Genomic DNA, 72,089 nt, shown 5'->3' with positions numbered 1-72,089 from the left:
GTCAAGAGGCTGCCGTTCGAGTAGAAAATCTACTTGAGTGCCAGCAAAATAGGCTCGAGGTTCTGCACCATCTAGCGGGCCACGTGGTGCCATTTGTTCTGATTTTGCAGCGTGGAACGCGCTCCTAGTGCTAAATCACAGCACGAGCAATACAATGTGCCTATTTGCACCCGGTGGTGCAATGCCACAGAATCTTGCTGAGTCTTTATGTAACTCCATGAGTCAAATTCCATGAGTTCCACCCACCTGTAGCACAAATGATATTGTGTGGAAATGGCATCACTTTGTATATGTATTTGTTTTGATTGTATTGAAATATTTTCTATCACACTTCAGAATTACAAAATAATGTATTTCATTTGTGCTTTCCAAATTCTGATATATTCTGAAATATTTGCACAGTTAATTTGCAGATATTTACATTTTGTTGTGTGGCAGAAAATAACCTTTCCCCCCCAGTATCCAGTAAGATTGTCACATAAATCCTTCCACTTTGAAGTCAGAGAAAGCAAAGTATTTACCAATTTTCCTCAGAAGACAGAGCCTGAAATTTGACCTCTTTCTTTGAATGTACAGCAAATGTGACAATATAAGAACAAAATATAAAAGCCTGTTTACAGAAAGTGAGCAATTGTGGAAGAATACAAGGAGAGGTGGTAAATAGGATATGCTCCACAGGTGTGCCAAAGAAATACTGGACAGCCTAAGACAAAGAAAGCCAGCAAATAGAAAGCAAGCAACTGTGAGATACAAAAGCACAAAGCCAATGTTAAGCAATAGTCAGAATGCATTTCCAGGGAAACTTTCAGCATGTCCCCAGGAAGTCTTTTCAGCTGTGCTGTCTGGTAGGCTGCAACTTAAAAATTGCCGGTGGCACTAATAATCCTTGAGCCATTCCTGTCTCTTATCAGAAATGTTAGTAACTTTGTTGCACAAGTGTGGTGGGTGGCCTGCCATCCAGTAGGAACTCAGAGGTACTTACCGTTGCTGCCCTGTGGATTACCACTTACAGTGTTTAGAGATCATGGCTGACCTGTTGGAGATCTCCATACCTTCAATGCAGTCATTACCATGGAGCCTCCTCTGGAGGCATTGAAAAGTTGCTGAGCAGTCACTATGTTTCATGCGTTCATTTTTGGTTTTCAAAGAGTAGGTGTTCTTTCATTTTGGCAGACAGACATGCATGCTGTTTCATGTTTTTCTTGAATGAATATGGATACTTATATAGTTAGTGTAATATCTAGAAGGTGCCCCCTGGAATATAATTTTGAGGTCTGAGAGAAGGGGGAAAAAGCAACATATGCATCAGCTACAAGAGCACTCCCACACAACCTATGTCTAATTCGCTATTGGCTTACTACAGCTCACTGGGCTCCCCTCTGTTGCATTATCACAGTATTCACAATACTTTTTTATTCAAATCCATTCTTTTGTATGCAATTCAATTTATCAAAAGTTAAAAACAATTTTTTTAAGTACAAAAACATAAATTTTTGTATTTTTTTGTTCTTTCATATACAGTGTCGTTGTTTGCAATTCATCATCTCAGCATTATAGCATTTCAACATTTTCAATTGGTATGCATTCTGTACTTAAGTTCCAAGAAATAACCCCATATTATGATCCACCTTAGCACCACAACTACCTCGCATCACATCACACCCTAATCTAACATACTCATACATACACTCTTCACACACATCCTTCATCCAGCTGTACAGGCATACACTTTTGGATCATGAGTGAGAATCCTTCATTAATTGTTCATGATTGTGTTGCCAGCTGGATGTCCATAGTGTCAATGCACGTTTCGGTGGGTAAATTAATTCAAAGGCCACCTTCTTCAGGACCTCCCTTTGACTATTTAATTTCTAACGGAGGGTGCTGGGGTATCCAAAGCGGTTTGACTGACGTCGCAATTCCCAGTTAGAGTCTGGTTCGCTGTCGGGAAACCTTGCCTCAGATTCAGAGTTTTTTAATGTTCCTTCTGTGCCCGTTTCATTTGTGTATAGCTAATATTTGGTGTTTACATGGTTAGGTTGTTTTGGTCCGACCTCATCGTTCCTAACGATTAGTGCACTTAAATTTATTTTGCCTCCTCAAGCCTCATGGGGATGAAGGCATAGGCTTTCATTACTTATCCATTATCCTTTCTGAAGATAGTGGTTTCTTCGCCTGTCCAGACTCTATTTTATACCTACAGTTTAATTCTGTACACGATATTATAACATCGTCAGCTACCTCACATGCCTTGCAAGTAAATACAAGTTTTGAGATATTCATCACAGAGTTCACAGAGCGTGACCTCTGTTATCGTGACTTTGCAGCATCGGAGACCATGTCCGCAGCCCTTTGGGCACCCTCCACCGCAGAGAAAATCCAACTGTGACTTGTGGCTTCAAAACATAGGGCTGCGAATTGGGCAGTTCTGATTTAAAATCCACACTCAGGTGTTCCTGCTGAAGGTGGGGTATGAAGAAATTCAAAGGTTACTCACAGTGAAGTATTTTGTTTTAAATAGTTTTCTTTAAATGTACTCTAAATATGATCAATTACAGTTTACCAAGGTTCAAGCTTGGAAGCAAAGCAGTTGGTAATCATGCTACAGAAACAAAAGTGAGAAAACAGTGTTGCTCTGTTATACATTTGTAATGAACAGAGTACAGGTGTGTTCCTTGAACCCCAGAGGTGATGACAATGCACCTTCAGCTGCATTCAGACACCCAAGTTGATGACAATGCAATTGCACTACATTTACACTCCCGAGGTGGGAACAATACAGCTGCAATTTTGCTGATTAGTTCTTGAGAAGACATAGTAGTATCATGTAGGGATGGCTGGTAAATTCTGCTCCTTTGGCAGAGTTCGCAGAGTTTTGGCACTCTGCGCTCCAAGCAGAGTGTGGAGTTCAGCAAAAATACTCCACCAGCTGCCACCAGAGCAGAGTTCACCAGCTTGCTCACCCACCCCTAAATTAAGCACTGCTTTCCAGTGAATGGTAGCAACAGTATACAGTGCAGCAATAAAAAGAGCCCCAGTGATGTCTGAGGCTAGTAGTGTAATGAATTAACTATAAAGAAGCAGCTACATGTGCATGCCTTAAATTGCTGGTTAAGTCAACCCTTGAGGGTCACTGTACCTTTCTTAGCAAGGAAGTTCTCGCCTTCTGACTCCATGTTAGGAATGTGCTGACAGAACGAGGCAGGCATACACACCCTTTTCTTCACAGCTACTGTAGCATCAGCACCAAAGCATGTGCTTAATGAGCTGGGAGTGTAGCATCAGCAGCGAGACACTGGTGCTGACCGCCGGGCACTAGTACATTTGTGTACAGTATCAGAGAGGTGAACTATTAAAGGTAAAGAACCATACCAGAGACAGCATGACAGGAGCGACATAACTAGTGATGTTGTATGTAATGCCAGATACAGCACTGGTGCTGAAAAGCAGAACTGGTATAACCGAAGACAGCAATGCTGTATTGGGGCTGGTAGAACTGTGAGTTCAATAACAGAGAAACCGGCGACAAGACAGCAGTCAGTGCTGGTAGTGCAGCACCAGAAACACCAGGCAAAACAGAGGGATAGGCTGCTGTTAATGTATAATAAAGGAAGCAACCCTCAAAAGGGCGGTGCTCGTAACAGCATGCAGACATTACTCTAGCGAGATGGGCATATCACGGATGGTTGAAAGCTGGGATTATAGTACCAGTGACTGCAGCAATTTGGGATGAAGAGAGGCTACCGGAGCTGTTTGCTGCACTATAGAAAGTATTAATTGGGGCCAGTGCTATTGTAGTGTATTGTAACTGCACTTACTAACCCTAACGAGATGTTGACACACTTTATGCCGGACTGCACAATGTTCAGGATTCCAATATTAGTTATGTGTAGCACATGTGACTGTAGGGTTGGGGGTTAAATATGCAGTGTGACATCAGCGACAGCATCCGTGGAGGGGTGAATGCTGTAAGTGTTACTGCAGCTGTAGGCAGTGGCAGTATTTACCAGAGCCAGGAGAGTAGTGGCTGGCAGATAGCAACACTAGTAATGCAGAAGCGCAACATAAATGCTACAGACAGCAATTCATCATCTCAGCATTATAGCATTTCAACATTTTCAATTGGTATGCATTCTGTACTTAAGTTCCAAGAAATAACCCCATATTATGATCCACCTTAGCACCACAACTACCTCGCATCACATCACACCCTAATCTAACATACTCATACATACACTCTTCACACACATCCTTCTTCCAGCTGTACAGGCATACACTTTTGGATCATGAGCGAGAATCCTTCATTAACTGTTCATGATTGTGTTGCCAGCTGGATGTCCATAGTGCCAATGCACGTTTCGGTGGGTAAATTAATTCAAAGGCCACCTTCTTCAGGACCTCCCTTTGACTATTTAATTTCTAACGGAGGGTGCTGGGGTATCCAAAGTGGTTTGACTGACGTCGCAATTCCCAGTTAGAGTCTGGTTCGCTGTCGGGAAACCTTGCCTCAGATTCAGAGTTATTTAATGTTCCTTCTGTGCCCGTTTCATTTGTGTATAGCTAATATTTGGTCTTTATTTGGTTAGGTTGTTTTGGTCCGACCTCATCGTTCCTAACGATTAGTGCACTTAAATTTATTTTGCCTCCTCAAGCCTCATGGGTATGAAGGCATAGGCTTTCATTACTTATCCATGATCCTTTCTGCAGATAGTGGTTTCTTCGCCTGTCCAGACTCTATTTTATACCCACAGTTTAATTCCGTACACGATATTATAACATCGTCAGCTACATCAGCTACCTCACATGCCTTGCAATACAAGTTTTGAGATATTCATCACAGAGTTCACAGAGCGTGACCTCTGTTACCGTGACTTTGCAGCATCGGAGACCATGTCCGCAGCCCTTTGGGCACCCTCCACCGCAGAGAAAATCCAACTGTGACTTGTGGCTTCAAAACATATGTTCAGGATTCCAATATTAGTTATGTGTAGCATATGTGACTGTAGGGTTGGGGGTTAAATATGCAGTGTGACATCAGCAGCAGCATCCGTGGAGGGGTGAATGTTGTAAGTGGTACTGCAGCTGTAGGCAGTGACAGGGTGGTATTTACCAGAGCCAGGAGAGTAGTGGCTGGCAGATAGCAACACTAGTAATGCAGAAGCGTAACATAAATGCTACAGACAGCCGGCGTATGAAGAGGCTTGAGAGGGGCTACATCAGAGACAGTAACAGTGGGAAGGGATTTGAGAGAGACTGCATCAGAGACGGCAGTACTGGTAGGGCAGTATTAGAGATCTGGCTCGGCTGCCAGAATAAGAGAAAGCTGAACTGGGGTGGAGACTTCTTGAGCCAGTGAAATGGTTTCAGCGGCCTGAACGAGACTTCATATGGGCGTCGGGCACGTTATAGCCTGTGTCACCTAGTAATCATTCAAATGTGTGGTGGCCATGTTACAGTCAGGATCACAACTCACAACGGTTTCCACCTTGATTCCTTCTTGCAGACATTCAACCCGTTGCCCTCAGAGACATGGCTGCCTCGGTTCGTTCCCCTCAGAGAAATGGATTCCCTGCTCTTTGCCCCTCACAGACAGCCACGATGACCTTGGCTCCTCCGCTCGTTGATGCTCACCCCCCACCTATCCCTCACAGACATGGCTGCCTTGGCTTTTTTTGACTCCATGATCACAGTTTCGAATCCTGTGGCATCCACACAACTTTTAGCCTCTGGGACATGACGTTGATGTGTCTGTACAATGAGGGGCGGCCGAGGATGGCGCCGGGTGCTGCCAACCAGAAGGGATAGAGAAAGTGTAGAAGCAGGAAGAAGGATGGAGGCAGAGACTAATCTCTGAGAGGTGAGCGCACAGCAGGCAGCGACTGAAAGGGACAGCAGGAGAGGAAAGACAGGGTTGAGAGCGGCTCTGTAGCTCTGCAGTCGACATATATTGAGAGCAAGATCTCTGTGCTATCTATTTCATACTAAAATGCTTCTCGATATGATGTCCATATGTCTTACAATTTATTTTTCATTTATGATAAACAAATCTACAGACAAACCAAAGGACGGCGATGGGGATGTGCTTTGCCCCAGTTTTGCGGGGTTGTACCTGGGATGGTGAGAGGAGCAGGTCGTAAGCAACATCTGGTCTTTTGATAATCACGTCGTCCTTTGGTTAAAATATATCAACTATATTTTCTAAATTTGGAAAGGAGATCTAGAACAAGCATATGATTTTGTCAGTATATGAAATGATAACTCTTTGAACCCTACATTTACAAGTCACATGCACAAAACCACAATAGTGTCAACGGTAACAGATTGGAAAGCAATCTGTTCTGTAAGGAAAATGCATGGAATAATCTATTGCTTGCAGAAAGTTGTCACCCAATGAATTTGATTCACAGTATCCTGTTTGGTGAATTGTTAAGAGCCAAAAGGAATTTTAGCTCGGAAGAATGGTTTCAAAAAGAAAAACAGATTATGATAGACAGCTTTTTGGAAAGAGGTTATTCAAAAAGGGTGATCAAACAGGTATGTGAGAACATGAACAAATTTTTGAGAACTGAACTCCTAACTCCCAGTACTGAAAGTCAGGCTGAGGGACATTTGGTGAGGTGTATTACCTGCTTTCACAGTCAGGCCTGGGAAGTTAAACACAGTATTAAAAAGTTCTGGGATGTTCTAAAAACTGACTCTGATTTAGTGAGGTATGTAGGGGAAAATCCACAGGTTACCTTCAGAAAGGCTAAATCCTTAAAATACTCCTTAAGTCAGAGCCTAACAACATCCAACATTAAAATGAATACAATACAGGGTTTCTATACATATCTATAGTCCATCAACTGTTTAAGATAACAAAATATCTAACTTGTAATTCCGATCATGTGATCTAAGCATTAAGCTGTCAATGCAACAAATACTATATTGGAAGTACCATTCATAAAGCAAAGAAAAGAGTGCTGGAACACCTGAGGGCAATAGATAAGGCTGATAAACAGTATCCTATTGCCAGGCACTTTAAATTGCAACATAATCAGAACGCAAAATTGCTATCCTTTTGTGTATTGGACAAGTTCTTGATCAGAGAGAGAGGAGGTAACAGAGTGCAATAGTTAAGACGATTAGAATCTACACTGATCATTAGGTATAACACTCTGCATCCTTCAGGGCTTAACCTGGACAAAGATCTAGCAGTACACCTAGGCTAATAGATAATATGAGGACTTTTGTAATGTTTCTGATAATGAAGTCCCTCCATTAAAATGAAAAACTATGGCATGTTTAAATTTCAATTACGATTTTGTTGTGGTTTTTTAATTGGTTTTGTTTGAATTCTATTGCAGATTTACCAGAAACTACAGGGAGAAAAGTGGATGCAAGAGAGCTAATTATCTTTAGTCCAGTGGGGCTTATTCCATTTTTTGCCTGACCATGTGAGCAGGTTTAGGTTTAGTTATTTGGTATGGTTTTTGTTATTTGGTCAAAATGAAAGCTGGAGTAAATTTGGATTAGAAATATGATGATGTGCTTTTTGCAACAGATATTTAGTAATTAATTTAAGCATGCCCACTTGGGCTGAATTGTATCAAAGATGAACTCATGAAATTAAAATTGTTGAATTGCAAAATGAATTGTCTGAAAACATGCACATTTATGTATGCATCCTGAGGTTGCAAAATGTTTGACCAAAACTGACTGATGCTAAGTATTTTAGAAAATTGGAAAAATACAAATAATATGCATCATTTAATTTTAACATTTTGTATTTATGTGTACATACCATATGTAAATATCTTTATCCGAGAGCTCCGGAAATGCATTGGGTAAGATTGTTGCACTGATCTAAATAAACAAACTTGAAGTACATTGGAGCCACGATATGATTTTCTTAATTTATGGCTAATATAAATATAACAGAAGGTTCATGCAAGAGTTGGGATTTACATATATAAAATAATATTCAAAACAATTGAACTACATATTGAACATTATAAATAAAACCTATATTAGCATTAACCATAGAAGAACATAACTGATCAAGGAAATTTAAACTAAACTAACCACTATAATCAGACTATAAACAAACATAACCAATAAAATCATATATAACTAAATCACCAGTATAAAAGGCACACACATTTTATCAACCTAATACTGCAAAAATGACAAAAGGTGTAAAACGAGGAAACTCTGCCGCATTCTCTGACCAGACCCTGAAAATAAGAAATATATATATCTCTTCAACTACTTTGCAAAGTAAGGAAAACTTAGATTTAAACTAAAATGTACTTGTAATTCAAATTCAAATTGTTAAAAAGCAAATAATTAAGAAAACACTTTTCAACTTCTATCTCTTTCCATGTCCTCACTAAAGGTAAATGTACTACAACTTCGAAGAGTGCAAACTTGCTGAAAAACAACACCACTCACAAACCAGAAGACACATAAAAAAATAAGTATATGTATATTAATATAAAGTAGAAACTCCCCCAGACCGATTGAAATAAAGCCTAATGACCTCAACCCCTACTACCTAACTACAAATAAACATTTATAATAAAACTGACACTCTTTTTTACTTTCAACATAAAAAGAAAACACCACTTCTACATTACAACACCCCCAACGGAAAAGCTGCTAAAAAGGTGAAACATCTAAGAAGAACATACATGCAAGTATAAATAATAAATGTAGTTGCATACCTTTATATGCAAATAACCAATGTACAAACATTTTAAAATGTTACTTATTTATACTATTACCCTACTTTCAGACACAATGGCAGAAAGAGCAAGATACATAGCATCTCAGAAAGGAAAGCAATTACTGAATCATATGGGCTACACCTTCAACCAAGAGAGTACATTGATGAAAGACGTACAATGAAAATGTACCAAATATTATTCTAATGCATGCTAGGGGAGGGCCACTACAAAAGATAATGTTGTAAGAATGTAGGGGCACACAACCAACCCCCAAATGTGACAGAAATAGAAGTAAGAAAGGTATTGAAGGATATAAGAGAGCAAGCTCTAGGTCCCAGGAGCCCACAACCAAAATCACTAAACTCCCCAAACACATCACAGGCCAACTACCACCTATGCCCACATTAAAACATTTAATTACAACTAAATATGCCACCAGCAATACCCCCTGACCCTAGAAGATACCAAGATATAGAAATCCCTAAACGCTTACTAAATTGCACATAATGCGGAACCCTTCCTCTTATGTGACAACCTAAACAATGATAGACAAATCCTAATGTTTTCTACAGCAGATATCTTATTAAAAGTTAGCCATTGTCAAATCTTTGTGATGGATGGGACCTTTAAAATGTGTCACAAACCATTCCCTCAGATATGCACAATAAATGGTAAATCTAAAAATGCAAATATACCTTTTACATATGCCCTACTACAAAGTAAACAAATTAGCACTTACAACAAACTCTTAAACCACATTAAACACAAAACAAATTACTACCCACAAAAATCATAGACTTTGAACAAGCCATGATTCAAACCATTTAAAAACATTATCGCCACACAGGCCTACACAGCTGTTGCTACCATTTTAATGAAAGCATATGGAGACATCGCCAACAATATGCACTAAGTGTAGAATATGCTAAAGAAAGTCAATTTGCCTTTGAAATAATAAAATGATAGTATTAGCCTATGTCCCTGTCACTGAGGTAGGTAGCTAACCACTACAATGTACTAATAGAAAGCCCTTTCTACCAATAAAATGAACACAAACTAAGTCCCTTAATAGATTATTTCGAGGATACTTTGTTTTGGCAGACTACATCACTCCCAACACAAATGCCAACCATATTCCAAATAGCATGTTGTAATGTCTATGACAACACCTTGGCACAGGAAGCCAAAACAGACAACTAAGTGGAAGGATGACACAATGTCTTCCAATCAACAATAGACAGGACCCAACTTACCAGCTATAAATGTATAGGAGCATTGCAAAAAGCGCAAAGCTACCAACAACTACAAATGGTCCAATCTGTGACTCAAACTGCACCTAAACTTACCAAACAAACGAAAAGAATGTAAAACATGCTACTGTTTAGGTCGCTGAGTGTTTTTGGCACTGCCATTTAGTGCCAAAGCGCTCTGCTTTTCATATACATACTGGTGATCGGTGTCAGGACCAGCAGATCAGGCGCTACAGTGATCCCCAAGCTAAAAGGAGTAAGACTGGAATCTAAGATGGCCGCCGCTGTTGGAACGCGTGAGCAGCAGGTTAGCGCTCTAGCGTTCCAGGTCAATCAGTAGGATCCAGGTGTCAGCCCGGTGGAGAGGCGCACTTCACCGGAGTCGTGAGGAGAGAGAGTTGTTGTTTGTGCCACGCGTCTGAGAAGAGAATTTATCGTCGAGTTTTGAGAGGAAAACAAGTCCAAGTTTTCAGAGCACTAAGTAAGACTGTTCCGTAACTCCCCTCGGAGTATATTAGTGAGAGTTACTTGCCTACAAAACGAACTTAAGTGAAAGAAGACAAGCTCATGTTTTATCTCGTTTATCCTAGAATAATATGTCATAAGTACCAGTACCATTTCTGAAACGAAGTTTGTGAGGAGAATTTTAGTGACAATGAGAATAATAGTACTTATGTTCCTCAGTTAAAATCCAGTCAGTAGTCAGAGAAGGAACCCGAATTACAACCCACAGAGAATTGCCTTTTGAACTGTTATTACCTCAGGGTAGTGTATAAATAGAACAGTGCGCAGAATCAACATAGTGGGGCAGGTCTCCCTCGATGGTAGCGATAAAAGACTCCCAAAAAGCCTCCTAGGAATCCTTCCAGTTGGGCAGATATAGGAGCAAAAACACGAGGAGGAAGTAAAGAAAAGAAACATGGTAGCAGTACACATTAACTAGAAGAAGAAGAAGTACTCACCAACCAGAATCCAGTTAAAGGCGCCATCAGTGGTATCTAGGGTAAGCGAGCCAGTAGAAGCCAGGAAATAAAAGTTTAGTAGAAGGAGAGAGTAGGATAATTAAGAGAGATCATTTGTTATTGCAGAAAAGCTACACCACAAGGCGACACCACCACCACACAACAGAAGAGGAGCATCGGTCACTAAAGTCAGGGTGGGTATAACCTAAGAAAGGTCACTTAGGGCATAGTAGAATAGAGTGTAGAGTAGAGCACTTAATTAAATATTATTTTTTCCCTCACAGTACATCCACTTCAATCACAGCAGTGGAAGATAGGAAGAGCGACAACACTCAAGAAAGAAAAAGACGTAGTGACTGTCTCTTCTCTGTCCAATTCCCCTTTCCCCCCACCGGTTCACTTGGGCTTACTCGTATAATCGGCGAGAGGCCCAGAGAGCTGGGAAGGGGCGTTGGGAACATTCTGCTCCCGAGCGATCCAGAAGAGCACAGAGCCTGACAGAGTGAAGTGCCCACGTTTTTTATTCGCTCTTGAGCAGAATGGCTGAAGGTTTGGACTTGAAAAAATTAGGAGAGGTTTTAGAAGGAATCCAAAGAGAGTTAATTTCCGTTAGAGAGGAGAATAGGGAATTGCGAAAGGAAACCACAGATTTAAACTTAAAAATGAGTGGCATAGCCTCGGACCCAAGTTTTAGGTACCCAGTCAATTCAGAAGGAGCGGCCAATGAGTCTTCAGGCACTCAGCCTAAAGTAACGACACAAGTAATTCATTCCTTGTCACCTGTAATCCCCTTGGCGCCCCCAGAGCGTTTTAGTGGAGATCCCCAGAAGGCACAGGTATTTTTGACCCAATGCACGTTACACTTTATGTGTCGTCCGGTATTATTTCCCGATGCGCAGTCTAGAGTGGCCTTCATATTGTCGTACTTAAGCGGAGATGCGGCGTCGTGGTCAATGCCTCTGGTCACCTGTAACGCTCCATTATTATATGATCTGGATGAATTCAAGAAGGAATTCCTTCGCATTTTTGACAGAAGAAGAGTATCCCAGGCCACAGACAATGAACTATTGGAAATAAAACAGGGAAGCAGAGACCTAGTAGCTTACTTGGCTCAATTTAATAAGTTGGTGGTAGAAACGGAATGGCCTGAGAACAAGAGAGCTGCTGTGTTTTATCGAGGTCTAAAGGACGAGTTGAAAGACGCATTAGCACAAGTTCCCAATCGACCCACGGAGATATCAGCATTGATCGATCTAGTTTTAGAAATTGACTTCCGTCAAGGAGAGAGAAGAGGAGAAAGGAGGCGAGATTATCGTCCAAGTGTGCCTCGGTTTGATCGGGTGAGAACAGAAGGCAGTAAGGAAGGTGACGTTGCCCGTGGGGGAGAGCCCATGCAAATTGGGACAATTCGAGGTCCACTTTCCAAGGAGGAGAAGGAAAGAAGGAGGCTGAACAAGCAATGTTTATATTGTGGAGGATCTGGGCATTTTGTTCGGGATTGCCAGAAGAAGCCCAAGCAGAAGCCGGCGGGAAACGCCTTGCACCACCAGTAAGTGGAGTTGGACTGGTGGTTGCAGATGAAGAAACAGCTCCAAATACTCATACCCTGGCGAATACCTTGCAGTCTGCAGCTCCGCACTTAATCTTAATGATGACGCTGCGTTACCGAGAACAAACATTACGGCGAGTCGCAGTGATGTTAGATTCGGGAGCAACAGGCAATTTCTGTGACCTGAAATTCGCGGAAAAGATTGGATTGAGGGCCATCAAGAAGGAAAGAAGTGAGGCAGTTCGAGCAGTAGATGGCACGAATCTTTCATCTGGACCCATAGTGAGTCATACTGAAATCGTGGAGTTGGAATCTGAAGAAGGTCATCGAGAAGATCTCCAATTCAATTTGATCGATGCTCCACAGTTCGAATTAATCCTGGGGTTACCATGGCTCACCGAACACAACCCCACAATAGATTGGGGAGCTCGTACGGTGTCCTTGAACTCAGAGTATTGTAAGGAACACTGTTATTTGGGAGGTCCCGGACATCAAGAAAAAACTCAGGCCCTTCTTTTAAGCGAAGGACAATCCACAATCTGTGTGATCAACACCGTAGAACTACCTGAAGAATATGCAGAGTACCAAGATGTATCTAGTGAAATGGAGGCGGAAAGACTTCCTCCGCATCGAAACTTCGATTGCAAGATAGAATTGGAACCCGGATCCAACCTTCCATGCAGTAGAATCTATGCTCTAACTGAGAAGGAGGATGAGCACTTGAAGGAGTATCTGCACAAGTATCTGGAGAACGGTTTTATAAGACCGTCGCAGTCACCAGTGTCGTCGCCACTTTTTTTTATTCCAAAAAAGAGTGGGGAATTAAGAACCTGCATTGACTACAGAGCAATAAACAGAATAACGGTTAAGAATCGGTACCCCTTGCCCTTAATTTCTGTATTACTGGATCAGGTGAAGGAAGCAAAAATTTATACAAAATTGGACTTGAGAGGGGCCTACCACCTGGTCCGAATTCGGGAAGGGGACGAGTGGAAGACGGCATTTCGGACAAAACATGGCCTATTTGAATATCAAGTAATGCCGTATGGCCTATGTAATGCCCCAGCAGCTTTTCAGCATTTCATCAATGATGTTTTGAAGGAGTTTATCGATCGGCATGCATTGGTGTATATAGATGACATACTCATTTATTCGAGCAATGTGGAAGAACATGAAGAGCATGTCAAGAAGGTGTTGCGGAAACTGCGAGAGCACCGTCTTTATGTCAAACTGGAAAAATGTGCCTTTGGTGTATCGTCCGTGGAATTCTTGGGTTTTGTGCTCGCCCCCAGTGGGGTGACTATGGACGAGAGTAAAATCAAGGCAGTTCTGGAGTGGGAATCTCCGAAATCCGTGAAGGAAATCCAAAGTTTTATCGGATTTGCCAATTTTTACAGGAGGTTCATTCAAAATTTCTCTCAGAAGTTAATTCCAATGACAAGGCTGCTGAGGAAAGGCGTCAAATTTGTGTGGTCAGAGGAGGCAGAAGAGTCATTCAAACAGTTAAAAAGAGATTTTACTACCGCCCCAATTCTATTGCATCCAGATCCATCAGAGCCATTTTTTGTAGAGACAGATGCCTCCAATTGGGCCTTAGGAGGAGTGCTATCACAGAGACACAAATCAACTGGTCAACTGCACCCAGTGGCCTATCGTTCGAGGAAGTTGACGGCACCAGAAATTAATTATACCATCACTGAGAAGGAGTTGTTGGCAATTAAGGATGCCTTCAAGGACTGGAGACACTACCTAATGGGGGCCAGACATGTGGTAACCGTCTACACAGATCATCGAAATCTGAAATTCTTGAAGTCTGCGAGAACCTTGACACCAAGACAGTTAAGATGGTCATTATATTTTGCGGACTATGACTTTATAATCACTTATCGTCCAGGGGCTCAGAATGGTAAGGCGGATGCCCTATCTAGGAGAGGAACTGAAGAAGTCATGGAGGAGGTCAAGGACCAGACTATCATCCCTTCAGAGAAAATAATTGGAGCAGTTTTGCGAGAATCACAGGACAAGAAGAAGCAATTCTCTATGACCAAAGAGGAATTGGAAGAATGGGTGAGAGAAGATTCAGGTCGAGAGGTTCGGGAAGGTTTACCATATCATCATGGGGTCCTTTACTTGCCGACAACAGAAATGCAGCAACAGGCCTTGAAGGAAAGTCACGATGATCTGTTGGCAGGCCATAAAGGAATAACTAAGACCGAAGATCTAGTGAGGCGACGTTTTTGCTGGCCCAGTTTGGCAAAGGATGTGCGACAATATGTGGCCACTTGTGACATTTGCGCTAGGGGAAAGCCGGAAAGACAAGCTCCGCAGGGGTTACTACAACCTTTGCCTACACCACCACACCCATGGCACACGATAACCTTGGATTTAATAGTAGATTTACCATCCAGTAAGGGTTATGATACTATTTTGGTGTGTGTAGACGCATTTACTAAGATGGCACATTTTGTACCATTGAAGGGAGTACCCACGGCAGCAATTCTGGCGCATGCCTTTAGCCAACACATAGTTCGAGCCCATGGCATACCCAGGGTGGTGATATCCGATAGGGGATCCCAATTTTTATCCCATTTCTGGAAGGCCTTCACTAAAAAATTAAGTATTGATTCTAGGTACACGACTAGTTATCACCCAGAGACAGATGGCCAAACGGAGCGCACAAACCAAGAGTTAGAGCAGTACCTAAGACTATGCTTGTTAGAACAGGAAGGAGACTGGCCGGATTATCTGTGGGCAGCGGAGTTTGCCCACAATAATGCAAAAAACATGTCCACAGGTTTTTCCCCCTTTTATTTAAACACAGGAAGACATCCCCATCAAGCTGTAGATTTTCAAGAGGTAGATGTTCCAGCAGTAACAAATTTGGTTGATCACATGACGAGAGTGCATTCACTAGCCACAGACAATTTAACCAAGGCAAAGGCGACTTACAAATTCTATTCTGATAAAAGAAGAAGGAAGGAACCAGACTTACTAGTTGGAGAGAAGGTTTGGCTAAACACAAAAAATTTTAGGCTCAAGGGGGTTAGGAAGTTTCAACCCAGATTTGTAGGGCCATATGAGATTGAGAAAAAACTAAGTACTGTAAACTATCAGTTGAAGTTACCCAAAGGATTGCGGGTGCATCCAGTTTTTCATGTCTCTTTATTGAAAAAGGTTTCAAGAGATCTACGAGTCAAAATACCCCCAAAACCAATCCAAACTGAATTAGGGGACGAATTTGAGGTACAGCGAGTTTTGGATTCCAAGATACGAAATGGCCAAATGTACTATTTATTGGATTGGAAAGGTTATGGGCCTGAAGAAAGAGCGTGGGAAGTTTCTTCAAACATCCATGCTCCTCGTTTAATTAGGGAATTTCACAGGAGATTTCCTAATAAGCCCAGGGTGGGAGGACGCCCTTTGAGAGGGGGTACTGTCAGGACCAGCAGATCAGGCGCTACAGTGATCCCCAAGCTAAAAGGAGTAAGACTGGAATCTAAGATGGCCGCCACTGTTGGAACGCGTGAGCAGCAGGTTAGCGCTCTAGCGTTCCAGGTCAATCAGTAGGATCCAGGTGTCAGCCCGGTGGAGAGGCGCACTTCACCGGAGTCGTGAGGAGAGAGAGTTGTTGTTTGTGCCACGCGTCTGAGAAGAGAATTTATCGTCGAGTTTTGAGAGGAAAACAAGTCCAAGTTTTCAGAGCACTAAGTAAGACTGTTCCGTAACTCCCCTCGGAGTATATTAGTGAGAGTTGCTTGCCTACAAAACGAACTTAAGTGAAAGAAGACAAGCTCATGTTTTATCTCGTTTATCCTAGAATAATATGTCATACGTACCAGTACCATTTCTGAAACGAAGTTTGTGAGGAGAATTTTAGTGACAATGAGAATAATAGTACTTATGTTCCTCAGTTAAAATCCAGTCAGTAGTCAGAGAAGGAACCCGAATTACAACCCACAGAGAATTGCCTTTTGAACTGTTATTACCTCAGGGTAGTGTATAAATAGAACAGTGCGCAGAATCAACATAGTGGGGCAGGTCTCCCTCGATGGTAGCGATAAAAGACTCCCAAAAAGCCTCCTAGGAATCCTTCCAGTTGGGCAGATATAGGAGCAAAAACACGAGGAGGAAGTAAAGAAAAGAAACATGGTAGCAGTACACATTAAGTAGAAGAAGAAGAAGTACTCACCAACCAGAATCCAGTTAAAGGCGCCATCAGTGGTATCTAGGGTAAGCGAGCCAGTAGAAGCCAGGAAATAAAAGTTTAGTAGAAGGAGAGAGTAGGATAATTAAGAGAGATCATTTGTTATTGCAGAAAAGCTACACCACAAGGCGACACCACCACCACACAACAGAAGAGGAGCATCGGTCACTAAAGTCAGGGTGGGTATAACCTAAGAAAGGTCACTTAGGGCATAGTAGAATAGAGTGTAGAGTAGAGCACTTAATTAAATATTATTTTTTCCCTCACAGTACATCCACTTCAATCACAGCAGTGGAAGATAGGAAGAGCGACAACACTCAAGAAAGAAAAAGACGTAGTGACTGTCTCTTCTCTGTCCAATTCCCCTTTCCCCCCACCGGTTCACTTGGGCTTACTCGTATAATCGGCGAGAGGCCCAGAGAGCTGGGAAGGGGCGTTGGGAACATTCTGCTCCCGAGCGATCCAGAAGAGCACAGAGCCTGACAATCGGTGTATACATGATTGGCTGATTTGCATTAGCTGTAAGTCCCTTGTCTGGGGGTTAGACATATACCCAGGGCATGTAAGACAAATGCTCCTCCATGGGCCTGAAGCACTGGAAGTTCCACCCACAGAAGTAGCTCTTCAAACATGCCACAGGTTTGCCCTGGTGGGGCATGTGTGTTCAGGTTACTGTTACTTAGCTTGGCATTTAAAAAGCTACTTGTCAAGGTTTTGCATGTCTCTTGGCACACCGGAGTACTCCCTGGGCCAGGGGGGCAGTGTCGGGAAGAGGCAAGGCATGGGGGCAGGTGCGCTGCAAGAACTGGTAGTAAATGGCACTGGATGGTGTGTTTGATACAGTAAGCCTGCATTTCAAATTAATTAACATGGGGGACCAGTGGAATCGCTATTGAGCATTATTTCCTATGTGCAGACGGGTTGCAGTATAGTGTTTGATACCAATGAGCTATTATTGGCAAATCCTCGCAACGTTGTGCGAGTGGATTGGACATTACTAATGTCGAAATGCAACTTAGGGAAAGTAGGCATTTCTGTGTTCATGGCTCTGTGTGCCTGTCAGCCTATCTCCAATCCTTTTCTAGATGCTGGAGCAACTGCTCTGTGCATTCCTGATAGAAGGCCATAAACTAGGGGCTCAAGGGAAACTGCAGACTTCTGACTCTGAAGGGCCTTCCTGGGATGAATACGAAGGGGTGGAATTGGCACTAGCATTCCAAGGGGCAGGGTCTTCGCCCCACTACAGATATTGATCAAGCCTCCAAGGGTAGGATGGCAGACAGGACAACATTTTGAGAGGGCCAGTGCATTTCAAAGGTGGCCTTTTGAACTGATCTCATCTTCAAAGGCCAATGTGGGTGGGTATAACTACTGGGGCTCTGCCCTCAGGAGTTAGAGGCACTTTTGGGATTGGAACCATACTATGCTGGTTCGCGCTAGAACATCAACAAGAGGAACTGTTGGGGCAGGAGGGACTGCAACTGAATTGTCCACAGACTTGTGGTGGCCTGTGGCTTGTCATGCTCCAGGAAGGATACTATCACTTGGGTGATTTTTCCTGCATGTTGCTGGCCTGCAGCTAATTGCCCACTGTCATGGCCGGGGTCCCTAAGCACCCTCCATGAGCCGGTTGGCTGGCCTACTGTCCATGACATTCCAGGGACAGAAAGTATCTCCCTCAGTTCCACTATATCATAAGGACCGCGCAGGGTGGTTCAGAAACTGGTGGAAGCGATTGTTGACCTTCCTGACATAAGCTGTAATCGCACTGTGCAGAGGAGTGTGCTTGTAATGATCAGCAGACCATCTGGTGTCCCAGAATGTGAGGAGTTTGAGGAGTGCTGGGGAAGTGTGCTGTGTCCGAGGGACCGGTGCTTGCAACTGGGAAGCTGTCCTAGCTCACAATCTCGAGAGTGGTGTCCAATGGGTGTTGGGGGATATTTGCTGAGTCAACAGGTCCCAAGCTGGAAGCCTAGAGTGTATCCGACCTCCAGATCGCAAGGACGACAGTGCCTGACATCATGGCCTAAGTCCGAGGTCGCCTGCACCCTCCCCTTTGGCCCACGCCACAAGGAACTCTGTTATTAAGACTATTGTAACAGGGCCAGAGGGGTCCCGTTGTACACTGTATGCACACATGGGTGGCTGCCTGGACCAACTACAGTTCACACCTTCGCCTGAGGGTAAACATTTCTCCAGTTTGAAAGTGCGCCAGGTTCTGGTGTCACAGCCTTTTTCGAACAGGTGGATAGTAATCCCACACTCATGAAGGTGCCGCTGTGTGCCTGAAGGCCTAATCTAGAGGGATGAAACCAAGTAACTGTTTCCTTCTTCATTAGGTGGTCCCCACAATCTAATCACAGTGTTGTCAGCGGGTGCAACTTGTTGAATTGGCTGGTGGTATGGCTGAGGGACTGGGTCATGAGGCATTGTCAAAACCTGTAATTTATTGACCATTACCACTGTACGGGGTATGCAATATTTGGAATGATGTGTTTTATGCAAATTTGTTATTGGGAAAGTGAAATACCTCTGAACAGCCTACATACATGTTTCTGTCACTTTTGATGTGGGAGGAATTGCTTGGATCGTAAACACCGTGGTAAAGTAAGCACATGGGTTTATGTTGCCTAGGAGGCTAAGGGGATAACATGGCACGTGAATACCTATGACTAGTACATATATGTTCATGCCGTTCTGGTGCTACTGGGAGAGTTCAACAATTGCATATAGCTGTAAAGTATATATCCAATGTGTATGTCGTTTTGATTTCAATGTATGTGCAAAGACCAGTGTTTTATACATACGGTGTGGAGTCTTTTTGTAGTGTACTCAGTGTGTTGCGAGGGAGGTGTTGTGTCAATACTTTACATTTTGACCCTGAGGGTAAGCTTGACTTCTCTGTGCCAAGCTACCCGAGGGTGAGCACAGATCATCGGACAAGTGTTTTGTGCTCATCCTGTCTAAGAAGGTGGATTCTGTCTGGTTTCAATGCGTCACAGCCAGCCAGAAACCACTGGGTCTAACTCGGAGTAAATCACTTCGGTATGGTAAAAGGATATGTTGTGCATAACATCTATCCAGTTTATGAAGATGACATACTGGATGTCACCAGGGTTTTTATGAAATATTAGCTGTGCATTTCCAGTTAATGGAAATCTGCTGAAAAGCAATGGCAATTAAAAGGTCCAGCAATTTAGTATTAGAAAAATCTCCCTTACAACCTTCTTGGAGGCTACCAGGAAAAAAGAAAGATAAAGTTGAAAAGAATTAAATAAATACGAGAGGTGATAGGGGACAACCATGTCAGACACCTGTTTGAGGTGTGAAGTATGAAGTATTAAACCATTCACCATAACCAAAGCCTTTGGAGAATCGTACAGTGCAGATGTGTCAGAGAAAGTTTTATGTCCAAAACCATACCATTGTAAAACTTTACACATAAAAAAACAGTTAAGTCTAATAAAGGCTTTTTTGGCATCAATAGTGTTGGCAGCAAGGTGGAAGTTAAAGGTAGAGGACTTAGTTTAGACGTTAAAAAAGAGCCTAGTAATGTCTTCAATAAACCAGCTTGCTCTGGACTGATCAATTTGGGTAGAAAGGATTCTAATCAGAAAGCAAGAAGTTTAGCAAAGATCTTGTAGTCCACATTAACTCAGGAGATAGGGTGATTATTTTTACATAAGACAAAGGAATAAAATAAGTGTAACAATTTGAGTAGTAATGTGGGGGTAAAATGAGAATAACATTCTACAGTGAAACCATCTGATCCAGGAGTGTTTTAATTTCTTTAAGAGATGAAGAGCAGAAGTTACTTCAGAGAGGGAGATATTCTGATGTAGATATGATAACCCAGGCAAAGAAGTGGACAGTTTGTCAAGAATTTGAAGAAAAGAATCAATATTGTAATCAGGTGTTCTGGAGTGTAAAGAGATTTTTAAAAGGACGTGAATTCATTTAGAAAATCCCTCTCTTCAGGACCAGGGAACCTGAGTTGGATTGTAAAGCTTCCAATTTTGCATGATATTTTGGTGTTTTGAAATAATTGGCAAGAAATGTACCTGATTTATTATCATCACCATAATAACGAGCACTGCTCTTTAGTAAATATGTAGAAGCGTTGTCTGAGGAATTTTTAATAAAGTGAATTTTGGCTGTAACCAAATCAAGTAATGCATTAGGTGCCTTGGAAGAGTAATAATAATAATACAAATTTCATTTATAAAGCCCATGGTTACTTCACATGAAGTGTCCTAGTGCTAGCAAGCTGCGTACAGAAAATGATTAAGCACAACAGGAGGATCCTAACTGGAATCAAAAAGCCTGGTTTTCAGTTTTTTTCTGAATATCAGTTCAGAGGAAGCCAGCCGAAATTCCACAGGTAATAAATTCCAAATTTTGGGAGCCAAATAACTGAAGGCAGGACCACCAACTCTAGCTTTACTGACTCTGGGATTGGAGGTAGGTTTGGCCACCACCAATCTCAGAGTGTGGAGTAACCATGTCCTGTAGATAGGCAGGGCCTTGGCAGAAAAGAGATTTGTAACAATAACAGAGAGTCTTAAAGGTAATTCTCAGTTTCAATGGCAGCCAGTGCTGTTTCTTAAATGCAGTATTGATAGAGGCTCGCCTCAGGAGCAAGAGCAGTGTCTGGGATGTTGCATTCTGCTCCCATTGAAGCCTATTCAATCACTGTTGAAAGACACCTAAGTACAGAATATCACAATAGTTCAATCTGGAGACTGGGGACAGTGGTAGGGTCGGCTGCTGCCGTCCTGCTACCATTACCAGGGGCTATCTCCTGTACCATGACACGCTATTGAGGCTGTCTTTCTTTTAAACTATTGACTTTGACTCTTTGTTTTTATTGAACCTTTCAACAATAGCTCTCATGTTAAACATTTAATACTTAAGTTTTTCTTCGTTGCTGGTGTGCCCTGTTCCGCCGCGACTGTATTGCCGTTTGCTGCGTAGGGCTGAAATTCGGCCTAGGTTTTACTTCCAGCAACCACTATTTTCGGGCAAGGTGCGCAGGTTAATCATTGGGAGAAATACTGCCCATAAAAACGATGACAGAGTGGATGCGCCGCGGGCGCACCGAAGGCTCGCCTAAGGCAAGCCTGTCTGCGCCCGTCAGCGTCCTGGAGGCGACTGGCACCAGCTATGCTGCCTCTTTAGCTAAAGGTAAGAGTCTAAAGAGACACTATGATAGCGACGAATTGCTTAACTTAAAAACACCTTGCTCCGGTGAATGCTCATGGGCTGAGGCAGATAAGTGGGAAAACTTTCAATGCCTTGGTTGCAATTGTTTCTTCCCTCGGTTCCCTAATGAGCCCTCCAATCCCTCCTTTGCAAGTACTAGGGCATTTCCTACTGATACAGATAGGCACTTCAAAGCCATCTTACTCAACACTTGTTTGCTTCAAAAGCATGAGGCGCATATTTATTACCTCGTGTCAGACAATCAACCAGATCTCCTATTCCTAACTGAGACGTGGTTATCTGAGGCTTCAAATCCTACCACTGCCTCTGTCATCCGATGAGGCTACAAAATTCTTAGGAAAGATCGGCACACAGGGAAGGGAGACGGCATTGCCATAAAGTTTATACAAAATTTCTAGTGTCCCCCCCTTATATTTGACAGCATTGAAGGGGCTGATTTTTTTTGTGTTCGCTGCATGCTCTTACCGCATCAATGCACAGCAGGTATTCTGCTGTAAAGGCCGCTGGGGACACTTGGCAAATGTATTTCTTCACTTAATGCTGCCATCACTCCTCTTGCCATTAGATACAATCATTTCCTCCTTCTGGCAGATTTTAATATACATATGTACCAAACACAGAATCCTCTAGCAATCTCTCTGTCTGAAACGATGGGTACCTGCTACTTGACCTCCTAGATCTCATCTCCCATGCATAATAAGGGTCACAATTTGGACCATATTTTCTGCAACACGTTATTAAGAGTAACCCTCCACTCCACATTGCTTGGTCTGACCATTTCCTTCTTAGTTTTAAAATTCCATATGATAATAAGTTTCCCTTACCAAATATGACAAGGCAAGAACACAGCTACAGAAACTTACATAAAATATCTGTCCCTGCTTTGTCAGAGGCTCTAGAACGCTCTAGCCCGGCACTAGAGGGCAATCCAGATTCTGACGCTCTTAGGCTTGAAACATGGCTCCGGTCCAACATTGATACTGCGGCCCCATTGACCTCTCGCCCTGCAGGATTCATCCTTCTGCTCCTTGGTTTAATGAACCTCTTAGAACTAGTAAAAATATTTGTAGAGGTCTCAAAAGGAAGTGGTGAAAACACTACTCTCCTGAAGACAGGAAGTTATAATGTAGCCCTGAAAGTGCATTATAAAAAAGTGAGAGAGGCCAAGAAGAACTTCCTACAAAGTAAAATTGATATAGCTCACAACAACAGTAAAGACATTTTTAACATAGTGAAATCTTTCATTTCCCCTAGGGCAGCCAAGAAGGAGGCCCCTCTTTCAGCCGAGTGGCCCAAGCAAATAGCAACATCCCTCTACATGAAGATTTCTCTTATTTAACAGTCCTTCGACATGACATCAGAGGAGGACTTACGCCTTTATCAATCCCTAAATTAAAAATGATGTCCTGTGCAGCCCCCTGCACTGTTAGAGTGCCAAGAGCTGCAATTAGAGGAGTCATGCAACTACCTCTTGAGCCTTTAATCAGGTTCCCCCATCCATAGATGGCCCGTCCATCTAGTGACACCTTTAGCTCCTATTGTTAACCCTATAGTTAGCAAGGTGTTGCACATATCCCTCTCTGCTGGCATAATGCCAAAGATCTGGAAGCAGGCAAAAATCAGTCTGATTCAAAATATTACAGGCCTATTTCTCGCCTCCCAATTTTCTCTAAGGTTTATGCAAACAAAGCACTCTCGGAGCACATTGAAAATAGAGCACTGTTGCACAGCTCTCAGTCTGGCTTCAGGTTAAACTATAGTACAGAGTCTGCCCTATTGGAAGTCACGGAATACATCAAGGATAAGCTTGATCAGGGTGGCAGGGCAATTCTTGTGCTTCTCGACCGCTCTGCGGCCTTCAATATGGTTCTGCATGAGAGACTTCTCAACAGGTTAAGGAACATTGGCATGGGCGGGACTGCCTTGGCCTGGATGACGTCATTTCTGAATGACAGATTGTAGGAAATATGGACACCTCCCTTCTCATCTCCCATTCTAAATCTGAGCATATGAGTGCCACAGGACTCGATTCTTAACCCCACCCTCTCCAGTATATACATATCACCCATAGCAGTTCTGGTCGAGGAAGAAGGAGTTAAGATTATCTCCTATGCTGATGATATACAATTGATCTTTACTTGTGAAAAAGCTGTTGATTTTGTCGGAGACAGAATCAGATTCTGCCTCATGAAGGTTTTCAACTGGCTTAAAATTAATCAGTTAAAAAAACATCTGGACAAATCTGAGATTATTTTTTTGGGACAACCGGCAGTGGGTAACTGGAGCAATTGGTGGCCAACGGAGCTGTCTCCCCTTCCATTGGCCCAAGAAAGGGTTACAAACGTGGGCATTGTCATTTACAATGTCCTTTCCATGGGCCCCCTGACTCAAACACTGATTTGCTCATTTTTTGGCATACTCCCGCATGCTAAAAGAATGTCTCCCTCTGTTGTCAGTGGACACTAGGAAGATCGTAGTTCAGGCCTTAGTGACATCAAAATTGGACTATGCTAATAGCCTGTACCTTAGCCTACCCGATAACCTTATTCAGTGTTTACAAGTAGTTCATAATGCAGTGGCCAGAGCGATCCTTAGGCCAAAGCCTAGATCTCATCTGACTCCTATTCTTAAATCATTGCACTGGCTCCGAATGAAGGAAAGAATTAAGTTTAAAGCCATGGTGATATTTTTTAAAGCACTCCATGGCCACGTTGCTAAGTATCTTAAGAAGTGCATTATCCACTACATTCCAACAAGGACCTTAAGATCCTCTACTGCAGATCTCACATACCTCCGCAAAATACGCTTAACGGCATGGGGGAAGATCCTTCGGGTTTTTGAGTGCACAAACAACATGAAACAGCCTACCCGCCTCTCAGAGAGAATCAGCTGACTTGACAACGTTAAGAAAACACGCTTTAAAACCTGGCTTTTCAAGACTTAGCGTGAGCTTAGCATCCTGCCACTATATCCACCCTAGCCCTGATGTTCCATCCTAGCACCAGGACGCTCTAGCCGGAGTGTGTTTGCACTATATCAAATCCTTTCATTTCAAAACAAATCCTTTCATTTCATATAGCCTGTACCTGGACTACTGTTTTTTGGGCTGGGAGAAGGTGCAGGAATTTATTTAGGGATCACAAAATCCCAAAACACTTTCCTGCAATCGAACGAAAGCTTCTCATTGAACCAGGTGCCCAGGTTCTTAACCTTGGTCTTGGGGGTGGTAAGGGACCAAGTTTATCTGGCCACCAAACATTAAACCAGTTGTTCAGATAACATAATATTGATGTTCTAGTTGATAATAGATGCTAGTAACTAAGTGAGTTGCTTATGCAAGGATTTCTTTTTCTGAGAAACTTAATTGATAACAAAGCCACGTGCAGTAGCCTTACAGGTGTCCCTTTCTAATTGTGTGGAGAGGAGAACAAAATTCAGAAGAAAATGCAAGGAAAGAGGAAGCAAAGTGGGTGTCTGTCAGTAAGGTATTATTAAATCGCCGTATATGAGGTAGTCTGTGGAGGGGCAGCAAATCACGGTCGACAATCACAGAGCTGTGATCTGCAATTACTATTGGAGCAATTTCTGCTTTGAGCAGATGTTGAGAAAGGTGTTTACTAGGAAATAAATGGTCTTGTCTAGTGAGAGAGTTATACAATGAGGAGAAAAAAGTGTATTCACGAGCTGTTGGGTTACACAAACACTAGGAGTCTACTAATGACATGTGGGAGATGAAAGAACAGAATTGTTTGTGCATATTATAAGGGATGAATTTAACTGGGGTTTAGCTATCTAAAAAGGGTCAGTATTTTGATTACAATCACCAGCTATAAGAAAGCATTCATCATCAAATTGAAAGCATTTATTTTCAATATCAGGCCACAACAAAAAGTGGTTCTGAGTAGGGCCGTAGATATTATAAACAGTTAAAATAATTTTGTTAATAATAGGCTTAGTAAAAATCCATCTAACCTCATTATCCATTTCGTGTGAAAGAACAGAAACATATATCTATATATATGTCTATTACGAAAAATAATAACACAATTTTTCTTGGTTGTAGTGGGGGAAACAAGCAGAGTACCCACCCACGGCCTCCTCAATTTATGTGCTTTCAAATCAGTGAGGTAAGTTTCTTGAAGAAGCACTACGTCAGGAGTATATTTTGCTAGAAAGGATAGAATTCACAGTCGCTTTATAGGATTATCTAATCCATTAACATTCCAGGTAATAACTCTGAATTATAACAATTTCAAACATTTAAAGACAAAAAGCTGATCCAAAAGAAATATTCAGATATATAGGGGTGGTTGAGATAGGAAATTGAAAGAGAAGAAACAAGGAGGAAAGAGAGAGGAGATGAAAGTATAAAAGAACACAGCACAAGCCATAAACATGGCGACTGAGGGGAGTACCTGCTTGGGATGATAAACAAGGGAGGGGGTGGTAACAGAACATCACGAGGACAGACACAAGAAGCCATGCACGGCAGACCACCATGAACAACAAGATGTTAACAAAAGGGCAATAAACAACCTGCAACAAGTAAAAGATAATATTAATAGTAAGGACATAAATGTGAAAAACATTATGCTACAGGGTGTGAGGAAACAATAGCATATATAAAATAAATACACAGCATTTGGAAGAAAAAGAGACACATTCAGATAACTCAATGACTTGAAGGACCAGCAATTTCCATGGAAGTAGGTGCATTGTCCTAAAGAACTTTCTTACATTTTGCTGTATCTGCAAAGGTAAGTGAATTAACCTGTATGTGACCTTGAAAGGACAGGGATGAAGCAGACCAAAACGAGCTCCATGCTCCTCAAAGTTGGTCGAAGAGAAATAAATGCCTTCCACCTATCAGCTGTAGATGTGGCAAAATATTGTGTAAGAAATAACTTAGAACCAGACCAGGCAATGTGTTTGATAGTTTGGTAGCTTGTAGGACTTTAAGAAGGTCCATGTTTTCCAAAACAAGGATAATAATTTCCCTAGGTTTGTGTGAAGTAGAGCCATTACACCCAAGTCTATGAGCAAGCTGTATGTTGAGTTTGAGCAAAGTGGAAATGATTACAAGTTGTGGCCACAAAGTATTGAAGAAAGAAACATAGTCTTGACATTCAACATCTTCAGGAAGACCGTAAATATGGAGATTATTGAACCTATTTATATTTTCAAGGTCTACAGAATTTTGTGTAATGAAGCTAATCTCTCTCTGCATGTCAGCAATCTTGGAAGTGTCATCCTGCAGGTCATTGATCCTTTGTCCTGCTTCTTCAAGTCTAGATTCCATAGAAGACCATTTTGCATCTAAGTTCTATATCTAGACATCAGTTTCTTCCACATATGGGCACAGAGCTCATATTTTGTCTAGCAGAATTTCCATAGATAGGGAAAAAAATGATTTATCAGGTGAGGAAGGATCCTATTTAAGGAGCTTAGTCAAGCCTGTCTGTTTGGCAGTTGAGTGAGACTTAGGAGCAGTGATAGGCATATTGTCTAAAGATGTAGAAGTTGCCATTGGTTTAATGGTTTGCAGTGAAAGACAGCGCAAAGGCTGGTTCATTCATGACTTCATTGTAAATTTAAATGTCCTCAATCTCGCCCTCTAAAAGGGGAAACAATTTTCAAGAAGAAAGTGCAATAAAAGTCATATTCCTGAAGAAATTTGAATACAGTAGTTATGAGGCTAACAGTTGAAGTGATAAAACATGCATCAGGGAGAATATCAACATGTAAAGCATATAGAATTTATAAATGAGAAAAAATAGCTGGTGGAATGCAGAATGGAGAGTCATGCCAATGATAACACTAAAATAACGAATCTATGATGTGATGGAGGGAACATTCTGAAAATACCTCAGAAGAGAGGGAGAAAAAAACTCCATTATAGGGCCAGCAGGCAGCAGAAATAGCATTGTCTCAAGGAAATGAATATGGCAATCGGTATTCTGAAGAGAGAAGTCGGCAGCAATGAACAGAAAATTCTGCCTGAAGAGTAGGAGTAAGCAGCACCCTTAACCACGTTTCATGCAGCTGATGGCACCATATCAGTTTCCCTGCCTCAGGCAGGAAGCAAAATTGCGGCGGAAAGGAGCCCGACTCTGAAAAAGGTGTATTACTCCTCAGATCTCCCTCATCCCATGGCCATCCTCCGTGGTGTCGAGGCCACACCCCCATTGGTTGTAGGATAACCTTAAGGTGGCATTTCTTAGTGTCAGGTAAGTATGCTATTATGAAGCAATAATGACACGGATTGAGTGCCAATTGCTCAATGTGCCCAGAGGGTTTCATGATAAGCCCAGGAAAAGGTGGACCAGGAGTTTGTGGTCAGTGACAACCTGAAAACCATGGCCTTCAAAGAAGAAGTGGAAGTGTGCACAATCCCATCTGATTGCTAACACCTCTTTTTCAATATGTGAGCATCTTATCTCAGAATCTGTTAGAACCCAGCATGTGAAAGTGATGGGGGCCCAGGTATCTTTCCTTAGCTCTTGAAGAAACAGCCCTCAAGCCTATGATGCTTGCATCACCCACAATCTCTATCTTTTACCATGGGTCGAAGAATTTCATTGTAATGTTTCATAATAAGCAGTGTTTCCTTAATTTTCTGAAACACTAATTGGTGCAGCTTCAACCATTCAGATGGTGATTCTGTTTGCAGTGAGATTACAAAGTGGCTCAGTTAAGGTTGCAAAGCTTGGAATGAATCATCTCCAGTAGGTCACCAAGTGTAGGAAACAGTAGACATCAGAAGTGTTCTGGAGGGCAGGAGTACTTTGAACTTCCTCAGCTTTTGTGGTCAACATTTGCAGTGTTCACCAACCTTTTTAAATACCTCTATCGGAGGTAACGAATGGCCACCTACTCCAACTGGAACAGTCAGTCCCCAAATGCCTTACATAAGTAGCAAAAATTGCTACAGAGAGGAATAAGAATAGAAGAAAGAGACAGATTAACTCTTTCAACACCACTGCTTCTGGACTTGACTGCCCTTTGACAATTACCTCTGAATGTCCTGATGAGCAGACCTACAAATAAATAGTATAATTTGAAACATGGATCACACTTGTATTCACATAATTCTCAAACGACCATGCATTCCAAGAAACGTACCTTGTGAAATTTAGAGTCTCAAAGCTTTTCAATATGTTTTTTCAATAGAAGTTCACAACACTGTCTTGCTAAATCATGAGAATTCATGTTCTGTTATATTAGCATGAGAAAAATTACATTCATATACTGTTCAACTCTGAGGATCTTTCAATGTCTTTTGTTTTACTTATTAAAACTTACCAAGTTTTGCTTTGTTTTTCCTATCCTGCAAACCCCTCTTCTTCTGTCCAAATAGAGGAGTACATTCCTAAGTCTTCCTATGTCTCTTAATAGTCTTGTAATAGTTCTTACTCCCTCACTTCACAGATTTTGCTTTTTAAATGACAATATGAATATGCCACTCTCGCCTTTTCCTATTTTACTTTTGGGATGTGTTTGTTCACAGATTTTTTACTTTTATCTAGCATACTTGAGCAATGATATCTGAACCAATAGTTATTAATATTCTCGATATATTCCTTGGTTGATGGAAATCTAAATTGTTCTCTTTTTTAGGTTTGCCAACATTACTACTTAATGTATAATCTTGGTGAAATAAGATTTCCTTTTTCTCACCACTGACCTGATTGTTTGCTTCTTTGCAATTTCTCCAAAATGCGTGCAACCTTGGTTGCACGGTCTCCAGCTGCTGATAACTGTTGCCTTGAGTCCAAGGTCACGGTCCACTGATAAGTGGTGGGCTTTTCTTCACCTCTTAACTACCTAGCAAGACTGAAAGGAGACAGGCACGGTTTAAATAGTAATGCCATCCAAGGTGGTGGATGAGAATTTCTGTTCTGCAATATCTTGGTGCCATTTTAGCACATGTCTATACACATTCTGAAAAATCCGAGTTGTTTTTGCTTAGATGTGACCACCATGATATAAATTCAGGGGGTTGGACCAGTGGTGTTATTTGATCACATCCAGCTCTTACAATTTCTCCAGTTATTGTTCCATCAGTAGTCTCTGGTGAGAGGGAATTCTCCTGTGCTTCATTGTTGGTTGGGTCAGCATTCATTTTGATAGGTTTCGCTCTTTAGGCGGTACGGTCTTTTGAACAGGTGGTCAAATTATTGACTGATGTCATCTACAACTCGCTTGATGCTGCAGGAAAAAAAGCTCAATCCCAAGAACTCAGTAGTGGTGCAGTTGGGGTGCATGCCTCACCATTTTTTTGGGACAAAGAACTTTGCTTTGAATTCAGAATCCTGTCAACCAATTTTTGTCATGAAAGTCCCAGCTATGGGGAATGGAGTTAAACTACCACATGAAACTATTCAAATCTTTATGAGCCTCAGACTGTATCTAGGTTTTAACTGCATGAACTGTGTCTTGTACACTACATTATTTGAGGTTCCTGGGTGTATAAGAGCTGCTACTATGAGTCTGGATTTTCACCCTGCATTTGAGTTGGGGTTGTCTTCCACTTGCTGACTTGTACACATTTTTTTTTAAACAAGATTTTATTGCCATTTAGTTTATCAACACTTTACATACTGTTCAGTCCAAGCATTGCTTACAGTATTCTCAGTGTATTGCTGCTGCATTAAATTCAAACTCCCCAACTGGGCCCCCTTCCCTCCCTCTTGCTGACATGTACACATAAGGAACAATTCTTCATCTTCCTCCTATGCAGGGTCACCATTCATTCATAACATAGACGATACTCCTGTCAAGGTATGTGACCAGTAGAATGTGCTTTGCTGGGGCTCTGTGTGTGATCTATAGGTGAAATAACGTGGCAACACTGCAGTGCACAAATTGTAGATTAGACAATGAACTGAAGTCATTGTGAAAAAAAAACAGTCTCCAATGTAAAGTGTCAATTAGTCATTTTTTAATAGCTTTTTCCTCAACTACTGTGCATTCAGTCAAATGGTGTGGGAATGTTGATGTTTACTCTACTGGCAGTTGGTCTATAAACCTTGTCAGGACGAAAGGGAGGGTGGAGGGATTTTAATGCTATATCCTACAAAAGAATATGTGTAAAAATAAGATCCAAGAGATACTATGTACATTTTTGTCAAAAAGTATTAGTATAGGCTCCCACATCAAGCAATCTGATATATTCTTGAAAATAAAAATATAATGTTTCAGTGTCCCAGAGATAGAAATAATGGTGTCATCCAATGTGCAAAAAGCTACGAGAATTGCTCATCTAGAGCTCAACAGTACACTTTATAATGCTGAAACTACATATCAAAAAATAGATATGGCAAACTTAATTACATACTTAGGGGTCGATTATGATCTTAATAGGAAACTCTTCCAACCGAATCAGTTTCGAAATAGTTTCCGAACGAATCGAGTTATGCAAGTCCAACCGACCGATAACGATGCTTCCCAACATCGTTCGTTCGGATTCCCATTGACTTAATTGATAAAAGGGGTGGGTGGGAAAAACGTTGCACCCTTTGGCGGGAACCCCATGGTGCCTGCCACATTGTGCATGGTTGGGATGAGGGGTCCCTTGGGTACCTCCACGGGCCTATTTGGACTGCTCTGGGTAAAAGGGAGCCCGCAACGGGTGCCCAAAGACAGATTCGGTCAGCCGTTTCATATCGGGAAGACTGAATCGGAACGGCTGTCCGAATCGGTCATCGTAATAGCTCGTCTGGAAACCGTGTCCATAGAGCTGTACGGATCAGCTCCGAAAGACTCAGGCTGTCCGAATGCCTTTCAGAACCGATTCGGACTGCCCAAATGGTTTCCAGGCACCCTAATCGGTCGTTGGGAAATGTGTACGGTTTATTCAGAAACAAGGGTTCCGAATTGGCTTCTGCAATTCTGAATCCCATTAGGAGCCTTTCCTAATGAGATCCTAATCAGCCACTTAATGGGAAAATCCTTGAGAAGCTAAGACTCGAAGTAACAAAATTCTAAATTATGCAAATATAGAAATTTACTAATCCTTTACCAATGTAGGAAAAGAATCGTACAACATGTAAGAATGCACAATTTGCTAACCTCGAAATGGGTCAGTATTTTTCATCACATCAACCAAGTGAGATAGAAGGGTAAAATCCGCTCAACAACTACATAAGATCATGCTTTGAAAAAGTACTACAATGGCAAAGAAACTGTCTACATTTCATTTGAATGTGTAACTAAGGTAGACAAAAAATTGTGCATTCCAGTGATCTGGCCGCTGCTTTGAGGATGTCAGTGAATACACTGAACCATGCCCATGAACCAAAAGTAGCCCTTTCTTAATGTGTCACAAAGATTTGTCTGCTCCTAGTCTGCAAAGGCATGCATCCCTAATGGAGCCACTGCACCGTAGATATCATTAGGACACCCATACTGTATAAGTGAAGCAACCATTATGTATATGTGTACAGTCGCGTAATAAAGCTAAGACTGATCCAAAAAGTAGACGTCAGTGTGGTAAGGAAAGCGATGAACATGAAGAAAGTGTCAGAGAAGCACTCATCCTAACCAGTCATCATTTTCTATATGTGTAAAATCACATATGCGTTCTGTTTCGATAATTCCTTTGCATTCTGAGGAATTAGCCAAATGATAAGCTGTCTCAAAGTCCACAAGATGATGCCTATTGTACAGTAGTAATGAGTTTTTTCATCCATTTAGTTAAGGTAGAGTACAGTTGATTATTCTCCTGACATTTCACAATGTCTAGTTAATTAACTTCAGTTTGACGGAAGTGAGATGTAAAACAGAGATCAAAACTTTCTGCATTCTGCCATAGGATGAAATCACATAAGTCTGATTGTGTCTTTGTGTCTCCTATACAAAATGAAGAACTGTTATGTTTAAAGTTCAGTCTAGGGATCACCTGAATTCCCCCTTTGTGCAGTTGCACCAGATGCAACACTCTGACCTGGTGCGCCTTTCTGGGCATCTTCTGCCATATTTGGATATGATTTGCAGGTCTCAAAGTGTGCTTTAATGCCTATTACACAAAAGACAACACGGTCTGATTCACGAATGGCCTCTGCACTCGTGGTGGAGGTCCGGCAGTCACGGAGGAGTCACCGTACTGAGGCAGAATCTCCACAATGAGTGTCATAGCATAGATTCACCATGACTGCAGCAACTCCCCCATGATTGAGGGACCTCCGACACACAAGAGAGGAGGCTCTTTGTGAATTATGCCCACAGTGAGGTTGTTTTTGAAGTGAGGGTTTTGTCACCCTACTGGACTGTCTTATAGGGCTTGATGCTTGTTCACTGTTTAGGTTGCATATCTTCTTGTCTTCTCTGCCTGCAATTCTGTCGTGTGAAGTGATTAAAGTGGAGAGACTCTCAAGCAGCACAAATGGTGCTTTCAGCCAATGTGATGCGCAGCAGAGGAGGGTATATTCACCTTCTCTGTGATTGTCTTGTTTGGGGGCTGAGGCTTAAATTTCATGTGCTCTGTCTGGCACGCAGCTTGTGAGTGGGTTGACATTTGAATCACTCCCCATTATGGCATGCTAGAGAGAGCAGGTTTGTGAGGCAGATTTGTCCATCCCAGCAGGGCTTACTGTACCAGTGCTTTCCGGTAATGATGGAGCAAGTCGTCCAAGGTCAATGGCAAGGCAGAACATGGTTCCTTTCTGCTCAAGTGAAAATATGGGAGATACAGAAGGCATGTTTGGGGGAGGGGGGCCCATTGAAGTATTTCCCAAGGTCTGAGGCAACCCCACCCTGAGTTGAACAGTTGAAGCGTGTGGGCCCCAGCAAGGTGAAAGGCTTAGAGGAAAAAGACACAATATTTTTTATCATAGGCAGTTAAAAGGAGTCTGTTGGGAGGGCATCTAGTCATGAAAGTGAGTGCTGAGACAGAATACATTTTCCCATATTGCACTCAAATTGGCATCTTGGACATTACAAGGAAAAAGAAAAAAAGTTTCTTTGTTTTGGGAAAAGAACAGGTGGTGGAGTTAGCAAAGAAAGGTAGGTGTGCAGAAGGTTCATCAGGGCTAGTCAGCAGTTTCTCAGACCGCAGCTCTACTTTGAATAAAGGAGCAGGTGAGTTGATGAGGAGAAAAGAGGGGAGATTGCAGGCATTTGAAATACAGTTTGGGTAAAATGGTTTTGGATGCCAGACAAGACAAGTGTGAATGAGCCAGGCAGGTCACGAAAGGAGACAGGGAGCAGTGCTACAACTCTCTCTAGTTTAGGCGATAAAGAGACAACAGCAGGAATAACCCGATGAACCATACCCAGAAAGGTGACCAACAACAAGTCAGGTTAAAAGGGGTTTTTGGGTGCTAGACTGAAGAGAGGGATAGGTCTACCACGACCTGCCCGGCGTCGAGAGAACAAGAAGATGAAACACGACAAGAACTAGAGTCCAACATTGAATGGAATACATTTGATGCGAGTGTTGGGGATGCTGAATGTCCTTCGTGAGAGGGGGAGTGGATGCCTGGGGATATGAGGAGATGTGTGAGTTGCACAATAATGCACAAGAAGAGGAATGTGAACAAGAGAAAATATTGGCTTGGCAAAAAAGTGACAGAGACAGAGGGCAGGTGGAGGTGTCAATAGTTGAGGGAAAGAGGGTTAACCTTGCAAGAAAAAGAAATATATTACAGGCCTCAAAAGTCCAATTTCATGGACCAGAAGTGGAACATGGCAGGAGATGGGTTCAAGTTCAAAAGGAGACACTTGGAGGGAAGCGGTCCAATCTGCAGCAATTGCAAACAAGTGAGCAGGATTGGTGGTGCTGCTGGTGGAATGGGGTGGAGAAGGAACAAACCAGGATGGTAGACAAAGGGGTTGTCCCCAAGTCTGTGGATAAGAGTGTCGACACTTGAGACGAACCAGACTCTGCAAGGTGACCAGCCAGGTTAAAAGCAACCTTAGGGCACTGGAGTAAAGAGAGGGATCGGTCTACCATGTCCTGCCCGACATCGAGGGAACTAGAAGATGAAACATGACAAGAACTACATTCCAGCATTGAATGAAAGACATTTCTGTCTGTATATAAGGGTGTCGACATTGGGGATGAACTGTCAAAGAGGTAAGTGATGAAGGGGAGAAAAAGACAAACAATGGTAAGAACGAAGGTAACAATAAAGCCAATACAGACAAGACAGAGTACAGGGACGTTCAAGCAAAGGATGGCAAAGAGAATAGCAAAGTGGATGCCTTGAAAACATTGCCATTCATGGGGGTATCCATGCCATTGGGGGCACACTTGGCTACGAAAACAAAAGACAGGATTTGGAAAGGAGAATTTTTGGCCATATGCAAACTACTATAGAGGGAGGGTCTAAAAGGGGGTGTGGGAGTTGGTGCGACACCCCGGAGTCCCCACTAATGTAGAAGCATGGACATCAGCTTTCTTAATATATGCCAGTGTCTATTGTTCCCAGAATGCTTGGTGTCTATTCTGTAATATACAGATGCCATAAGGAAAACTCAGATGGACTTCGGGAGATCAGCTTGACTTCACTATGATGAAGAATTTAGAGCAAGGATATGTCTGAAACCAGACAAACCATGGGGGGAAGTGGATAATGAACTCTGGCTCCAATAGATGTATTTAGTAAGCGGTGATAATGCGCACTCGGCATCGCAACTACAGGCTGGCGACACGGAGGACTTCCTCGTTAGTTGAACAAGCACTAAGAGGTTTAAACCTGAAGGAACAAGAACCGGATAAACACTTCCGATATTTAAGACGCCACCACACCTGAAACCATTTGCGGTTTGAAATTATCACCGCTTACTAAATACAGTATCCACACAAGATATAGCCTTGAGAAAGTCGCGGGACAACATCCCCCTGTAGCGACGAAACACGTGTTGGCTGTTAAGAATAAACTGAGAAGACTTGCATAAAATAAAGAGAACAACTAAGAAGAAGGAAGACAGATCCTTTTTGTATTCTTTTGCTGAGCATCTGTGGAAACGCGCTATATATATTGTCATTTTGAAATTTTCACGTGTGCTAAGGAGTGTTTTCAATTGTGTGACAATGTGCTCTTTGAATTTGGACTTTAGCTTGTTGGTGCCAATCTTTTTAGATGCGGCAGGGGCAGTTGAAGGAAGGGAGGAGCATTGACTTTCTAGAATGTTTCCCCTTCTGGTGGCCCTTGCCTTGTGGGGCTAAGATATTGCAAACAAAATAGTGAGCTTTAATGTTGACAACCAATCATTGGTAGCCTTGGTGAAGAGCCAGAAGGCAAAGGACAGAAAGCTTTTAAAACTGTTGCAGCGCTTCATGCTGGGCTGTCTCATGTATAACATTGTGTTTAGGGCTAAATATGTGCCAGGTGTGAATAATAACCTTGCAAATGCATTGTCTCGTTTGCAGTGGCAGACATTCCATGGCTTGGTGCCTGAAGTGGATGCATTGAAGACACAGTTACTGGCAGAAACCTGGGAACTTTGAGACTGAGGATTTTAAGTCTGATAGATAACTCGATTGCACAGAGCACCAGGCCAGCCTATGACAAGCTTGGGAGGAATTTCTAAGAAGTGGTGCGATAAAAAGAGGTTCAGATGAAAAGAGCTTGGAGTAAAGAAGGGAGGATGTTACACATTTTATTATGTCAAATGTTGAGTAGGAAAGGTCAGCCAATACCATAGCTGGTGAGTTGTCAGGTGCCCCCTTCTTAGGCAAATTATTTTGGGGTTAAGAACCCAGTGCAGGCGAAATGGGTAGGAGAATGTCGTAAGATTGGACAAAAGAGCAAAAAAGACAACGCAAAAAGAAGGAACCTAGCACTATACCAATGTTAATAAGGTTAGTTTGTGGACTCAAGAGAAATGTTATAACAAGTTTGAGTTATTTAGACTTGTCATGTTATGGTTGTTCTTTGGGGGCATCTAGAATTTCAGTGATCCTGGGGTTGGACATGGAGGCAGGATTGGAAACAAAAGAATTGAAGAAGCAAGTCAGCACTTTGTTGGTGAATTTGCATAAGTCAAAGATGGATCAGACAGGAAAGGGCACTCGATTGTGATGAAGGCCATAGCGAGTGAACTGTGTCCCGTCCCAGCATCAGACAATAATCTTTCAGCAGGAAGTGCTTTAGGGGGCCGAAAATTCTATCATACGGATGGCAACCCTTTGAAGACAACACAAGTCCTGGGGGTCATGAGAAAGATCTTGATACAACAGGAGAACACAGCGAAAAATGTTGGCACACACCTTTTTAGACTAGGTGCAGCATCAGAAGCAAATGGTTTTGGTATCTCCCTCAAGCAGATTATGCTTCTAGGACCTTGCCTATGATACATTAGGCTGAAGGAGAATACCTAATAAATTGCATTGAAAATATGCCATGTATTTTTTAGGTTGTGCTCGGGCCCCATTACAGCGCACTTTTTCATCTGGATTGTGGTGGATTCATTTGTCAAATGGGCATCTAGATTGTGGTGCAATCATTTGTCAAATGGGCAGCGAAGCAAGTAGAGGTGACCCTTTTGGAATGCATTGGGTTTTCAAATTGAATGGTGGCGAAGAGGGGGGATGAAGTGGGGATGACTACTGCCTTGGTTATCTAACCTAGTTCGAGTGAGACCTTGCACGTATGCATTGATTATTCATTTGGGTGAGAATGATTTAGTACATTTTTTGGTGTTTTGGTGTTGATGAAGAATGTTGTGTTTTGAACTGCATTAGATGCAAGAAGCGTTTGGTGTGAAGCTGTAAATTATAATCAATCAATCAGGGGTTTATAAAGCGCAACAACTCACCCGAAAAGTGTCTCAAGGTGCTGAGGGGGCTGCTAATACAGTTGAAAAAAATAGGCATAAGGTTAATAAGAAGGTGTTTTAGTCAGAGTAGAGGTGTAGGCGTTTTGGAGCATGGAGGCATAAGCAAAGAAGTAATTGCTTTCTTTCATCAGGATGGGGTAGATCTGTCTATCTAAGGAAACACATTTTATTTGATGGAGGCCGCGAACAGTTGGTCACGAAATTAGCAGATAGAAGATGGTGCTAGGAGTAGTCAGCAGTTCAGAACATAGCGTTAACACCAGGGAGGGCTGTTATGCAACAGTCCAGGTGAGAAATCCTACTTACATGTCATGAAATGGCTGTTGGTGCAACAGCCTCTGCCTCAAGAGATCAATGGCTACTTGAGGAGGGGGGACAGGAAATAACGCCAGTGCAGGGTTTTTTCTGGGTAGCAGTCAAGTGGGGGGTTGGAAGGGTTGGGGCCTTGACAGGGGTCCTTAAAAGAAGGAGGCCAGGAGAGTAAAGCTGGGGTCAGGTGTGAAAGGATTGTGAATGGAATGGAAGGGGCAACAGGGTGAATGCCAGGATCATGAGGGATATTTTGTTCATGTTGGGGCGGGGTTAAGAGTGGGGAGGTGAGGTAAACTCATTGTATTGGTGGGGTGGGTTGTTGATGTTATTACATTGTGTATAAAGCTTAACTGCAACCTGTTCTAATACAGTGGCCTTTTACTCTCAGTTTGTCTGTTTCTCTGCTCCATCCTGCCCAAAAGATATGCACAAGCATGGATCCGGACCTTCATCACCAGTGTGAAGTGGTGAGGCAGCCCTGGGTTCTGTTATAGGCCAAAGGACATAAGGAGTGTTAGGAATGATGCAATTCACTTTTGCTATGTCCAGGGGCTGACCACAAGTGACCAGACCTACTTTTATTTACCTGTTCAACCGCTCCTTCTTTTTAAGGTGTCAGGTGGTACCTTACAAGGAAGTGTATATTTTCTTTTTGCACACAACAAACCACCTATCATATCAACCAATACTCCACCTCATACCAGTCTACTTCTGAACATGCACAAAAATTTGACAGGATTTCCTGTCACATTTCCGTGTATGCCCAGAAGTAGATTGGTATGAGGTGGAGCATTGGTTGATATATAGGAAGAAAAGGATTCTCGGGTGACTTTGTTTTGTGAATGTTGCAGTGACTGGAGGCCAGCCCACCCTTGAGGCCCCCGAGCCCCTTGTTCCCTACCATGGAGTGTTTGCAGGTTTTGTGTGTTTGGAAGTGCATATTTGCTCCCACGAAAACACCACAGTAGCTAATTTCAGTAGGTTAATGCTATCTACATTTAGACAGCTGCAATTTGCCAAATACCAAGCCAAAAACCTATGGCATACAAGACCCACTTCAAATATTAATTATACATAAATTATCCCCAGTCTGTACACAATGACTAATCCCAGGGCTCAAAGAAATGCAAATTGGGTTTCAGAAACAATATTTTAACTAGGCATTTGTCAAAAGCGAATATGAAAACTACGGCAATATTAAAAATAGAACTGGCTCTTGTGTTGTGCTTCGTGCAAACAATAAAACGGGATGATTAAAGCTTAGGCAGAGCTGTGAGGAAAAGTTAAGGAGGCAGGCAAATGAGCTCAGTATATTTTTCATAGGGTGCGCTGGCAGCGCAGACCTAAGTGAAGAAAACACAGCAACATAAAATATGTCTAAGAGAAACAACAGAAACAAGTTAAAAATATTGGGAATGCTCGTCTCCCAATAATTTGCTGGCCCGAGATGCCACCTTCCTTATTACGTTGACGACTGAATTACACACGTTGGACGGCTGTCATTTAAAGGAAGCCCATTTCAGATTAATTACTACACTTTTTAGTTGTAATTTCAGATGTGGGCGAGTCTTTTCATTCAGCAGTTGTACCTAACTGTCGCCTGTTGAAATAATGATATGAGATATCTGTAGACATATCGGGCAAGATTTACCAATTTCTCACGCAGCACAATGCAGTAGCGGCAAATGCTGCGCTGCATGAGAAGGAGAGAGCAGGAGTGCGCCAAATTTACTGAAATATGGCGCTCTCCTCCACTCTCTCTCGAGCTGGTGCTGAAATGAGCTCTTGTGTGCGCCAAGGAGACACCTTTGCACCATAGTGGAAGTGTGTCTCTGTGAGTCAAGCATAGGTTTTGTACTGGAGGGATACACTTCTAGTACAAAATATTATGCTTAGACTAATCTTAAACATTTTCCCACTTTGTATGTGTGTTGTACAGTACAGCCCACATGTGAAGTAGGAAAATAAAGGACAAAAAAAGCTTTCATCCTTCATAAGGCCTGGTTAAAGGGTGTGCTATTTTCTGATGCTAAATCCTGTCTACTTTATTTAGTAAATTCGGTTTAGAGTCAGAAACCATGGGTGGTTGTGTGGGAATGCTAATGCACCACCCATGGTACGCCCACTTGGGGTTAAGTAATGCTAAGTAGCGCTATGCACTGCTGCGCGTTACTTTCACCATATTTCCAGAACTAAACAAGTTTAGCACTGCAAATAAAATTGGGCAAAAAGATTTTGCAACGATTTGCGTCACTTTTGTGACGCAAACACAGTGTAAAATCTTAGTAAATCTGCCCCATTGTTTCTTCTCTTAGCACAAGTGCTTTTCTTTTTTTCACCCTGCTTTATTTCCATACATGCAGAATGTGAGAATGTGCAAATGTTGACCTTTTCCCCAAATTCATTTTCGTGCACATCATTCCCTGTACAGCAACATGTTTAGGAATATTGCACCCTTCTACCATGCGCTACATCTGCTCCCACACATAATGTAACGTTATGCTGTGCGGGCATATAAGGAGAAATAACTCTAAAGCAGCACCCACCAAATCGTTTGGATTTGGATAGAGGTACAGAACTGGATACAGTGAGTATTCTTGGGTCACAAATAGGAGTCAGGCAGAGAGAAAATAATGAATTCCGCTCTGCCTGATTCTGAGGCCCAGATTTAGCAAAGCATTGTGTTACCCTTGCGTCATGCAGGGTGATGCATAAGCAACGCAATCCTTAAGTCAGATTTACCAAGCCATGCAAGGCCACCTTGCATGGCCCTGCGTAGCTTGGTAAATCTGGAGTAACACAAGGCAACGCAATATGCTGCCTTGCGTTACTCTGCGAAGGGAAGAATTTACATGAGTGAAGAGAGGGTGTTCCAATGCATACACCAATGTGATTTGGCATATTTCCAAATTTACGAAGACAAGTAAATCTGGGAATGCATCAAAATTGTATGCCTTACCACTAGAGGCGCAACAAGGAGAAATATCTTTATTTCTACTCGTTGTTTCCTCTAACTGTGCTGTTTTTTGCAGCACTCTTACAAAGAGGAAAAAGCTACTAAGGATTGTCTAGTTCAAGAGGGTGTCTCTTCCTGCACAAAAACAATCCTGGGTGTAACGCGGGCACCCTTGCACCATGGCGCATGATCTGTGATGTAATCAACGATGTCATATGAGACGTCATCACTGATGTTTTAAATGATGCCATAGAACATGTGGTGTGTGATGTTATATGTGAGGTCATAAGCAGTGCATGGCGGGGGCGCAATTTTTAGCGCTGCTAGCTATAACTGGTGAATTTCCGTGTTTTTTTTAGTTAAGAACGTTAATGTTCACACTGACAAATTCACCTAACTATAACATTACTTTAACCTTTATTTTTTTCAGTGAATTTCTAGGTTTTTTTAAAAACAAAAAAAGATATTTTTATTACACCTAACAATAACTTTACTGTAACTTTTGTTTTTTTCATCTAATTAAATATTTTTGTGAATGTATGTACGATAGAATGACTTTATAATTAGGGCTCCCGGTTTTCCGTATTTACGGATTTATACATATAAATACAGACGGAAATCGATATTTCCTTTGTCTGTATTTATATTTATAAACGGTAAAATACGAGTAAATGTTGCCGCGCTGCCGTGCAGTTTCTTTGCCACGCCCCCTGCTTCCAGGAAATGCCTTCCAGTCCCTTCCGATCTTCCAATAAGGGTCTTTTTGGTGCCCTCGTGTGGGCCTATGGGCTCAGGATCTTGCAGTGATGACCGGCCTCTTTAGCCAATCCTGGTCTGATGTGAGCATCACTGTGTGGGCGTGGTTCCCTAGCGCCGAAGTATGCCGATCCCGCTGCTGAGCCGCTTCCTCTCCTCCGCAGCCTGCTCGCAGAGTACATTCTCAGTATCTCCCTTCTAGGGAGAAATATCATTTTGGGGGGGGGGCATATTTATATCGCGCAAACTGACCCGGTATTGGTGCCCACGCTCCGTAAAAATGGAGAGTCGGAATAGGTCGGCAGGCTTCGAGGGAGTACACAGGCTGTTAGTGGATATATATGGCAGTGATTGAATTCTCTGACCTGCAGGATAGTTGGATCCTGTGCTGAGGGATAAATAAATGTTGTGTTGGGGAAAGGTAAGCCTCACTCAGTCTAGATACCGGCGGCTCCCTTTTCTGATGCCCTCTGAAGTATCTGTGGCTTATTGGTCGCTTTTTATGCCACAGCTCGCCTCTCTTGTGGGGTCAAATACTGCAGACCTCTCCCTCCTCCAGCAGCCTTCTAGGGCGCCATGTTCTATTCGTGTGCGCTTCACCCCTCCCCACCCCACTGGTATTCTCCTGTAGCTTCCACCATACCTTGCAGACATCTGCAGGTGTCTGTCCGCCTGCTGGCGGCCAAACTGGGAGAGCTTCCGTGCACCAAACACGAGTCGCTCACAAAATCAAGACATTTGCATAATCTTTTTGCAGGACTTTGCCAACATCTGTAAGCCTCACTTTGTTGATTTGTTTACTGCACCATATATGAAAGATATAAGCTTTATATCCACCTTACATTTTGGCATTTGAATCTGAAACCCTGCGTTTCTTGTATCTCTCATCTTCCAAGCAGTACCTGGAACTTCAAACCCCATAATGATAGGGTTGCTTTGCCTGTTTTAGAACATATTTTTCCCCTCCCTCTTGCAGCTATGTAGAGAAAGTATTTCCTTTGTTTTATGCTGGTTGTAGTAGACGATATGAAAATGGATCAAGTAACTTCAATGGGTGTAAAAAAATACTTATTTGAAAAATATGCTTCTACTGAAACCGAAAATACTGTTGTCTTTTTTTTATATTATGTTTTAAATATTATACCAAGCTTTAATCGTCTTGTAACTTGCGCTGGACTAATATGGAAAGACTAGTTCCCAACATCGCCAGTAACATTACACGCTACATGAGCACCAGTTTCGTTACAGAGGGACACATTTATTTTTGGTAGGCACAGGGAGATTAAGTGATTTGCCCAGAATCACAGGATGCTGAGCCGATGCCTATGCTCGAACCCAGTTCCTCAGCTCCAAAGTCACCAGACGTCCTCTCCCCCTCCATGTTTTCTTTACATGTTTGTGCACAGTACCCAAAAAGTTGAAGCGGAAAATGTTTTATTCGATTTTTTAATGCCACATTTAAATAGGGGCTCGTCAATGAACCCCAAAATATGTGTGAAGTATCTTCATACTTTTTGTTGTGAATGTTTTGAATCAATACAACACTGTTGGGCGGCAAGATTGATTTGGGAAAGTACGTGGGTAAAAACAGATTACTATCAAGGTATACCTACGTAACCCTCCAGTGCCTTGTTATAAAACCTGACTGCCGGGGCACAATGTCCTGTTACAAAAACATTGTGGACGTATGTGACCTTTTATATTCAGAAGTACTTTGCAGAAGTGCACAAGCGCATGCATTCTCAGACTATAGAAATGTCTCGGAGTTGTGAATTTGGCTTCTGTGCAGTTCATAGTAAATGTTTCCTGTCTGCGGGCTTCGGAGTGAGGGGTTTATTACATGGTTTTGTTAAGGCCTCTGGGGCGGGTTTCAGAGGGGTGAAGCTCTAACAGAATCTTTTGGCCATTCCGGTATCATCAGCAAATATTGAACAGGTTTTCAGTGGTCTTCACTTCATTAACAAACCAGAAGGAGCCTCAATGCCCTCAAAGTCTCTTGAAATGCACATGTGCTTGTACTACAATGGCAAAGTTTTCAGCTGAATGTATTGTGTTGCCCAATAACAACCGGGCCGGGCGCAGGTGTGCCTTGTCAATGTAAATAAATGTGGAAAAATACTAGCTGTAGCGTCGCCTTTTGCTTGTAGCAAAAATAAATATGGATAAATACAGAAAAAAAGCCTAAAAAATAAATATGGATAAATACAGACAGAAATGGCAAAAAAATAAATACCATAAAACCGGGAGCCCTATTTATAATATATGTTGTGTTCTGCCATTATATTAGTAAACACATGTTTTTTTTTAATAAGGTAACAAAACAGGATATGGTTCACAGTTTACAAAATCTTTGTAGTCTGTGAAATTGTTTACTTGCTCAGCTATTGTAACTCTTATATCAAGACATGTCACTAGAAATCTTTATTTTTGAGGTGTCATTACTCATGCAATGACAGGTGTGTGTAGTAGGGTTGTATAGAGCCAGGCCTCACTGCATCAGACTGCTCTCTTTCATGATAGGCGTGCATAGTAGGGTGTGCACAGGGACTGGAATCTTCTTTCAGACATCTCTTTCAGTTGACAGGTATGCACAGTCAGGTGTGAGGAGGGACTGGCCTCTCTTTTTAGACCTCTCTCTCAGATGACAGGTGTGATTAGTAGGGTGTGTGCAGGAACTGGCCTCTATACTGAGACCTCTCTCTGTATTAATAGGTGTGCATAGGAGGGTGTGGGGAGAGACAGAACTCTCATTTCAGACCTCTCTCTCAGATGAAAGGTGTCCATATAGTGTGTGTGTAGCAACTGGCCTCTCTGCTAAGACCTCCCTCTGCAATGTGCAAAGTAGGGTATGGGGAGGGACTGGGCTATTGTTTTAGACCTCTCTCTGTAATGATAGGTGTGCAGTAGGGTGCGGGAAGAGACTGGGCTCTCCTTTCAGACTTCTCTCTCAGCTGAGGGGTGTGCATAGTAGGGTGTGTAGAGGGACTGGCCTATCTGATGAGACCCCTCTCTGTAATGATTGGTGTGTGTCGTAGGGTATGGGGGACTGGGCTTTCCTTTCAGACCTATCTGTCTTAGCTGACTAGTGTGCATATTAGGGTGTTTGGATGAGCCTTACCTCTACTCACAACTCTACTCAAACCAATGACCATAAATAGTAGAGTCTGAGAAACACCATCTCCAGTAAGACTCCTTCATACAGTAACAAGTATGCATAGCAGAATGTATCCAAACATCATCCATCCCTTCCTACTTTTCACAATCCCGCGATAGTCCGCAACATTTAAAAAAAACAAGAATTAACCTTCTAATTTTCACATTACTTATCTCTTACACACTTCTTCTCAAATGCAAGGACCACAAAATGCATACCTACTGATATAGTGTATTGAAAACGCATCCAGTCCTTTTCACTATTCACGATCCTTTGAGAGTCATGCGAGATTGTACAAATTTAGTTAAAAACACTATACATTTATTTGCTTTGCCTTAGCTCTTGCTCACTCGAAGTAGAGCAGAATTGCTTTTGGACAGTGGGAGCTGCATGTTAGCAGCTCCCACTGTCCAAATGCAGTGCTGCTCCCACAGGAGGCAGGGAGCTGGCAAGGACTGTGGGGGCCTTCAGGCTCCCCCGTGGTCTCTAACATCAAGAACTGGGTACCCTGAGTGGAACCAAGGCACTCAGTACTGTGGCCAGGCTCCGGGGAATGAGGTCCCCGGGGCCAAAATTGGCCCAAGAGGGGGCCACGTGGCCCGCCTCTCATGTTTAAAAAGTAAAATAAAAAAAATAAAGGACAGGCCCAGGGGGATGTAGTCCCTAGGGCCAAAATTGGCATTGGGAAGGGTGGGCCACGCGGCCCTCCTTCCTTTATTTTTGGGAAAAAAGACAGGCCGAGGTCCAGGGGATGGGGTCCCCAGGGATGGAAGCGGCCCGTGGAGGGGAGCCATTCGGTCCACCTCCTCATTCTAACAATGCCTGGCCCTGGGGGATGGGGTCCCAGAGGCTGAAATTAGTCCAGGGAAGGGGGCTACGCAGCACCCCTTGCTGTAGAGAAGTAAAAAGTTACTTTTTTTTAAAACAACCCAGCTACTTGCCTGAGGCCCGGCCCCCTTTCTCCACCCCTCTGCAAATGTGAATACCAGTTAAAAAACCATGGAAATTCATTTTAAAAAACCAAAGGTTACAGGGACGTTATAATTAGGAAATAGAATTTAAAAAACCTTAGAAATTCACTGAAAAAATCAAAGGTTACAAGGACGCTATAGTTAGACTCAGATTTCACTCGTACAAAACCAGTGAAATTCATTAGTTATAGTTAGCTTAGCTAACTATCACTCGCACCTCCCCTGCAGCGCACTGCTTATGACCTTACTTATTACATCACTCATGACATGGTCAGTGACATCGCTGACCTGTCGTTGGCTTCTTTAGATGGACTGAGCTGCAATTTCAGCTGCAGGCTGTTGTTGCCATCTAAAAAAAAAGAAAATGTTGCTATATTATTCAACAGTAGATACTTCCCTTTAATCTAATATGAGAAGTACAAAACAAGTCAAACACTAAGGCACATCCTTACTGTTCTTGTGCTCCTTCTTTAGTGATCTGCCCACCCTTTCCAGGAGGGGGCCTTCACAAGCTTTGAATATGGCCCTTCTTCCTATATAGTAGAAGTGATTACACAAACATTAATTTCATCAACAAAAATATAACTTCCATGATGCATAAAATATACTTGATTATCTCCTGAAACCCTATTGTATATGATTCAAAAACATGCCAGTCTATCTTGCTCACAAGACATTGGTATTCTGGCTTGATCAACTTTGCCTACAATGCTTGTAACTCTGTGAAATGATATTACCTCTCGTTGAGCATCCTGAGCAGGTACTTCGTGGCCAGCCAGATTAGTCAAGTCATCTCCTCCTCACAAAATGTCCCTCTCCTCCTAAATATCTTAGTCAGTGCAAGGACAACTTCAAAAATAGTAAATTTAATAAAAGTGGCAACCAAACAAAAATGGCCCAGGGAGTAAGGCAATTCCCAGGGTAAAAGAAACAAAGAATTAAAGAGTTAAGACAAAATACAGAGGCTAATGGTCTCAAACCTAAGAAAGTGGTACTGTCAGGTCATCATCACCTGGTTTATGGTTCATTCAAATACTAAACAAGAATTAGAAATTCATCTAGTTTGGAAGTCGTGTTTATAATCTCCTCCCTAGGTCATAAATGTGTGACTGTTTCTGACCCTAAGTACATTTTACTGGGACTTTCTCTCTGCAAAACTATGCAAAAGTACAGTTTACAAGGTTTTTTGAAAGACAATGCAGTTTGTGGAAAAACGAAAACTATGACACAATCTGTTTCCTGAAAAAATATATCTTCAGTAAATAATTTCTTTCATGATAAATGTACAATTTATGATTCATGCAAAACTCAAGAGTTTCTGAAAGAACGCCACCATGAAAATGTTCCTAAATTTCATATGATTTCCATTGGTTTTCCAGGACCAATGTGGTTTTGTGCCTGGTAGGAGTACTGCCCTTAATATCCGGCGGTTACATCAAGTTTTGACATCGTCGGCGACTAATGGTGATGGGGTGGGCTTTGTGTCACTGGACCTGAGACAGGCATTTCACACGTTACACTGGAATTATATGATGAAAGCCGTCATGAAGTTTGGAATACCAAATGAATAAGTGGACTGGGTAAGGTTGTTGTATGCGGATCCCACAGTGCGCGCTCCTATTGGAGCCCACATCTCGCAGCAATACAGGGTAGCAAGAAGCACTCGTCAGGGATGGCCACTGTTGCTCTTGCTCTCTGTGTTAGCGCTTGAACCATTGGCCATCAAGATACGAGCAGTGTCATCTGATAAAGGTATTAGAACTGGGGCTGCCACTCATATTATTTCTGCTTATGCGGATGATATAATACTATACCTGAACGATCTCAAAGGAGACCACGAGCCCATCCCCACGGTGTTCCACAAATATCAAGAATTGTCAGGAGTATCCATAAACAAAACCAAATCATTTGCATATTACTTCAGAAACATGGCACAAGTGGATCCCAGTAGTTTTGGCCACTGGACATCCCCTACGGCACCTGTCACTTTTTAAATATCTTGATGTACAAATGTATAGGGAGGCACGTGATCTACTGGATGGTGACCTGGTTCCTCCCATTAACTCGCTTAAAACCCAGGTAGCGTTCTGGACTTCTTTGCCACTTTCTCTAACAGGATGGGTGGCCATCTCTAAATTGGTCATGCTTTCTAAACTACTTTACTTTTTTACAAATGTACCAATATCGATCCCTACACATGTCTTTAAAACATTGGATACACTTTTGGTTGAATTGATTTGGGGTACAGGATGTAGTAGAGTAGGACTGGCAAAAGCACAACAAAACACGGACCGGGGGGCCTTGGCAGTCCCAGATTTTAAAGCATATTGTTATGCAAGCCAACTACAATGGCTCACTTACTGGATTGCAGGTCACCATTTGCAGGGGATAGATATGTCACAACAGCCTTAGGAAAAGGAAATGCTCCATACCCTGTTGTTACCGAAAAGTAGGCCCCAGATAACAGTATCTCCACTATTACAAGTGGCGCTAAGTTACTGGAAAAAGCACTCCATTATACTGATGTAGCGTTTAAAAGGTTGAAAATTGTAGGGGTGCGTTATATTCACTGTTAGTTGGCACCCGCATATAATCAAATATGTTCTCAGGTATTTTGTGTGCGAAATGCTTAAGAAATGTATAAGGTATCGATATAATTTAGAAGTGTTAGCAATGTATAAGCCTATTGTGAAAGTATTTAGAGAAATACATAGAGTTTTAGTCTATATAAACGCAATGTGACGTTAAAATGTGTAACCTAGAATATGTGCATGTAGATTGTTTAAACATACATGAAAGGGAAGACGTAAATGTCAATAGCCTGATTTAGGCATGCTTGTGTAACCGAAGTAGTGGCCAGAATTCACATATATCGTTGAGGTGAAAGGCCTGTTATTTTCTTATGTTAGCCGAGGGCAAGAGGCCAAAAGGATTTATTCCAGTAGAGGTTTTAGGCTGTAGTAAATTGCAAAGTTAAAAGATGTGAAGTATGTCTGCATTCCATGATCTCACTCCAGGTGCAAGGACAGTTGCTTCGTTAGTAGAGAAGTTCTTTGTTCATGAATTGACTTATGTAGTTAAAGCCAGACATGGGAGTGCATTGGAATGTGCCAATCGTAACTCCTAGTGCGGACGGTGTCTGGGACTCAAGGCCAAGCTGATGGACGATGGAACTGGACAGCGCTCGATGGAAAATTACTGAAAGACGACCCGGCTGAAGAGGAGGTGCAAAAGGGCGTGTTCTGGGATTTGGGGTTCTGTATTAGGGAAAGCGCCCCGAGGGTGGAGGCAGAACAGAGCAGCCCAGAGCAGAGAAGAGTTAGGCGAGGAGCTAGAGGGGGCATTTTTTTAGATCAAGCTCTCCAGGTGAAGACTTCTTAGGAAGTTTCACTCTGACACCTTTTTTTTGATCTGAGGGTCTCAAGGGATTGCTAAGTAGGGATGACATCTAGTACAGAGTAGGGACAGAGATGGTATGGTCCAGTGTCCCTAATATCGACATTGGCTTGGTAGTTTTCTACCTCATGCTTTTAGAAATTGTGCTTTTAGTTATTTTCAGTCATATGCGGATTCTTCGTAGAGTAGCATTTGTGTTAGTGCCTATGTATTTGTTGTGCCTCGTATTGAGGAGTTTGTATCTTCAAATTTTTATGCTGATAATAAAAGCCAGAGAGCCAAGAGATTAAGTCTTGAGTCCTTGATTATGACAAATTGCGGACAGCATTCTTCGATTATTGTGTTTATTCCCTCCACGCTATTGGGCAAGTAAAAAGTTCCATCCGACCAGAGTGGGTTCTTGTAGATAATTGACGGACACTAAAATGGGCCGGAGCAGTTGGTAGCAGAGGATGGTTACTTCCGATAGCGAGGGACGATTAGATTAGATGAGGATAAGTGATACTTGAGGCCCATAGACGATAAGTGATGGTGAATCATCAGATGGTGAGCGGAAGACGACGGCGGCAGATGAGCATCGACGGCGAGTAGCAGTGCGGCAGGAAGCAGCAGTTCCAGGAGTGAGTATGAACAAAACGAGATGTTGTAGATTACGGTGTTGATTTGTTGTGTGATGTCTTGCGGAGTTGATGTGTATGTTGAGTGATCGTGAGATCAGGCTGTGAGCGTGCGCAGCCCGGGAGTTGTGGTGTAGAAGACACCTGAGATAGATTTTGTTGACCACCTGAAGGGGATCGTGAGGTACCATCGATCACCTGGACTGAGATAGGGGGAGCGAATGTGTGTGTGTATGGCAACTTAACGCTGGTCGTGGGTTGCTGTGTGTGGATCGGAGTGTTAGTAACCTATCAGGGGCGATCTGTCTGGCCGGACGGGGGCAGACGGTCACCAATCGAGGTCAACAAGGTCGAGAGACTGTGGACGAACAGTCAGAGGCTGTGGACAGACAGCCAGAGAAGTAACTTACTCGGTTATTTCAGTGTATGAATGGGACGAGAGTAGGCGTGAAACGTGTCTTGTGAAGGGAACTGCTGCGAACGGATGAAGGTGACGTCAGAGAGTGTCGCGCTGTGATAGGCCGGTTGGTGTGAGTCACGCTGTTATTGGAGGATTTAAGAGCAAGAAGTAAACAGAGCGCGAGATCGAACTTGTTTGTCATGAAGTGTCTTAAGATTTTGCGAGAATTGTGCAGAGGCGACAAGCATGTGGTCACTCGGAAGGGAGAAGAAGCCCCTCCCGAGGATACCCCAGCACATTATATGGCAAAGAATGTGGGATTACATACCATAGTTTGGATCGAGAATTGGCATAAGATCACACAAGGTGAAGGGGAACTAGCTTTCCCGAGGTATGGCTCATTTAGACTAGCGGTGCTGTATCAGTTGAAGTCTTTGATGGCGTCCTTAAGACCCTTGCCAAGGCCAACACAGTTCGAAGCACTACATGCGTGGATTAGAGCAGCGCACGGTAAGGAAAAGGGAAGGAGTCAGGAAAGGATGAGAAAATCGATCAGGGCATTCCAGGATGCCAAGTGGGATGCAGCGGAGAAAAGATGGAGAGTGCAGGCAATTGAGGAAGAGAAACTGTATCCCTTATTAATAGACTCGACGGGGATAAGGCATGTGAAGGCACAGGACGAAGAAAGTGACTCTGATGACGGAGTATTGGAAAGATTGTTGGAGGAGAGGCCACCTCCTTACAATCCAGAAGAAGCAGAGGACAGGTGGGGTGAGAGAGGGAAAACTAGAAGGGTAACATTTCAACCCGAGACTCGAGTAGAAGGGTTGGTCTCGTTTGGAACGGAGAGTCCACGGAGTCAGTCTGAGGCTAGTGGGAGGATTGAGAGAGAGATGAGGTTACCGGATGCATTGAGGGTACCGGTCACCATTGGACCAATTGTGTCAATTTATAATCCGGAATCGGAGGAAAGGGAGAGGTCCGAACAGGTAGCAGAAAGAACGAGGAGGGAAAGCGTGGAAAGTGGGTTGGAAGGCGTAATGGCCCGACCTCCAAGCCCTGTACAATGGAGTACACCATTGGTTTGAACACAAGTTGGTCGCACACTGCTCGTCACACCAGCAAGTTGCCCCAAAGGACTGTGGTGAATGTAGTGGCGACGGCGGGTACGCCTATGCCACGATGTGTAAAAGGAAAACAGTATGTGTTGCATTTAGCCATCCCTGGACACGTGTTTCGAGGTAGTTGCCTCTCGTCAGCAGGGAGCAGGACAATGTAAAGGGGTGCCGAGTGGACTGCCAAAATGTAATTAAAACAGGTCAAATACCTCTCATGGCGCGCAGGTGCAGAACCAGGGCTCGTCAGCCCGATAGCTCACGGGAGCCGTAATAATTTGAACACAAGTTGGTCGCACACTGCTCGTCACACCAGCAAGTTGCCCCAAAGGACTGTGGTGAATGTAGTGGCGACGGCGGGTACGCCTATGCCACGATGTGTAAAAGGAAAACAGTATGTGTTGCATTTAGCCATCCCTGGACACGTGTTTCGAGGTAGTTGCCTCTCGTCAGCAGGGAGCAGGACAATGTAAAGGGGTGCCGAGTGGACTGCCAAAATGTAATTAAAACAGGTCAAATACCTCTCATGGCGCGCAGGTGCAGAACCAGGGCTCGTCAGCCCGATAGCTCACGGGAGCCGTAATAATTTGAACACAAGTTGGTCGCACACTGCTCGTCACACCAGCAAGTTGCCCCAAAGGACTGTGGTGAATGTAGTGGCGACGGCGGGTACGCCTATGCCACGATGTGTAAAAGGAAAACAGTATGTGTTGCATTTAGCCATCCCTGGACACGTGTTTCGAGGTAGTTGCCTCTCGTCAGCAGGGAGCAGGACAATGTAAAGGGGTGCCGAGTGGACTGCCAAAATGTAATTAAAACAGGTCAAATACCTCTCATGGCGCGCAGGTGCAGAACCAGGGCTCGTCAGCCCGATAGCTCACGGGAGCCGTAATAATTTGAACACAAGTTGGTCGCACACTGCTCGTCACACCAGCAAGTTGCCCCAAAGGACTGTGGTGAATGTAGTGGCGACGGCGGGTACGCCTATGCCACGATGTGTAAAAGGAAAACAGTATGTGTTGCATTTAGCCATCCCTGGACACGTGTTTCGAGGTAGTTGCCTCTCGTCAGCAGGGAGCAGGACAATGTAAAGGGGTGCCGAGTGGACTGCCAAAATGTAATTAAAACAGGTCAAATACCTCTCATGGCGCGCAGGTGCAGAACCAGGGCTCGTCAGCCCGATAGCTCACGGGAGCCGTAATAATTTGAACACAAGTTGGTCGCACACTGCTCGTCACACCAGCAAGTTGCCCCAAAGGACTGTGGTGAATGTAGTGGCGACGGCGGGTACGCCTATGCCACGATGTGTAAAAGGAAAACAGTATGTGTTGCATTTAGCCATCCCTGGACACGTGTTTCGAGGTAGTTGCCTCTCGTCAGCAGGGAGCAGGACAATGTAAAGGGGTGCCGAGTGGACTGCCAAAATGTAATTAAAACAGGTCAAATACCTCTCATGGCGCGCAGGTGCAGAACCAGGGCTCGTCAGCCCGATAGCTCACGGGAGCCGTAATAATTTGAACACAAGTTGGTCGCACACTGCTCGTCACACCAGCAAGTTGCCCCAAAGGACTGTGGTGAATGTAGTGGCGACGGCGGGTACGCCTATGCCACGATGTGTAAAAGGAAAACAGTATGTGTTGCATTTAGCCATCCCTGGACACGTGTTTCGAGGTAGTTGCCTCTCGTCAGCAGGGAGCAGGACAATGTAAAGGGGTGCCGAGTGGACTGCCAAAATGTAATTAAAACAGGTCAAATACCTCTCATGGCGCGCAGGTGCAGAACCAGGGCTCGTCAGCCCGATAGCTCATGGGAGCCGTAATAATTTGAACACAAGTTGGTCGCACACTGCTCGTCACACCAGCAAGTTGCCCCAAAGGACTGTGGTGAATGTAGTGGCGACGGCGGGTACGCCTATGCCACGATGTGTAAAAGGAAAACAGTATGTGTTGCATTTAGCCATCCCTGGACACGTGTTTCGAGGTAGTTGCCTCTCGTCAGCAGGGAGCAGGACAATGTAAAGGGGTGCCGAGTGGACTGCCAAAATGTAATTAAAACAGGTCAAATACCTCTCATGGCGCGCAGGTGCAGAACCAGGGCTCGTCAGCCCGATAGCTCACGGGAGCCGTAATAATTTGAACACAAGTTGGTCGCACACTGCTCGTCACACCAGCAAGTTGCCCCAAAGGACTGTGGTGAATGTAGTGGCGACGGCGGGTACGCCTATGCCACGATGTGTAAAAGGAAAACAGTATGTGTTGCATTTAGCCATCCCTGGACACGTGTTTCGAGGTAGTTGCCTCTCGTCAGCAGGGAGCAGGACAATGTAAAGGGGTGCCGAGTGGACTGCCAAAATGTAATTAAAACAGGTCAAATACCTTTCATGGCGCGCAGGTGCAGAACCAGGGCTCGTCAGCCCGATAGCTCACGGGAGCCGTAATAATTTGAACACAAGTTGGTCGCACACTGCTCGTCACACCAGCAAGTTGCCCCAAAGGACTGTGGTGAATGTAGTGGCGACGGCGGGTACGCCTATGCCACGATGTGTAAAAGGAAAACAGTATGTGTTGCATTTAGCCATCCCTGGACACGTGTTTCGAGGTAGTTGCCTCTCGTCAGCAGGGAGCAGGACAATGTAAAGGGGTGCCGAGTGGACTGCCAAAATGTAATTAAAACAGGTCAAATACCTCTCATGGCGCGCAGGTGCAGAACCAGGGCCCGTCAGCCCGATAGCTCACGGGAGCCGTAATAATTTGAACACAAGTTGGTCGCACACTGCTCGTCACACCAGCAAATTGCCCCAAAGGACTGTGGTGAATGTAGTGGCGATGGCGGGTACGCCTATGCCACGATGTGTAAAAGGAAAACAGTATGTGTTGCATTTAGCCATCCCTGGACACGTGTTTCGAGGTAGTTGCCTCTCGTCAGCAGGGAGCAGGACAATGTAAAGGGGTGCCGAGTGGACTGCCAAAATGTAATTAAAACAGGTCAAATACCTCTCATGGCGCGCAGGTGCAGAACCAGGGCTCGTCAGCCCGATAGCTCACGGGAGCCGTAATAATTTGAACACAAGTTGGTCGCACACTGCTCGTCACACCAGCAAGTTGCCCCAAAGGACTGTGGTGAATGTAGTGGCGACGGCGGGTACGCCTATGCCACGATGTGTAAAAGGAAAACAGTATGTGTTGCATTTAGCCATCCCTGGACACGTGTTTCGAGGTAGTTGCCTCTCGTCAGCAGGGAGCAGGACAATGTAAAGGGGTGCCGAGTGGACTGCCAAAATGTAATTAAAACAGGTCAAATACCTCTCATGGCGCGCAGGTGCAGAACCAGGGCTCGTCAGCCCGATAGCTCACGGGAGCCGTAATAATTTGAACACAAGTTGGTCGCACACTGCTCGTCACACCAGCAAGTTGCCCCAAAGGACTGTGGTGAATGTAGTGGCGACGGCGGGTACGCCTATGCCACGATGTGTAAAAGGAAAACAGTATGTGTTGCATTTAGCCATCCCTGGACACGTGTTTCGAGGTAGTTGCCTCTCGTCAGCAGGGAGCAGGACAATGTAAAGGGGTGCCGAGTGGACTGCCAAAATGTAATTAAAACAGGTCAAATACCTCTCATGGCGCGCAGGTGCAGAACCAGGGCTCGTCAGCCCGATAGCTCACGGGAGCCGTAATAATTTGAACACAAGTTGGTCGCACACTGCTCGTCACACCAGCAAGTTGCCCCAAAGGACTGTGGTGAATGTAGTGGCGACGGCGGGTACGCCTATGCCACGATGTGTAAAAGGAAAACAGTATGTGTTGCATTTAGCCATCCCTGGACACGTGTTTCGAGGTAGTTGCCTCTCGTCAGCAGGGAGCAGGACAATGTAAAGGGGTGCCGAGTGGACTGCCAAAATGTAATTAAAACAGGTCAAATACCTCTCATGGCGCGCAGGTGCAGAACCAGGGCTCGTCAGCCCGATAGCTCACGGGAGCCGTAATAATTTGAACACAAGTTGGTCGCACACTGCTCGTCACACCAGCAAGTTGCCCCAAAGGACTGTGGTGAATGTAGTGGCGACGGCGGGTACGCCTATGCCACGATGTGTAAAAGGAAAACAGTATGTGTTGCATTTAGCCATCCCTGGACACGTGTTTCGAGGTAGTTGCCTCTCGTCAGCAGGGAGCAGGACAATGTAAAGGGGTGCCGAGTGGACTGCCAAAATGTAATTAAAACAGGTCAAATACCTCTCATGGCGCGCAGGTGCAGAACCAGGGCTCGTCAGCCCGATAGCTCACGGGAGCCGTAATAATTTGAACACAAGTTGGTCGCACACTGCTCGTCACACCAGCAAGTTGCCCCAAAGGACTGTGGTGAATGTAGTGGCGACGGCGGGTACGCCTATGCCACGATGTGTAAAAGGAAAACAGTATGTGTTGCATTTAGCCATCCCTGGACACGTGTTTCGAGGTAGTTGCCTCTCGTCAGCAGGGAGCAGGACAATGTAAAGGGGTGCCGAGTGGACTGCCAAAATGTAATTAAAACAGGTCAAATACCTCTCATGGCGCGCAGGTGCAGAACCAGGGCTCGTCAGCCCGATAGCTCATGGGAGCCGTAATAATTTGAACACAAGTTGGTCGCACACTGCTCGTCACACCAGCAAGTTGCCCCAAAGGACTGTGGTGAATGTAGTGGCGACGGCGGGTACGCCTATGCCACGATGTGTAAAAGGAAAACAGTATGTGTTGCATTTAGCCATCCCTGGACACGTGTTTCGAGGTAGTTGCCTCTCGTCAGCAGGGAGCAGGACAATGTAAAGGGGTGCCGAGTGGACTGCCAAAATGTAATTAAAACAGGTCAAATACCTCTCATGGCGCGCAGGTGCAGAACCAGGGCTCGTCAGCCCGATAGCTCACGGGAGCCGTAATAATTTGAACACAAGTTGGTCGCACACTGCTCGTCACACCAGCAAGTTGCCCCAAAGGACTGTGGTGAATGTAGTGGCGACGGCGGGTACGCCTATGCCACGATGTGTAAAAGGAAAACAGTATGTGTTGCATTTAGCCATCCCTGGACACGTGTTTCGAGGTAGTTGCCTCTCGTCAGCAGGGAGCAGGACAATGTAAAGGGGTGCCGAGTGGACTGCCAAAATGTAATTAAAACAGGTCAAATACCTTTCATGGCGCGCAGGTGCAGAACCAGGGCTCGTCAGCCCGATAGCTCACGGGAGCCGTAATAATTTGAACACAAGTTGGTCGCACACTGCTCGTCACACCAGCAAGTTGCCCCAAAGGACTGTGGTGAATGTAGTGGCGACGGCGGGTACGCCTATGCCACGATGTGTAAAAGGAAAACAGTATGTGTTGCATTTAGCCATCCCTGGACACGTGTTTCGAGGTAGTTGCCTCTCGTCAGCAGGGAGCAGGACAATGTAAAGGGGTGCCGAGTGGACTGCCAAAATGTAATTAAAACAGGTCAAATACCTCTCATGGCGCGCAGGTGCAGAACCAGGGCCCGTCAGCCCGATAGCTCACGGGAGCCGTAATAATTTGAACACAAGTTGGTCGCACACTGCTCGTCACACCAGCAAATTGCCCCAAAGGACTGTGGTGAATGTAGTGGCGACGGCGGGTACGCCTATGCCACGATGTGTAAAAGGAAAACAGTATGTGTTGCATTTAGCCATCCCTGGACACGTGTTTCGAGGTAGTTGCCTCTCGTCAGCAGGGAGCAGGACAATGTAAAGGGGTGCCGAGTGGACTGCCAAAATGTAATTAAAACAGGTCAAATACCTCTCATGGCGCGCAGGTGCAGAACCAGGGCTCGTCAGCCCGATAGCTCACGGGAGCCGTAATAATTTGAACACAAGTTGGTCGCACACTGCTCGTCACACCAGCAAGTTGCCCCAAAGGACTGTGGTGAATGTAGTGGCGACGGCGGGTACGCCTATGCCACGATGTGTAAAAGGAAAACAGTATGTGTTGCATTTAGCCATCCCTGGACACGTGTTTCGAGGTAGTTGCCTCTCGTCAGCAGGGAGCAGGACAATGTAAAGGGGTGCCGAGTGGACTGCCAAAATGTAATTAAAACAGGTCAAATACCTCTCATGGCGCGCAGGTGCAGAACCAGGGCTCGTCAGCCCGATAGCTCACGGGAGCCGTAATAATTTGAACTCATATTTTTTGGCAGTCTACGGCACCCCTCACACAGTCCTGCTCCCTGCTGACGAGAGGCAACTACCTCGAAACACGTGTCCAGGGATGGCATTTATTATTACACTTTGTAGCATAGGTGTACTCGCCGCTGCTACTCTATCATCCAGAATCCTATGGGGCTACTTGCTAAAGACCAGCGGAGTGCGACCCACGTGAAAAGAATGTTTGAAGCTCCCTGAGCGATTGGCTGACGAGCCTGGAGTCTGCACCCGCGCGCCGCCACGAAAGGTACTTAAACCTCATATTTTTTGGCAGTCTACGGCACCCCTCACACAGTCCTGCTCCCTGCTGACGAGAGGCAACTACCTCGAAACACGTGTCCAGGGATGGCATTTATTATTACACTTTGTAGCATAGGTGTACTCGCCGCTGCTACTCTATCATCCAGAATCCTATGGGGCTACTTGCTAAAGACCAGCGTAGTGCGACCCACGTGAAAAGAATGTTTGAAGCTCCCTGAGCGATTGGCTGACGAGCCTGGAGTCTGCACCCGCGCGCCGCCACGAAAGGTACTTAAACCTCATATTTTTTGGCAGTCTACGGCACCCCTCACACAGTCCTGCTCCCTGCTGACGAGAGGCAACTACCTCGAAACACGTGTCCAGGGATGGCATTTATTATTACACTTTGTAGCATAGGTGTACTCGCCGCTAATACTCTATCATCCAGAATCCTATGGGGCTACTTGCTAAAGACCAGCGGAGTGCGACCCACGTGAAAAGAATGTTTGAAGCTCCCTGAGCGATTGGCTGACGAGCCTGGAGTCTGCACCCGCGCGCCGCCACGAAAGGTACTTAAACCTCATATTTTTTGGCAGTCTACGGCACCCCTCACACAGTCCTGCTCCCTGCTGACGAGAGGCAACTACCTCGAAACACGTGTCCAGGGATGGCATTTATTATTACACTTTGTAGCATAGGTGTACTCGCCGCTGCTACTCTATCATCCAGAATCCTATGGGGCTACTTGCTAAAGACCAGCGGAGTGCGACCCACGTGAAAAGAGAGTACACCATTGGTAGCGGTGTCAGATACATCTAGGGGCGAAGAGGAACAGAGACCGGTGAGGCCGAGAAATCTGATGGAGTCAAAGTCAGATTTAAGGTCGTGGGTACCATCAGAGAGGCATCAGAACCCGAATGCGGTCCAATCGGAGAGAGATCGGGCTAATTTTATGAGCCGTTCTGCTCTTATAGAAGCACCAGAAGAGAGTAAAGAGAGGGAACCGGAATGTGAATATGACGAGAGACAGGGAGCAAGTTGTCAGGTGTTGAGAGGAGCCTTGAAAGCAGGGATGATAGACATAGTAAGGCTCAAGGCGGAGGTAGATGAAATAATATATGGAAGTCTACCTCTTGAGAGAATAGTAACATACAACCCGGATGAGCTGTTCTTTGTAGCGAAAGATGTGACTCGTAAAGCACGAATTGCACACGAGAAATTAAGGGGATTGGCGAAGGAATATGAGGTGGATTTATCCAAGACTAGGGCTTTGCAAGGAAGTCATAGGATGCATTATACCGAGCGGGAGCTGGAGGAGAAAAGGGTCGTTGGATTAAGGTCACATACCAGAGAACTGATTCTAGCCATGCGAGTATGGCTGATGCTTGATAAATGGGAGGAGAGATGGTCTAAGAAAAAGACTTCTAAGGGAGCGGAAGGAGGAACCCCGGGTGGAGGGTTGTTATTGGCAAAGACCTTCCCCCTGAGGGAAGTGGCGAATGGGGGATACGTGCATGTACCATGGAGCAGGGGTGATTTGGCATCATTTACGAATGATTTCCCTAGGCTTAGGGAGAAGCCTGCAGAGTGGTACAAGCAAGTTGAGCGCTTCGTTAAGATTTTGAAGGTATTATGGATCGATCTGAATACCTTATTTGATATTGTGGTTCCGGGAGATTTGTGGAACGCATGTAAGGTTGCTGTTGATTGGCCGGACTATGAGCCCGATAGAAACATGATTACAAATGGTCCGTCGCCAGCGGTGATGAGGCTGTATGATATAGTAATTACCTGGTTGAAATCAAAGGTTTCACCCCAAGACATTGATTGGGTGAAAATAGATAGGACAGTGCAAGAACCAAAGGAGACAGTACATGAGTTTTATGAGAGACTCTTAAAGGCTTTTAAGCAGTACAGTGGCCTAGACGAGCTGGAAACGAAAGATATGGGACAGTTTGTTTCTAAGTTTGTGTTGGGTTTGAAGCCAGAGGTTAGTCTCATGATACAGCAGCACTTGATCTGTTGGCAGAATAAGCCCGTGGATGAAATCTTACGGTACGCCAGGTACTGCACGGATGAGATTGAGTCGAAGCATTAGAAGATGAAAGATAATTTGTTGTTTATTCAGATGCAAGCCGCGCAGGGACCGCCGAATGGGGGACCCGTGGTAAGGAGACAGGGAAACTATCAGGTAGGAAATCAGAATGTTCAGGGGCAGGGAAGGCCAAGGCCCATAGACCCTAGGACAGGCATGGATGTAGCGATACTGAAAAAGACGACTGCTTGTCACCAGTGTCACCAGGTGGGACATTGGAGACGCGAGTGTCCCCTGAACCCCTGGAACCAGCAACCGATGGAGGGAGGAATAGCTCAGGTCCCTGGGGCGGAACAGGTACAGACGGTGACTACACCGAGAATGATGAAAGGGGGGACAGGCATACCGCAGGTGCAGGTTCCCCAGCCACCCAGGATACAGAACATACAGCAGGGAGCTCGAACTTATTTGCAGATGCCCATGTTTGAAGTAAGCGAGGAGAAGGATACAGATTTGCTGGCCCGGTTGGGTTTAAGCCAAGATGACGACTGCATACTTAGGGCCATCTTAGAGGTAGACCAGAGAGGACCCTTTGTGGAAGCAGAGCTCGACGGACACCCTACTACCTTTTTGGTTGATACGGGGGTTACTAGGTCGACTATAAGATCGGCAGTAGTTCCGGGCGTAGCCCTTTCTGGGGAAAGCATACAGGTTGTTGGGGTGGCGAATAAGAGGCTAGTTGGCCCTTTGACAGAACCGATTCCAGTCAGGATAGGAAACTTTAGGGATCGACACCAGTTCGTGGTGTGCGATTCTAGTCCTGTTTGTTTATTAGGGAGAGACTTATTGTGCAAGCTCAATTGCACAATTTACTGTACCCCGAAAGGAGTAGAGGTACAGACAAGGGATGACGACGCGACCTTTAAGGTTGCGAATCAGCGGGTGTGCGTGGAAATGTACCCTGCTTTGACAGTGGAGGAGCTTCCACTTGATTTGAGGGACTCAGTGTCAATCGATGTGTGGGACCTAAGTGGAGAGGAGATTGGTTTAGTCAGGGGAGTGGTTCCAGTGAAGATACATATCAAGCCAAATGCGGAATTCCGGAGAACCCCTCAGTATAAATTATCCCCTGAAACGATTGCAGGGATTAAACCTGTGATCGAGTCCTTGATTAAGCAGGGAATACTGATGGAAATCATGGGTAGTCCATGCAATTCGCCCATTATGGGACTGCAGAAACCAAGTGAGAAGTTCAGGATAGTGCAAGATTTGCGAAAAATAAACGACTTAGGCCCACATGCATCAACACAAAAACCGGTCGCAAACGGGCAGATTCTCAGAATCTGACCCTTTGCTCCCGGTATTTTTGCATTTGGGATGCATCATCCCAAATGCAAAAATCGCAATTTAAGGAATCTTTAAATAGCGATTCCTTCAATTGCGATTGCATTTAAGGAATCTCAAATTGAGATTCCTTAAATGCAATGCATTAAAGTTAAAAAATTAACGATTTCGCTAATAGGGGGAGCAAATTACCATGAAGTTGAACTTCATGGTAATTTGCAAATACTTTGAAAAATGCACTTTTGTGCATTTTTCAAAGTGTCATGTTGCGCACACACATGCCCTTAGAGCATGTGTGTGTGCAACATATGTGCACATATCAATTTCAGGGGTGCAATAGGGTGTCATTTTGACACCCTTGCACCCTTGAAATTGCATGAGCAATTTGCGAGTACCTACTGGTACTCGCAAATTGCTCATGCAATCTACAATTCATTCCTATGGGCCAGGAGGCCCATAGGAATGAATGGGACGGCATTCCTTAATTGCTACTCGCAATTTGCTAGTCGCAATTAAGGAAAGTTAAGGAATCGCTATTTGAATAGCGATTCCTACATGCATAGCCTTTTGCTATTCCTTATTAGCGAATCCTTATTTTTCGCTAATAAGGAATCGCAAATGGCATTGTTAATGCATGTGCCAGATAGTTGTTCCCTGTTGTCCGATGGTACCGAATCCATCTGTGATACTGTTTCAGATCCCATGTGAAGCTGAATGGTTCACAGTGATTGACTTGTGTCAAGCATTTTTTTCGATTCCCCTGCATGAAGAGAGCAGATTTCTTTTTGCATTTAGACTAGAGAACCGTGTATTAACGTGGTGTCGTATCCCACAGGGGTATACAGAGAGTCCATCGATTTTTAATCAACTTTTGAAGAAAAACCTCGAAAGTCTCGTGTTGCCACAAAACTCTGTTTTAGTGCAATACATTGATGATCTGCTTGTTGCGTCGGAAACCGAAGATGCTTGCAGAACTGATACGATTGCGTTGTTGAATTTCCTGGGAGAAAATGGTCACAAGGTGTCCCCAAACAAGCTGCAATACTGTTTACCTGAGGTACAGTATTTGGGGCACAGAATTGAGAAGGGCAAAAGAAAGGTGTCTCCAGATCGCATTGATGCGATCCTGAGAATGCCAGTTACCTCGACGCAGAGGGAAGTTAGAATGTTTTTGGGAATGGTTGGTTATTGCCGCCAGTGGATCCCAAACTTTTCCTTTGAAGCGAAGCCCTTACAGCGGCTGACGCGAAAGGACGTAAGTGATCCGGTACCATGGGACGACAACTGTTTGAAATCATTTCTGAGGCTGAGAGAAGCCTTATGTAGCGCCCCTGCGTTGGGAATGTCAGATTACAACAAGGCATTCGCATTATTCTGCTGCGAAAGAGAAGGTTGCGCATTAGCAGTGTTAACTCAGAATCATGGAGGTGTCCGTAGACCAGTTGCCTATTTCTCAGCTACCCTAGATCCAGTAGCTTCTGCGTTGCCCGGATGTCTCAGATCCGTTGCGGCAACAGGTGTCAGCATCGAGAGATGTGAGAGCATTGTGATGGGTCATCCTCTTACTGTACATGTGCCACATTCTGTTGAACTGTTGATGACTAGGACTAAAACACAGCACCTCACGAATAATAGGTTGACTCGTTATGAGCAAGTCATCCTTGCAGCCGATAATGTGATATTGAAGAGGTGTGCTGTTTTAAATCCTGCTACATTGTTACCTGTCCCAAACGTAGATGATGATGAAGATTGTGAGGACCATGATTGTCTCGATGTGACTGAACTATGCACCAAACCGAGACCTGACATAGTTGATGAACCGCTCCCAGTTTCAGATGAGATTTTCTTTGTGGACGGTTCATGTTTAAGAGACAGTGTCGGTCGATTGAGAGCAGCGTTTGCTGTATGCACCATCACGGGGGTGGTTGAAGCCGCTTGTTTAGAAGGAGTACACTCCGCGCAGGTGGCTGAGCTTATTGCCTTGACTCGTGCCTGTGTGGCAGCTGATAAAATCCGTGTAACAATTTACACAGACAGCCAATATGGGTTTGGTGTGGTTCATGACTTTGGACAGCTATGGTCCCAGAGAGGGTTTATGACGTCTTCAGGTTCACCCATTAGAAATGGTGACCATGTGCGAAAATTGCTTGAAGCATTGCAAGGTCCTGATGAAATTGCTGTTGTTAAATGTTCTGCACACACTAAGGGAAATGATTTTGTTTCATTGGGTAACAATTATGCTGACGAAGTAGCCCGGTTTTGTGCAGAGCAGGGATGTAATTACACGGAGAATCACATTGAGGAAACTGAGGAGAAAACAGTGTATGATCAGATGTTAGCAATGGCAGACTCATGGGAGGAACTGAAGCAGCTTCAGGAAGGGGTTTCGGATCAGGAGCGAGACAGCTGGATAAGAGCTGGATATGAGAAAGGAGATGTGGATATATGGGTTTCGAGTGATGGACGAGCGGTGTTGCCGGAATGTTTGTTGAATCCCATGGCGAGGTTGATACATGGTGCTGTACATCTTGGTAGAGACGCAATGATGAGAGTGTTTTGTCAAACTTGGTACAACCCGAAGTTTCGGGCGGTGTCTGAAACCGTGTGCCAGAGGTGTGTCACTTGTCAACAGATGAATGTAGGAAAGAGGACAGCTGTGACGTTGAGTCACATAGGGAGGTCAGGTGGACCTTTCAATAGGATGCAGCTGGATTTCATTGAAATGCCGAAGTGTAATGGGTTAAGGTACATATTAGTCATAGTATGTGTCTTTTCCAGGTGGGTGGAGGCATACCCTACACGTAGATGTGACACACTTACGGTAGCAAAATTATTATTGAGAGAACTCATTCCAAGGTACGGGTTCCCGACCTCTTTTGAATCAGATAGAGGAACTAATTTCCACAGTGAAGTCATGAAGTTGCTTTGTGCCGCCTTAAATATAGATCAGAGGTTACATTGTAGCTATAGACCAGAAGCTTCAGGGATAGTGGAGCAAGTGAATGGAACTTTAAAAGCTCGAATGGCGAAAGTGTGTTAGTCGACGTCCCTGAAATGGCCTGACGCATTACCCCTAGTTCTCATGAGCCTCCGAAGTGTGCCTGATAGAAGGACTGGATTGTCACCCCATGAGATCCTCATGGGGAGGGCGATGCGTTTGCCTGCAATACCTGCCACTGCTCTGATAAATATCACTGATGATATGATCCTGGACTATTGTAAAGGCCTTGCTGACGTGGTCCGTTCTGTGTCTCAGCTGGTGCAGACAGCAACGGTTCCAGCTGCGAGTGACCTGTGCCACGACCTATGTCCCGGCGATTGGGTCCTGGTCCACAAGCACGTGTTGCTTGGATGCTAGGTGGCGAGGACCGTTTCAAGTGATCCTCATCACGAACACAGCAGTCAAGTGTGGAGGTTTACCGAACTGGGTGCATGCTTCCCATACCCGTAGAGTTCCTGTACCCGTAGAAGATACAGCCCCTCTCGAGAACGAAAACCCAGCTGAGCCGACAGAGCCACCTGAGAGGGCAAGTCAAGCTGTAAGGGTTGCTGAAGCAGCTGATGGTGCACTGAATCAAGCTGAAGGAGAACGTGAGAGAAGCACCGAACCAGAAACAGGGGAAGAAATAAGAGGCGCAGTGGGCAGTACAGAATCGAGTTCTGCCGAGGAAGAGGAGACCAGTGCACAGGGTATCGAGGGGAAGACCGGAGGTGCCACAGAAGCAGAAAGGGTTTGGCCCGCAAGACAGAAACGGGTAAACCTCAGGTTGGCGCCGAGCACAGATCTTGCACCAGTTTCGGAGGAGCCAGAAGCAGAATCGAGTGACGAGGAGCATCCTCAAGGTACTCTGAGAAGGTCAAAGAGAACTAGAGTGCCAAGTCAGAAGTACGCTTCACCGGAGTGGGCATATCCAGTGACTGATGCCAGGTTTACCGAGCACGGGAAGATTGAGGTCAATGACATTGGTCATCAGTGCTCCGTTTCCGAGGGTGGAAGTGTTGCTGAGAATTCCGGGATTGAAGATCGATGGAATCCTGACCATCAACATCCCGAATCCACCATTTCTAAGCATCATTCGTGGTATGATTTTGGATACCTTGGATTTCCCGACGTTCACAGTTGTGCCAGCTCCATAAGAACTGACCATTCTTAAGCTCGAGATATTGCAGGGGGTCCTAGAACTGTTGGGACCAGCAGTTATTCTGGACTGATTCAAGAGTGTTGTAAAACAGGAAAAAGAAGATAACCTAGACCCGAGTGGAAGAAGAATAAAATTAGGGACCTTCCGTTGTAGAACGAAGAAAAGTTAGGGAGGTCTGCCAAAGTTCACAAAAGAGACATTAATGAGAAAGAGACTTACCATTCCAGAGACTGTATTGAACATTGAGTATATTCCGAAGATGGCAGATCCTGCAAACACACATCGTAGGGCTAGATTAATAGTAGGCACATTGGTAGGAGTTGTGATAGCCACTATATTTGCAGTAGTGATAATTTCGTACATGGTGGCCCACAGGCAGGAGGGGGAGGTTCAGGGAGCACCTACACCTATTACCCCAGGGCAGAGAGGTGTCAATATTAGAGATCAGAGAACATCAAAGTTAAGGGAGGATCGTAGACTCCACATGGATTTGTCGAAGGGTGATTTTAAACTCAATGCTTATGCAAAGTTGTTGTACGAGTATGTTGATGCGATGGATGTGAAGGATTGCTATGTGTGTATGCAGTTGCCTGCTTCAGTAGATGAAGGTATCAAGTATCATCATCTCCCATTGACGTATGGGATTTCTTGTAGTTTATTGCTTAGTTTATTTTACGACAGGAGGCAGTTCGAGTATTTCTTTTCAAATTTTGATACGGTACTTCCTGAAGTTCCACCAATCAAGCATTTGAATAAGTACGACTATTATAAGAAAGAGGACAGACTCCTGAAGTATTTTAGACCTACTGTGAAGTTGGATACTGCGCAGGCTCACAGGCATAACTTGACATGTGCATTGTCCGAGACGGAGAAGAAATTCATTGACCAGGTAGAGGACAGATATAGAAAGTTGACCCAGGCACGAGACACCGGAGATAGTTCAGTAGATTGGACTGATGAGGAGAAATCTCACAAGTCCAAGGGAAGCTATGGACCAATTGCATTAGATGAAGTGCAGAAAGGGAATTTGTGTATTGGACGTCCTCAATCAGCCACAGAGAAGGTTGCAGTAGGACATAGCACCTGTTCTCAGACCTTCACTATGGAGACTTCTGTTAAGGACTTTATGCAAGGTGCAGTACAAGTGATTCCAACAGTGTATTATGTATGTGGGAAGAATGCTTATGTAAGATTGCCTGCAAATTGGTATGGCATATGTTATTTGGCTATTATATTCCTGTTAGAGTCGAGACAACACTCTAGAAGACGTAGGACTGTAAAGGCAGGGGCAGTGATTGGTGATCTATATGGAGCAATGATACCTAGTATGGGTGTGGTTTTGAATGACGTGAAAATCAGAAGGTTGGCGACAGTAGTTGATGAGCTGTCTATGAATACGGCGAGGTCTTTGTTGTTGGTGACTGGAGAGATGTTGTCGATACGGAATATGGTTATGCAGAATCGCCTTGCGTTAGACGTGCTATTAGCTAAAGAGGGCGGGGTCTGCAAATTATTGAAGGTTCAAGAATGCTGCACGTATATTCCAGACAATACAAAGGAGTTGGGGAAGTACATAGACAACATCACAACCATTCACAAGGAAATTATGGATTTGACGGAGGAGAATGTGTGGGAAAAGATTGGACAGGGATTTGGTAGAGTGGGAACATGGTTTGCAAATTTGGGTAGGGGATTTCTTGGATCGGTGTTGAAGCCAATTATCATTGCTGTAGTTTGTGTGATTTGTTTGTGGGGATGCGTGAAAGCTTGGAAGTGGTATCAAGGAGGCAAAGTTGAAAGAGCTCTTAGAGCAAATGAGAAAAGAATGGCGAAATTTCAGGATCAACAATATGAGAGTCTTAAGAGAATGGAGGGAGTTCGACATGGCAGAGCAATGACCAGTACTGTTTAAAATCAGTTCTAAAGAAGGGAGATTGTAATGGTGTGATGACAGATGTCATCAAAGGGGGGCACTGATGTAGCGTTTACAAGGTTGAAAATTGTAGGGGTGCGTTATATTCACTGTTAGTTGGCACCCGCATATAATCAAATATGTACTCAGGTATTTTGTGTGCGAAATGCTTAAGAAATGTATAAGGTATCGATATAATTTAGAAGTGTTAGCAATGTATAAGCCTATTGTGAAAGTATTTAGAGAAATACATAGAGTTTTAGTCTATATAAACGCAATGTGACGTTAAAATGTGTAACCTAGAATATGTGCATGTAGATTGTTTAAACATACATGAAAGGGAAGACGTAAATGTCAATAGCCTGATTTAGGCATGCTTGTGTAACCGAAGTAGTGGCCAGAATTCACATATATCGTTGAGGCGAAAGGCCTGTTATTTTCTTATGTTAGCCGAGGGCAAGAGGCCAAAAGGATTTATTCCAGTAGAGGTTTTAGGCTGTAGTAAATTGCAAAGTTAAAAGATGTGAAGTATGTCTGCATTCCATGATCTCACTCCAGGTGCAAGGACAGTTGCTTCGTTAGTAGAGAAGTTCTTTGTTCATGAATTGACTTATGTAGTTAAAGCCAGACATGGGAGTGCATTGGAATGTGCCAATCGTAACTCCTACTGCAGACGGTGTCTGGGACTCAAGGCCAAGCTGATGGACGATGGAACTGGACAGCGCTCGATGGAAAATTACTGAAAGACGACCCGGCTGAAGAGGAGGTGCAAAAGGGCGTGTTCTGGGATTTGGGGTTCTGTATTAGGGAAAGCGCCCTGAGGGTGGAGGCAGAACAGAGCAGCCCAGAGCAGAGAAGAGTTAGGCGAGGAGCTAGAGGGGGCATTTTTTTAGATCAAGCTCTCCAGGTGAAGACTTCTTAGGAAGTTTCACTCTGACACCTTTTTTTTGATCTGAGGGTCTCAAGGGATTGCTAAGTAGGGATGACATCTAGTACAGAGTAGGGACAGAGATGGTATGGTCCAGTGTCCCTAATATCGACATTGGCTTGGTAGTTTTCTACCTCATGCTTTTAGAAATTGTGCTTTTAGTTATTTTCAGTCGTATGCGGATTCTTCGTAGAGTAGCATTTGTGTTAGTGCCTATGTATTTGTTGTGCCTCGTATTGAGGAGTTTGTATCTTCAAATTTTTATGCTGATAATAAAAGCCAGAGAGCCAAGAGATTAAGTCTCGAGTCCTTGATTATGACAAATTGCGGACAGCATTCTTCGATAATTGTGTTCATTCCCTCCACGCTAATGGGCAAGTAAAAAGTTCCATCCGACCAGAGTGGGTTCTTGTAGATAATTGACGGATACTAAAATGGGCCGGAGCAATACTAACGGGGTATTACCTTACGCGCCTAATATCCTGCTGCTGGGGCTCCCCAAGCCAACCAGGACGGTCTCTACAAGGTGCATATCCAAATGGTTGGATGAGGGAGTGGCTACAGTAGGGTTGCTGTTCGCGGATTACATGTTGCTGAACCATGATATGTTTGTCAGAGAACAAGGTGTTCCCAATTCCCTATATTTCCTTCATGCTAGCATTAGCAAATATATATAAAATATACTTGGATCTCTAGATGGAAAAGAACCCAGACTCATGAGTTAGTACACATGCAGTACCTAATGGCTAATGGGAGACACTTAACTAGATGGCTGTACAGGGGTATACGTACACACACAGCGGCTTAATCAAAGCCACTTCGATACAAATGCACTATGGATATGGGACGTGAGCTAACAGGTAAGGAATGGGGAAAGATATTAGAACACCCTAAGAAATCCCGCAACCCCAAATTTAAACTTATTCAATACATGTTGATGCACATGGCTTATTTGACCCCGTAATGATTAAACAAAGGGCCATAGTCTCAATGAAGTGGCGGAAAGAGGCATTAGCCTTCTTGGCTTAACGCCTCTCTCCGCCACTTCGGAAACACGAGGCTGCACCCTATTCTCAAGGATATGGTGCAACCTCGCGTGTTCCCCTGCGATGGCACTAAGTTTCACGCAGGCACACTTGCACCAGAGTGCAAGGGTGTCTGCAAGCAAGGAGGTTTGTCAATATGCAGGAAGTGACACAGGAAGGTGTCCCTTCCTGCACATAAACAAACCTAAAATGCCAGTTTGTAACTTACATGTGTAACTTACATGTGTGCTGCTTCATGCAGCACACATGTAAGTTACAAAACGTCATTTTAAAAAAATGGTTTGTTTATGTACAGGAAGGGACACCTTCCTGTACATAAACAAACCATGGCATTTTGATTTTTCCATGTGTGCTGCACAAGGCAGCACACATGGAAAAAGCAAAAACGAGGAGAAATAAAGCATTTTGTTACACCACCTTAAGACCAGGTTTTTCCTGGTCTTAAGTTGGCGCTACCTCCTATTTAAGCTGCCCTTGTGAATAGGAGGTAACGTCAAACTCAATGGGTGTTGCGGTGGAACGCCCACCGCAACACCCACTGCATGCCCCTTTCACGCTAAAAACAGTGTGAAGGGGGCCCTATTCACAAGACAGCGTTAAGTCGCGTTAATCCACTTAACGTGGCTTAACGCTGCCTTGTGAATAGGGGTAAGGCCCTATCGCCACAACAACATCACTGAAAGTGACGTGGTGGTTATAGGAACTTGAGAATATGCCGCCAAATGTTTCCAGATACGGCAGGTACATGTCCCCGCTGCTATGCACAGCAGAGGGATTTATTGCACGTGCTGTGGACATGCCCACAATTAGTACACTTTTGGGGAAAAGTAATACAAATTTAGAATAATGTGACTCTGGTGGCGGGAGGTGATACACTTGACTATTGTATTTTGGTATTATGCACTAAACACAACAAACAGAAGGTGCAGGCACGTTTTGCTGATTTCGCTTTGATATTAGCAAAACGGTCCATCACGATGCGCTGGAAATCAGCGTTGCCCCCAACAGCGCTGGGATGGCATATTAAGGTTGTTACATGGGGCAGAGCCGAAGGCATGGGGATCAAACGGGAAGAAAATAGAGGCCTACATAAGAACCCCATTTCGCTGGAATGGAATGTGATGATGGAACGTATCACTGCTGTTGAACCTTCAATACACTGATGGCTTGGTAAAATGAATAAGCTGTGTAGCAAATATATGAGAGTAGATATATCACAGACCCTGTGGGTACACAATTAGTGCCATGACAACGTATGTTAATATTGTAATGAATCTGAAATGGGAGGGGGGTGGGACTGGCTAGTTAATATTATCTTTTTCAGGGTGGGGGGGAGGGGGGGTTACTTAATTTTTTTATTTGTCCTTTTGTTAGCATTGCAACACTACGACGATGGAGATATGTATATTGCATGTTCAATTGCCTGACTTGATTTTTGGCCTGAAGTGTTAAATCGGCATATTATCAAGACCGGCGATAAAATTATCGCCGCTTTAGTGGCAGAAAACTGCTGCTAAAACGGCGATAATGGGTTTGATAATATGCAGCAGAGAATTCCAATTGAAGCCCATGTTAGATGTGAAGGACATCTAACATGGGCTTCAATTGGAATTCCATAGAGCATATTATCAAGCCCATTATCGCCGCTTTAGCGGCAGTTTTCTGCCGCTAAAGCGGCGATAATTGTATCGCCTGTCTTGATAATATGCCCCTTTGTAACCATCCACCGTTAAACCATAGCAGCACCAATTGGAAAGAACTTCTTTGCCCAATCCAAGAATAAGCTTTGTTTTTTGAACGTCGAAGAAATATACAGTTTGTGCTTCTCAGTTAGGCCAGTTGCCTTCGAGATTTTTCTTTGTGAATTCCTCTCATGTTTAAACATAAGAAGCCGATCAAAAGTACCTAATATTGTCATATGCATTGTGATTACATTGTCATCCAATGGAGCAAAATAAAGGTCTGCGGCATAGCAGCTTCCTGCACGATGGTTGGTTATTAGGATTTCATTCGTGAAGCCTGGTGACAGTTCACACAAAACATAAGGCTGCACAGTAATCTTGTGGGAGTTTCCTCCATTCAAAATCATGAAAGTTGGCACACATGCCGCATTCATCATATAATTTTCCCTGCCTTGCGCTGCCTCCAATTATAAACATGCATGTGGATAACATCCTATTATCAACAATAGTTAGAAAATGATATTAGTTGAGACTGGAGCATGAAAGACAATCAATTTCCCAGAATTCCAATTCCATCACATAACATGTCTTTTTCTTTCAGGTAATGGACTGAAGGCATATAACACCACAAATCTATATTTCTATAGAAGAATCTAACAAAATGTATTTTTTATCAGAAGTTATTTCATCATATAATTCAATATTATCAGCCACTGAATTGTGTCAATCATATCATGCCACTGAAACTCACTAGTTTCCCTTCGGTCCCTGCTTCAGCCTGGCTACTTAGAACCTAGTTTGCGGCTCACCTTTTAGTGTCTAACTCCTCATTATTAAATAGATGTAAGTATTCATTCAAAATAGACATACGTATTTCCCATTACAAATTTGCTTTAATCCCTCTGCGTTACTCTAATTCTATAATCAACTTCAAGCATTTTCCCAAATTCTCAAGGCATAATCATGTCTCAGCCAAACGACGAATTTCAATCCAATAACAGTCTTTCCCTGCTGCAATCGGTTTTCTAGGCGGACCAGGAAGCCCTCTCTTTGGGTTCTTAGATAGGACCTTATGTTTTGTATATGAGAGTTTAGAGAGTTTAGGAAGTCTCTGGGACACTGTTGTCAATAGGTTGTCCACAGTGGCCAATTGTATAATACTTCAGTAGAATACCATGTTAAAAGAGCACCCTTTGGCCTTTGTCTACCTATAGAGACCGGCCCCT

The sequence above is a fragment of the Triturus cristatus genome, chromosome 2_2 (assembly GCF_964204655.1).
Source record: "Triturus cristatus chromosome 2_2, aTriCri1.1, whole genome shotgun sequence".
NCBI classification, from domain to species: domain Eukaryota; kingdom Metazoa; phylum Chordata; class Amphibia; order Caudata; family Salamandridae; genus Triturus; species Triturus cristatus.
Note: the sequence above shows the minus strand (reverse complement) of the source record.